Source organism: Leptonotus elevatus, chromosome 1 (genome assembly GCF_054856555.1).
Source record: "Leptonotus elevatus isolate MCC_2025b chromosome 1, RoL_Lele_1.0, whole genome shotgun sequence".
Taxonomy (NCBI): Eukaryota; Metazoa; Chordata; class Actinopteri; order Syngnathiformes; family Syngnathidae; genus Leptonotus; species Leptonotus elevatus.
The window spans coordinates 51,199,916-51,267,442 of NC_141239.1; the positions used below are offsets into that span (position 1 = coordinate 51,199,916).

The window sequence follows — 67,527 nt, forward strand, 5'->3', positions numbered from 1 at the left end:
CAGAACTCCCCGCATTCAGCTCACAATTTTTATGCAATTTTTTACACAAAGGATCCAGTTTATTAAAATGAGATTAGATAGCTCACAATTGGTGGCGACCCCAAATAACGAGACATTTACTGGATGTGAAATGATAATGATGATTAACATGATCATTACTCAAAGCCTAACAAAACAAATACAGTGTGACCCCCAAATTAGAGCGCTCCAAAAATACAGCTTTAAATTGCAGTAAAATTTAGAGCTTGGCCACATTTTTCAGGAATCGAACACCTCTAACCAAAAGTCGGAGATTTCAAAATCAGTGCAGCTTGCAAGTCGAAAAAGTATCAATGGAAAAATAACATTTGACCTTTTAGGTTCCACGCTACAAAGCGTGAGTTATGAACTCTAAACTACATTGTGACAGTAAGTCACCACTAGCTTTGTTGCAACCTAGGAATGGATTAGAGAAGAGACTAAACAATAATGATGACGCTGACTTTTGAACAATACTATACTTATCTACTTTAAAAAAAACAAGATCATAAAACAATAACCGATAACCAACAATAACCCGTGCATTTACTTTGACCTGGACAGGTAAATAAGTAAGTGCATCATATCAACACTGTTTAGAGAAAGAGTATTCGATGGCTGCAATTGGCTGGCGACTGGCGTAGGGTTTACTTCGCCTCTCGCCGAAAAGTCAGTTGGATTGGATCCCGATCACCCGTGATCCTAAAGAGGGCAAGCACCATAGAAAATGGATGGATGGATGGTGGTTAATGGCTCCCAATAAGCTTTACTTTACATTCATGGCGTATGCTTTTATGGTGCAATGTAAAGGTGAGCGTCATATGCATAATAAATATTTTATCATGTGCAAGCTACTGTCGCAGTGTCGTGACATAAACTGTAAATGGTTGGCTCAAATTACGTTTTTAATTTGGGGACAAAGGGTTCATTCAGATTAGCACATAACCATCCGCAGTTATGTAAAGCATCTTTTGCAGTTGCATAATCTGTTCCTAATCAGCTGGGCTAGTGCAGATATAAGTGGCACCGTTTCCTTTTGGGTTCATTCCGACATACCAGTGGCAGAGTCTTCTGAGGACTCGGGTTCACACAAGGTGGATTTTACATCATGTCACATTGCAATAGAAAAAGTTGTGTTCATCATTAACCATTGACTCTCACAAAATGTTGGTTTCCATTTGATGCATGAAACAGCTATGATTTGATCAGTTAATGTAATTTCGAAACACCCAAATTAATGCCACACAGTATTGTACTGCTATCAAAACAAAATGAAAATTTCATTCAACCATAGATTGTAGCATGAGAATTATCATCCAGTGAAATATTTCCTGCTTAGCAAACTAAATGATGACGTGAATATTAAACCGGGCATAAAGGCAAGGTGACCTTGAGGTTAGCGCGTCTGCCTCACAATTCTGAGGTTTTGGGTTTGAATCTCAGCTCTGGCCTTCCTTTGTGGAGTTGCTTGCGTACATTCTTTCTTGCTACTTCAGCTTCCCACATTCCGACAAACACGCATGTTAGATTACCTGAAGACTAAACTGTCCATAGCTGTGACTATCTATGGTTGTTTGTCTACATGTACCATGATTGGCTGGCGACCAGTCCAATGCGTAAAAAGCACCCCTTTGCCCAAAGTCAGCTGGAATAGACTCCAAATGGATCCATGTGCCTAATGAGGACAATTTGTATGAAAAATGGAGATGGATTTTAAATATATGGTTCTACTCTCTTTTGAGAGTTTTTATGTGGAACCCATTTATGTGCAATATCAATACTGTGTGTGTGGAACAAGGAGAGACAGAGTCCTGGACAAATGCTTTGGGAACGTGAAGAACGCATATGTGAGTAGAGCCCCCCCCCCCCCCCCCCTCCAACTCAGACCACAACACAATTCACCTCATCCCAACCTACAAAACAGCTCTCAAACGCAGCAAACCACAGAGGAAGACTGTTAAAATCTGGTCTCAAGACAGCATTGAGACCCTTAAAGGATGTTTCCTATGCACGGAGTGGAATATCTTTCATGGGCTGGATGTGGATAATGCTGCTGTGACTGTAACTGACTATATTCAATTCTGTGTGGACAATATCATACCAACAAAGGAAATAACTGTTTACCCCAACAACAAACCGTACATTACTAAGGAGGTTAAAGACTGTATTAACCGCAAAAACAGGGCATTTAAGAACCAGGACAGAGCCCAGCTCAAACTGGTTCAAAAATAACTTAATCACATGCTCAAAGAAGCAAAAATGAAGCACAAAGAGACTATAGAACAACACATTGCTGCTAACAACTCCAAGGAAACGTGGGACACCATGAGGAGGACCACCAACTTGACTCCTGCTCAAAAAGGTCTCAGCACCTTAAATGACCTCCAGAAGGCAAGGGAGCTGAATGACTTTTATTTAAGATTCGAAACTCAGGACTTCTCCTCTGAGTGTGGGGAGGTCCTGAGGTCCATTTTAGTGAATGAGCAGGACTCAAGGCTGGTGATTCATCCCCATGATGTCCAATCTGCTATTAGGTCTGTCTGCACAAAAAAGGCCTCAGGACCGGATGGGATATCTGCCTTTCTGCTAAAATCCTGTGCAGAGGAGCTCACAGCGGCATGGCAGCCCATCTTCCAGAGATCTGTGGACTCACACTCCATTCCCAGTCTCTGGAAAAAATCAGTAATCACCCCGGTTCCTAAAAAACAATGTCCTGTGGTCAATAATGACTTCAGGCCTGTGGCTCTAACTTCTATTGTCATGAAGTGTTTTGAGAGGCTGATGGTGACTCTGCTTAGGGGGGAGGTGGATGCACACTTACACTCCCTTCAGTTTGCCTACAAGCAGGGTCGCGGCACTGACGATGCTATCAACAGCATCACACATCTGGTCAGCAAACACCTAGACGGCCCTAAAGCTTATGCACGTGTGTTGTTCGTTGACTTTAGCTCAGCGTTCAACACAATGCAGCCGCACCTGCTTTTGGGTAAACTGAAGGAGATGAATGTGAACCCGTACATCTCGAGGTGGTATCACTCCTTCCTGACACAGCGCACACAGCAAGTCAGGGTCAACAGCTCCCTCTCGGAACCCAGATTGATAAGCACAGGCGCCCCACAGGGCTGCGTCAGCTCCCCGGTCCTCTTCACGTTGTACACAAATGATTGTGTGACATCACACCCAGAGAACTTTATCATTAAGTTCTCTGATGACACAGCTATCGTCAGCTTGCTGCAGGCCGGCGGTAGCCCACTGGACTATTTCTCAGAAATAGAGAAATTTGTCCAGTGGTGTGACCAGAATCATCTTGTGCTCAATGTGGGGAAGACAGAGGAGGTGATATTTGATCCAAAAACTGTTGGTGACCACGGGCCAGTCGTCATTAAAAGCAATCACATCAGCCAGGTGGGTTCATACAGGTATCTGGGGGTCCACATTGACAACACACTCAGCTGGAGGGTACATGTTGGAAGTCTCTGCTCCAAACTCCAACAGCGTCTCTATTTCCTACGCAGACTTAGGGTCAATGGAGTGGAGCAGAGGATCATGCTGTTGTTCTACCGGGCTGCATTGGAAAGTATCATCAGATACGGCATTGCGACCTGGTACGGCAACCTGACTGTGCAGTCAAGGTCACAGATTGCCGGTCTGGTGCGGACTGCCATGAAGATCATGGGGGTCAGGAATCATCCTTCCCTACAGATGCTTTATGAGCGGTCCGTCACCGGACTGGCACAGAAAATTGTTACTGACCCGACTCACATTCTGCATCATGAGTTCCAGCTACTGCCTTCCGGCAGGAGATTCAGGGCCCCCAGAACCAGGCTGAACCGCTACAAGAACTCATTCCTGCCGACATCCATCAAACTGCTTAACAACCGACATTAACTCAGTACAATAGATATATGGTGCAATGTTGTATGTGTGGAATATATGCAGCCGTGCTGTACATACTCATGTATGTATATATATATATATATATATATATATATATATATATATATATATATATATATATATATTTAGGAGTGTGTGTGTGTGTATATGGGTGTGTGCAGTCCTCATGTATGTACTTCTCTACACATGTATACTTCTGTGAAGATTTCTTATCGCTGCACTTCTTATTTAACTTTAATTTTATCTCTTTCTATTCTGTTGTTTCTTCCTTACTGTAACTGCAGCTGGACGGAGTCCAGGAAAAAGTTCCCCACGGGGAAAATAAAAGTATATCGTATCGTATCGTATCGTAATAATAATAATCTAATGTGGGGAAAAAATACCCCTGTGGATATATTTTACTTATTGTTGTCCAAAGATGGACTTTATGGAAGCCTCTTGTACTGTTGTTCCTGGAATGCAGTGCAATGTAGACCTGCCTCCTCGTTAGTGTGCAATGCATTGTGAAGCATTGAATTAACTCGCTTGCATGAAAGTACACAGAAACAAACGCATTGTGCTGCACAAACAGAACATATAGCGCAAAGTTTCTCATTAGTTTTCAAATGTAAATTGGTAAAAAAAGAAAAAGAAAAAAAGTCTTCTCCATTGCAGTTCTCTTACATTGACAAATAAACATAGGAAAAAACAATGTCTTTGAGCAAAACATTTTTTTTTTTTTTAGAAAGACACTGTTTCTATGTGAGTGCTAAAAATAGTTGCTTCATGATAAAGTGTCCACTTGTGATGAGCCCGAATCGCTTGAACATTTAATCTCCCTAGTGATTCAGATAGACAATCGCAAGTGACGATTGTTCTAAGACTGCAAGGGAAGCCCAACTTCCCCTTAATGCCCCTCGCACTGAAAAAAGAAAGTGATGAAATATGCACTGCTGTGTGTACAATTCATTATGCGCTAGAATACCTTCACCTTTTATTCAGAATCAGTTACTTATTAAATGATACGACTTCCTTCTTATTCATCCACAGCACTTTTATTTATTTATTTACATAGTCGGACGCTGCTTCGTAGAGTGGGTTGTTTCACTGCGTGAAATGCGGACGGCCATTGGATAAATACTGGGCTTTTTCCCGCCCATCGAACGTACAGCATCACTGGGGGTTCATGGAACAGTGAGCCGGCCCAGACATTCTGCGTGATGATTACACATAACGAGACAACGGGAGAGACACATAACAAAACACTGATCGCGTAGACAAAAGACAAAACCAAATAAAAATCCAACCCCACAGAACCAAAACATGACACGAGCTCTATGTTGAATACAGTCTTAGTCATCTTACCGTCATTCCACAGATCATTGCTTCCTTGAACCCTCATTGCCTTCCTGCCTGCTGCCCACCGAAGCCCCGACCATGTAGACTGCTTGCCACCTTGCCTGGATTCCACTCCATCCCCAGTATACTGGCCATTCAATAAAAAACCTAGCAACCACCCTGTCCTTTCCTATTTCTGCACTTGGTTCCCCTTCCCCCATCCGCGAACCCTGATTCACCAAAAGACAACTGTGAGTGTTTAATGAAGCTTACATGTGTGTATTTAGAAAGCGTGAGGTTTGTCCATTAGTGTTTATTTATAATATTTGTTTCACGTTGCCTCTTTTGTAATTAAGGCATTTTATATATATATTTAGACATTACTATTATAAATCAATTAAATATTTAATATTATTCATTCGGAATGATTTAAAGGTCCCATAGTATGAAAATGCACTTTAGTGGGGGTTTCTATCAATAATATGCATCCCCGGCCTGTCTACAATCCAACCAGGTATGAAAAAAGTCCATCCCCGACTTCTTTAGCTTTCTCCTCCTTTCTAAAATGTGTGCTTCAAACGGGCAGATTAAACTTCCGTGACTTAGTGACGTCAAAAAGACACGGAAGTGCACTCGCCCCCGCCCCCGCCCCCTTGGGTTAGTGGCACCACCTCTGGTAAAGATTTGTCACGCCCACTGAAATTCGAGAAGCTGGCTGCACCTTTCTTTTTCTCCCCAATGGAAACATTGATCAAGAAAAAGTGGTTGCTTCTTTCGTCCCAAGTCTTTGAGAAGACAGTGGATTAATTTTATTTTTGAAGGACGTGTACCGACATTATTTCCCAAAGGACTGTTTTGTTAGTGAAAGCCTGTTCGGAGCTGGATTTGCAACACGTTGAAACATAATGAATCGGTGCCAACAGTGTGACACGACTGTAAACGGAAAATATGTAAGTTTAACCTTGTTGATTTAGACTTTCTTCTTATCCTTTCTAATAAGAGATGTGCACCTTCTACCATATAACTGGTGTATTTTTAGTGCCTAAAGCGGGAGCTACATTTGTCGTGTGGAGGTTGTTTGGTTACAAGAGGTCAAATATGAAAAAGCAGACGGTTGTTGGATAATATGAAGCGGTTGCATAATGTTTTGTCAAGATACAATAAGTGGTGGTTAATTTGCCGTGACTGGCAACTCGCCACCTAGTTGCCATGACTTTGTGATGTTAACCGGCAAGACGGATTGCACGTTGCGACTGCGTAGTGGCCTAAATGTCCACTTTTGTGTTATTCATAACCGCTTGTAAATGTCTTCAAGCATTCACGGCAAATCGGAGACATTCACGGCAAAATAACGTTGGCGGGAGATTTGCCGGTTATGGCAAATTAAACATGCCTAAACAATCACAAACAAACGCTACAACATAGTCTCTGTAGTAACGTTATGCTACATTTTCTTATGGTAAAACGTTATGCCACTTTTCCGCATATTAAAATAGTTCTCAAATGTGTAAAAGACATGTCTGTATTTTTCTTTTCTTCTGCTCCCATAACCAGTCGTTTCCATTCACAACATTAGCACATGGCTACCATGACCGAAATTACTGCCCCTTCGACGAGAGAAGGGTATGGCCTAGGCGTGGCCTGGTGCAGCTATTTACATAAAAGTGACACACCCTAAAACAGGCTGTTTTGAACAGAGCGTCTTTTGGCTGATTTAGGGACAGCAAAAATATTAGATCCAAAGTAAATTTTGACGAATGCATGTCACAGACATGTCTTTTACACATTTGAGAACTATTTTAGTATGTTGAAAAGTTGAATAATATGAGACCTTTAAGACAGGTCACCAACCTTTTATAACCAATTTGATATCATTTATGTGAAGACACTCATGTTAATCATTTCACATTATAACTATGAAATAAATCAATATTCACCACTTTTTTCCCTATAAATTTCTGCAACTGCCATTTTCATGATCCCATCTACAACATTCCTAGAAAATCACAATGTCCCAACGTTCCTTTTTTTTTTTTTTTAGAACATACTGGTGGACTACTCATGTGGTCCTTTGGAGCTACCTGCTGCCTGTCGGCACCTTGTTGGTGACCCCTGATGTAATACAATTTATTTTTCAGCCTGGTGCTTTATTAGGGGAGACCGGGCCTACTTGTATAATGGGTAACTCCGGGATTAGACCGCATGCGTGTGCGTTGCGTCTCTGCTCTGCTCCGGCAGCGCAGCCGATTCCTTTCCATTCTATCATCTTGTTCAAATTACACCGGCTGCGTATGCGCTGCGTATCGACTGCGGACCAGCTGGGTCGTGCCGGAGGCCGGCGCACGGATAGACCTAGTTTCTATTTTTGCTGGACGACGCATCCGTAGGCATCCGTCAAATGGCAGACTAGCACAGAACGCATAGAGCGGAACAGGAAGACCAACGCAGTTTCAAAATGAAAAATTCCGGTTATTTTTCAGAATAAAATACTCGCCAGATCCTATGTCGTAATCATGTCAGCAAAACGTCATAATGCTTAATGCTTAATTCACTGCAGCCAACATGGACGAGGAGATATTTATAAGGGAGGTGGATTATATAGTACACGGCACATCCTTTTTATTTGGACAACCTAAAAATTTATGCTGCAAGGAACGTCATAGTAGAAGCTGTGGGAGTGGATGGCGAGTTAAATCAAAGGAAGTCCACCTCTTTCTGCTTCTCCGTTGAGCACAGACTTTGTGTGTTTGTCGTTGTTTTTAATGCCACATTATCGCGCGCGATCACACGAAACATGGCGAGAAGTTGTCGGCGACGGAGCTGCCGGACCGCAGCTGTGTGCAGCCCATGAGTTTTGTCCATCAAATTGACGTGTCCGGAGCACGCAGTCAAGACGGATGCACACGCATGCAGTGTAATATGGGGTAAGTTAGTCACATTGCAATTTTCTTCTCCACCAGAGGGCGCAGCAAAATAGTGGAATACTAGTTTTCTTCGTCTAAATGGTCAGGGGTTGTGTACTGTCTGAGAAAAGAATTGCACATTGTGAGCTGAGATGAGTGCCAGTTATCGATTTTGTACAACCAAAAGTAAAAATGTTCCACTTCATATATTTTAAAACAGGCGTCGTACATAGACAAATTCTTGCGGCAAATCATGTGGACTCGTTAGAGGAGATATTCAGGCATCTTGTCATGCCTCAGGCACTGCTCTGTTTTAAGCTAACTTTAAACTAGAGCAAGTATTAGCCAACATGGTAGTTTGGGGCAATTTGTCTGTCATTTTGGGATTTGTTGTCACATATGCAAAGAATGGGCTAATGAAAATTGCACCTCTGGCAACTCTGTTTCCGTATGCCAGAATTGTTCTTCAGATGAAAAGAGTCTGAAAAGTGAGCAAATTAGTTTGCTAGGTTTTGTTTCATTGTTTAAAAATTGATTTTCCAGTTGTTGGAAGTACAAGATGCCCACATGTCAGGACTGGTTTAGGTTTCATCCATCCATTAACCAAAATGTTTTTTTGTTTTTAATTAAATTTCATCTCAAATTTTCAGTTTAAGGGAAGTAAAACAGACATTTGAGGCTGAGAGCTATGACCTACATGCCAGCAGTTCCTAAGGATTTTAATCTATTTAATATTATTTTATATGAAAGTTTGCTCAATGACTATATGGTAAATTTTCAAGATCAAAGATAAGCAATTTTTCTGGCTGTAAAAACAAAACAAAACAAAAACAAACCCAAACAAACAGGAAAACAAGGGTAATTTTTTCCTTGTTTTATTAGTTGCAAAATCCAGTGTGACATCCAACCCCATATAGTGTGACAACTTACCCATTTGTGGGGCAACATGTCACATGTTCACTCCCTCTATTTGATGGCTTATAACTCTGCACTGACCCAAAGTATGGAAATGACATGAATACAAAAAATACACCTAAGACGTTACTCTTTCATCTGGGGTCCATTTCACAAAGCATGTTCAACAAATACCGAGACTAACCCTCAACAGTGAGTTGACATGCCCTGAGATTTTCGGTTCCAGGAGAGCTGATTCAAGGTAGTTATATCAACGCAGAGTAGTTTCACCTGGCGTTGCCACTACACTAAAAAGTCCACATCAATGGAGCCCCGATTCGTAGTGACCATGGCAACGGAGAAACGCAGTGCGCGGCGCCGCCCTCTGCTTCCGCGTTTTGTTAGTTTTTTTTACACCTCTCAACTGAAAATCTTAATGTGACCATATGGCGAATTTAAACATGTCTTTAGAAAAAAAGTGCAACATCACAGGGGCTCCCCATAAAGTAAGGCGGCGTACGTGGAAGAACGTTGCTGCTCGGGTGTCGGGTCAATGCATACATTTAAATGTAGTCATTTGCAATCACAATAATATTACACCTTCATCAATAGGGCCATTGTCAAAAGGACTTTACGTTATAGATTATAGGCGTATTTATGCAAACACTCGCCGCAGCGGACTCTATGAACGAGGAAATGAAATGTCAGAATGCGGCTGAAAGGAGGCGGGGTCAGAGAAAACCTTAAGGTTCATTGTGAAAAACCTGCAACCGACCAGGTTTGGTTAATGGAACATGTTACTACGGTAACTGACCGAGAGCTTAAATAACCCCTTTTTATGAAAGAGTTACCTTTTTTTCTCTGGTTTTAGTTACCTCCCTTTCTGAAACGGAAAACGCAGTTTCCCACATTTCAGGGTTTCTTGACCCAGAGTTCTCACTAAACCTACTTTGTGAAATAGACCCCTAGTATACATTTTGTTTATATATGATGTATGGATTCCAAGAAATATATAAAAGTATAATAAGTGATACAACTAGCCCCGGTCTCCCCTAACTCTTGTATATTGACAGTATGATACAAAAGTAGTGTGAATGCAACAACCATAATAACAATGACATGTACTCTGCAATGTTGTCATTATCATGCATCATGTAAACTTGCCTGCGATTGGCTGGCAACCAGTTCAGGGTGTACCCCGCCTACTGCCCGAAGCCAGCTGGGATAGGCTCCAGCAACCCCGCGACCCTTGTGAGGACAAGCGGTTAAGAAAATAGATGGATGGATGTAAACTTGATGTAAACAAGGAAAACAGTGAAAAAGTGGAGCACAAGAGCACATTATTGTTTTATAATTCAGACCGCTTCTTACCCATCTGACACTCCAGCATTGTACTTTTATGCCGACTGAATTCAAACTGCACCATATATTTGGCAGAATGTTTGTCATATTAGCGGTCACATTTTTTTGGTGAAGCTGTTGTTGCCATAATGAATTACATGTCCAGAATAACAAAAGCCATCAATGCCGCTGTGTCTTTGGAAGATCCCTTAAATGACAGTCACATGAATTTGCTAGAATGAAAATGAGCATTATGGACTGCAACCAGTGGCTTGTAAAAAGTAGACAAACCTCATGACTTTGTAGAGAACAGCGTTTTATAACTTAAAATCCCCCCCAAAAAGTATATTAATTCCTTAATGCAGTGATAGTACTGTAATTCCTTGAGGCTGTAGCCTTACAGTAGAATCTTTGTTAAAAAGTTGTTAAAATTCCACGAATAATTGTTAGAGGCTCAAATCCCACAAGTTTGATGGCTCATAATGTGCTTATCATTTGGGAGATCTTCAAATTTGTGTAATGCTGCAGGCATTCCTCAATGAACTTTATGAGGACATATTTCTCATTAGTTGGAAAATTGTTACATATTTCTTGATAAGGAGGCTTTGTGATTTTAATCTTTTTTCAATTTATCATTCCTTTTTGATTTGTAGGTGGCGACAAACAAAAATTGCAACATACAGCAACAAATTACTTCCAGTAGTGTACCCATACATTTCATTCCCTCATTTTCTATACCATTTGAACTAGGGGTGTGAATTGCCTAGTACCTGGCGATTCGATTCGTATCACGATTCATAGGTTACGATTCAATTCGATGCTGATAAATCCCGATGCGAATCTATAAATTGATTATTGCAATTTTTTTTAAACTCAAATTTAGAAAATACTAATCAGTAAACTTGTACATGTACACTGTACGATTTGTATGAAAATGTATTTATTTATCTGAAAATTCAGGCTTATAACTGATCCACTGCATTTAACAAACAGGTTGCAGTTCGTTTGAACAGCACTGAAATAATATATTATGGCTTAATGTTCCATTAATATAACATTCTTCAATGCTTAATGTGTAAATCCTAACCCTAAGTAAGAGGTTTTGTTGAATATTCCCATAAAAAATTTATGTTTAAAAATCGATTCGGCCGCATATCGAATCGATTTGAGAATTGCGCGCTGTAATGTCGCGATATATTGCAGATTTTTTCTAACACCCCTAATTTGAATTTTTTTTTTTTTAATCAGTTGTTTTGTTCATTTTTACTTCTCAAAACGGAGTTGTACACGTTTTAGGTCAATACTAATGGTGGAAAGAGTTTTAATTCACCTACTGTATCTTGGCACATTTTTACAACACAAAAACCTTTGTTATATCCACTATAGTTTCCTGGAACATTGAAATATTTATTGAGTAAATTTCAAGGAAATGGACAATGTACAAACCACAAGTCAGTGAGTATCACCCATTCCTCTATGTTATCATGCTTGCTATCTTAACATCATTGTTGGACTCTTGCAATCTGATCTCACAGAATGAGACAACCACAGGAACAAGCCAGCGGGAAAATAAAATACAATAGGAGGGTTTGTTGAGGACAATGAACAAACGGCTGGGCCTTTTAAAGTTTGTTGACTCTGTCTTGTGTTCCAACTGTCCAGATATTCATTACTTTTCTGTGACTTATGTTAGCTGGCATTTAGAATTATGTCCTTCAGTGGAGTAAGGACATATTACATTCCTCACAAGGATGTTCATTGTTTTCAGTAGTGTAATGAACACTTACCCTGCCTTCATTTGAACCTGCAATTTACAATATTTTGGCCATTCCCCTGTTTCTATGTGATACATGCTGACTATAGGAGGAAGCATGGGTGGCACAGATGAGTCATCCCTCATCTGCTGCTGCTGGTTCTAGCACAGAGAGATGAGTCAGGCTCCATATCTTACAGTGATGTCAGAGCTGTCGCTGCTCTGCTCTCTCACTCGCACACAACGCCTTTTGGTATTGTGGTATGGTTTAGTTACAACACTGTGGAGCACCTTATCTAAACTTTTCCAAAACAATAACAACGGGCATTATTTTACTTTTGAGAGTACAGTGGTTTGGCACTGGAGTGGGAATTGTGGCAATGGGTTGGATTGGCAACTCCTACCATCATATTATTGGGATATTTTGCCAATGATACCAATGAAGATAAAAATCACACTATACCGTTTGATGATATATAACTGGAGTACATGAAGTATATGATTCACTCCTCATCAAAAGGATACAAGTGTGACTATGTATACTTGGTCATTAGACAATATAATATCCACATCTGAATTATGTGTATTGATACTGTTCCATGAGAGAAAACTATACAATACACAGCAATATTTTATTCCACGCTATTGTGGTCCATTATGAGTACATACCTTGAGGGACAAAAACAGATTCATATTTGACTCTTTGCCCTGGCACGGGAGCGATTGCCTGGACGCAATGTGGTTATCAACAGGACCCCCCCCCTTCCCGGTTTATTATTTAAGACATTTTGCAGGAAATCTATAGACCATTTGTCTGACAATTAAGCTTAAAGCAACACATGATTCAAACATCACTGTTCTTCACTCTTTTAGGCAGTGTCTATGAAGATTAAAAATGCAAATATCAATGGCATCTGATTCCCTGACAAAAGGTTTAAGCCGATTAAGTATCAGAATAATGACATATGCTCTACGTGTGAGTACTATAAGCCTGCTGCCAGCAGTCCAGACCTGTTTCCCATTGAAAAAGTGTGGCAAATTGCGAAATATAAAATACAACAACGGAGACCCCCGGATTGTTGAGCAACGTTGTACATAAAGTAAGAATGGGGAAAAATTCCACCCCCAAAGCTTAAGCAATTCGTGTCCTCAGTTCCTAAAGAAAGATGATGAGACAGAGAGGCCACTTTCCCAACTTTTTTTGGAACGCGTTGGAAGCATCAAATTCAAAATGAGTGAATATTTGCAAACTGTTTAAGAGTTTCAACATCTTGTCTTTGTACTGTATTCGGTTGAATATAAGTTGAAAAGGATGCAAATCCCTTCACTCACTTTTTATTCATGTTTTACATTATTTTGTAAATTATTATTATGAGGATGGCGGCACGGTGGCTGACTGGTTAGCACGTCCGCCTCCCAGTGCAAAGGTTGTGAGATCAAGTCCGGGCTTCGACCTTCCTGGGTGGAGTTTGCATGTTCTCCCCGTGCTTGCGTGGGTTTTCTCCGGGTACTCCGGTTTCCTCCCACATTCCAAAAACATGCATGGCAGGTGAATTGGACACTCCAAATTGTCTATAGGTGTGATTGTGAGTATGGTTGTTCGTCTCTGTGTGCCCTGCGATTGGCTGGCAACCAGTTCAGGGTGTACCCCGCCTACTGCCCGAAGCCAGCTGGGATAGGCTCCAGCAACCCCGCGACCCTTGTGAGGACAAGCGGTACAGAAAATGGATGGATGGATTATGATGATGATAATGATATGTCTCTACTTGAACGGAATTGAGGTTTAGACATATTTCCCCCCCAAAATTATTTCCTTTCAGGACATTAAGTATTTTTTTCTTTCTTTTCTTTCCTTCCTCATCAAGTGTGTTTTCCAATTTCTGCATGAAATGACAGTTCCAGCTCAAATCTACTAAGCAGTGGTACACACAGGGGAGCTCAAAAAGATGATTTACAACAACGACAAAAAAATAAATAAAAATAAAATAAAAAATAAAATAAAATAAAAAAAATTAAATACATTTTTTTGTCACGCCACATTGACACAGAGGGCCAAGGACACATAAGTCCATCACAGTCCACAAACCAAAACTCTAATCAAAATAAAAATATTCATGTTGATGTTGTCATGTTCTTGTTTGTTCTCGTTTTCTTAAGGCACACTTGATTTGTCATGTCATGTTGACTCAGTGTGGCAAACTTTTGAGGAAGGTACCACCCACACTCTTGCACAAAATGGTACAGATGTTCTTTCGAGCTGCGTACATGACAACCTGTTCTTATTTTATGAAGTGACTCATCATTAGATAATTTACAAAGGTTACATAACTGCACTGTACGATCCCAGAGCTGCTTCCGGTGTGTGACAGCGTATTGCATAAGTTATCTTCATCATCACTATGCACTAACATTAAAATATTTGGATGTTTGGTTTTGCCAGTAGCAATTAGTGTGTCCCCGCCCCCACGCCCCACCTTTAATATTTAATTAACATTCACTAACAAACACACACGTTTTACCAATTTGCAGTTGTGTTTTGGGTTTACTAATATAGTTCAGTACTGTACCGCAGTCTTCATCATCATGTCCAATACCTTTCTGCTTGCAGTCAAGGGAATGCTGCCTCCTTTTGGTGAGTAATTGTAATGTCACAAATCCATATAGCTTGTTGAACGTGAATACAGTACAATACCTGCATTTACAGTACAGTAAACACCACTGTTAATTTAACAAAGACAACATAAATAAATATCACTAGTAACTTTAAGACCTAATCCCTGCAACCAGCTGATATGCATTGATTTTAATCACACAAGCAAATATTTAGAAGAATGTCTACATATTTATACAAAGCAGCTTTTATACAGTATATATTATTCATCTGTTTTATGACTACATATCTATTAAAGTGTATACAAGAGTATCCACTAAAAATGTATCCAGTAGTCAGCTTTTATTTTTGGTATTTCTTATTGTTGTTTTTACTCAAAACTAACTAACAAAAAAACAAAAAAAAACACGTATCAAATAATGAGTTTAAATAACACAATAGAATATTGACAAATAAAGTCAATAGCAAACAGATGGGCAGTTATTATTATTGTTATTATTATTATTATTATTAATAATAATTCCCACCTCTCAGTTATTTTCTATTTAAAAAAAAATTACATTTAAAATTAAAAGTTATCTCTGTTACTTTGAATACACAACACAAAATTTTAATATTTGGCATCATTTAAAGAGGAATAATCCTTAGTGAAAAACTCTCCCCTTTGTGGACCAGTTTTGCGAATCAATGACTTCATTTGAGGAGCAGCTTTCTAATTTTGTGGAGCGATTCTTTTGCAGGTTAATCCAAGGGGCCTGGAAGCGGAAGCAAGGGTTTTATTAAGCAATGCAATGACAATATAACATATAAACAATTGTTTTACACATACAATTAACAGTTTGTATTTCTTAAATTCACATTGTGTATGCAAATTGTATTTTTTTTTTTAATCTAGAAGTAAGGCTAAATTAATCAAAGAGAAGTGAGAGAGATAAAATCTAACTGTAATGTAATTTAGAAAACTTTTATTGTGCAAACCTTAAAATACAAAATCCAATCTCATGACTCTATTGTGAAAAGTAAACAAATAATATATTATAAATATTTTCCTCTATATTAACATACTTTTCACCGTATGGACCAGTCCTACTGGCTGATGTGCATCTTAAAAGAGACTTATTTAATTTCAAATTCTGTTTAGCAAGTACGATTTTCCAGTCCTTAATTTGTCTGCTCTTTTGCTGTTCAAAGTTGGATGCTCTCCACTTTAGTGCGGTTCCAGCCAGATGTCTGTGAAAAGTGTATACTTGAATAGGACTACAGTTAAATAAAGCCAAATAGATTGTTTTGGAACAGCAATATTTGAATACAAACTAACTACTGAATAATGATTATTTCATGATTACTTCCTCTGATATTTACTAATGCCGGTAATTGAGTAGTTGCGTTGAGTAGGTAGTTGTCAGTTCTTTTGTGTTGAGGGCTGCCCATTGATCTGACCAAACTCCCAGCGTTGCCACAGATGAGACCTCTGACTTCCTGCTCTGTGCACACTCGGCCCCTGTGGGGATGATGATGCAAGTAGGAGAGATTAATTTCCTGTGGGGTTTTTTTTTTCAACCCAAAACTAAAGAACAATATCAGAGTTACTTGAATTTCAGGCAGCATTGGGAAAACAAATACTGTGGTATTAGCTAATCCTTAAAGTCTGCTGTGAGTGCTGACCTTGGAGGACAACAAACTAATCCAACGAGTCACAGGGTGTAACTATTACTGTCCTTCTTATCAGCTTAGCATAAACAAAAAACAACAATGATGACAATGATTTTGCATTCGTTCTATTCTGTCAACTATAAAATGATAATATATAGTCAGTGATTTATTATTATTATTATTCTCACTACATTCTTAAAAATAAATCAATAAATCTTAATGTACCCCAAAATATGGAACACATGAACTCATTTGCTCCCAAAAACGTATATAAAAAGGTTCTATTTTAAATAGTGGCATGGTCCCAAAAATGTATTTATACACTTTTTATGTTATTTTTTTATTTTAGGGTTTTGATGCAGCCTCTGAACTGATGAGAATAGTTGAACCAAAGGTAGCCATTACAAAAACGGCAAGCAGGTGGCAGCAGAGTATAAGCGATCAACCAGGGCCATGTTGCAAAAAGCTCTTTCCCCCACTGTTTTAAACAGATTTGTGAATATTAATGAAACTTTATTCTAGCTATATTCTAATGCTAATTGCTGCAAAACGAAAACATACATAAATACTTACATTTTTCCTGATGAAAGAAGAGACTCTAATCTTTTTCTTTAGGTAGGTTCTATGTTTTTATAGCAATAGAACACAATATTCTGTGGGCCTTGCAAAATCAGTCAAAATCCAGTAAAACAGCTGGGAGCAAAGGGGTTTGCTTCAGTGAAAATGGCTGCGAGTGAATGAGTTAATGTCATTTTTATTACCTGTGTAAGTTCAGCTTTAAGCTGCTCTTTCTTGCAGGGTGGTGGCCAGACTCGTTCCAGTTTACCTCTGGACTGTGGCTTTACACCTAAAGATGGAAAGAAAATGGTGCAATTGTATTTCAGGTGTTGCTATTTCTTTTAATTAACATCTTATCATTCACAAAATGTTTAAAATATTTTTTTAATGGAATAAGGTAAATGCTAGGACATTTTCAGAGGCCTTGCAAATTTGGTAAACTTGCCACGGCACCATTCCCCCCCATAAAACTGGACATTTGTTACTTTAATGAGAGCAAATATTGACATTGATTTTTCTTGTATCCCACCATAACAAATTCATCAGCGAATACTCTTGAAATACTTGGAAATTCTGATGTTCACACCAAGACATTATTTTATTGTATGACTTGTTTTTAATTATTATTATATATATAATTTCAGCGGCATGGTGAATGACTGGTTAGCACATCAACCTCCCAGTGCAGAGGACGTGAGATCGAGTTCGGGCTTCGGCCTTCCTGGGTGGAGTTTGCATGTTCTCCCCTTGCCTATGTGGGTTTTCTCTGGGTACTCCGGTTTCCTCCCACATTCCAAATAAATGCATTTCAGGTTAATTGAGCACTCTAAATTGTCTCTAGGTGTGATTGTGAGTCTGGATGGTTGTTTGTCTCTGTGTGCTAGTTCAGGGTGTACCCCGCCTACTGCCCGAAGCCAGCTGGGATAGGCTCCAGATCCCCCGCGACCCTTTTGAGGAATAAGCGGTTAAGAAAATGGATAGGTGGATGTATTATTTCAATATTGTTTCATTTAGATGTTGATATAGTATGGTTGAATTTAAATGTGCTGCATGGTGAGATTTGCTCGGTTGTTTTCAAACCAATTTTTGTGTTTTTCCCTAAAAAGTGAAAATCTTGTTTTCATCTACTCTTTATATAGAGGCGCTCCAAGTCGTATAGTAGGAATTTGTTGAGTTTAGTATAGTAATTGTGAAGGCCAGAGCTTGTCAAAATCCAAAACACACAAATATAACTTTAATGAGGAATTAAAGCAAGCTTGACATTTGGTGTTTGTTTATGACACCAAATCATTACCAGTTATGGTTTAATTTAATCCCAAGAAGTCCCACACACATGGCATTACTGTCACATGTAACTTATTTGGCCATTTTAACCTTGATTCAACCCACATCTTGTTAGCTGCCACAAAAGCTAAACATACGAACAAGACACTCCCAGACTGGCTGTTGTGTTTTTAAGCTCTCCTCCTGGGCACTCTTGTCTTCTTGCTTTTAGGCCTCCTGTGAATGTGGCAGAAGCACCTAAGAGTTCCGTTGTCTAACTGCTTGTGACAGGGTCAGCACTAGTGGCTGATCCTGTTCCCTGAATAACACACTGTGATGGTAAAAGAGAAGGTCATTCTACCAAGTGCCAGACAGGGTAAGAAGGTCAAGATGTGTTGAGAAATAAAGATCAAAGTGACACTTTGAGGAATATGATGCACCTTTGTGCAATCACAGATAATCTGCCTCAATATAAACAATACACCAATCCAACAATAACACTGCAATCAAAAGACTTTTGTGCACAGAAAAAGAGAAGATCATAGATTTTGTTGAAGATCAAGATCATATCAGATTATAACTTTGGGAATTTGGGACCGGTAGATTTACAAGATAAATCCACCGGTCCTGTACTAACCTAGAATACTAATGTTGGATAGGTGTTCGTGTGATTTTTAATGTGTGGCAGCTAACTGAGCTGTGTGTGTTCAGTCCACTCAGTGATGTCATTTTTTGTCATTTGTATAGTTAAAACTTTTATAGAAGGCTGGGTTCCCTCTCAAAAAAGTGTTCCCCACTAACACGATTTAGATCTTAAAATCAGTTACGATTTACAGTAACATGAAAGTGATCATGCTGAAAACAATCAATTTATCAATCGGTAAAAAGATTTACAAGTCATATTCAAGAGTAACAACATTAGACAAATATACATTATATGTATCTGCGTAAAAAACAACCTCGTTGAGGGAAAACCATAACTCCAATGTGGCTTACTATGAAAATTTGTTCGACATCCCTGCTCTCCAAACTCACCTGGCGTGACAGTCGATGCGCATGGCGGCGTGTCACCTTCCTCTGTCACCGGTCGCCTCTCTCCATACAAAGTGCGTCTTTGATTGCGAAGCTCATCTTCTCTTGCTTCAGCTTCCTGGATGTCTTCCTCAACCTCTGGCTTCAGAGCGAGCGCTGGACGCAACTTGAAGAAAGGATTTTGTTTGGGCACGGGAGCTTCCTGACTAACCTTGTCCTTGCTTACCGAGCTGTTTTCTACCACTTGTTTGGAGACATCCGGTCTTATGGAGTCTGAACTTCTGCAAAGACGTACATTTTTATCCTGCTTTGGGTATGGAGATAATCGTGTCCTGTCTCGAGATCCCCCATTTGGAATCTTTGAGTGTAGGTTTTCGGAAGTTGTCTTCCTCTCGGAGGTTGAAAACATATCCAGGCTGCGTGTATGTTCGAGCACTGTGGGATGAACTTGGTCTGTCATCGATGAAGAAAGGGGTGCCCTTAATCTGGTTGGACCTTGTGTGTTATCCTGCTGGAAAGTTTCCAACAGCAATTTTGTCTTCTTTAATTGATGGGCCTCCTTTCTACCGTACTCTTTTGAGATATCCCCTTGTCTTCTCTGACTCTCCTGACTTACCTCCTCTTGCAGCACCTTCTGCGGTTCACTGTCCTGGCCTGGACATCTTTTTGTGGGAATTATGTCGAACACGATCTTGGTTTTAAAGGGGATTTCCAGTACATCTGGATCATCAGCTAGGTTTAGAATCCCCCCAGCCCTCTGCAAGTTCTGTTTCTCTTGGGCAATCTCATGGATTCGCCTTTCCTTGGAGGTCTCTGTGACTGAGAAACGGTGATAAGAGGATCGGAGAGAAGTTGAACTGGAAATGGTTTCATTGGAATTGGTTGGAATCCAATCTGGACACATACAACTGACACCCGGCGTGTCATCAGAACAATCTGCTTCTTTTGTGGCACTGTCTTTAATCATCTTTTCTTGGGCTTCTCCACTCCCATTCCCTTCCGTCTTTTCTCTTTCCAACAGGCTTGCCTTTGTCCTGTCAGTATTGATGGTGTGAATACTGACCTCTTCTTCTCCTTCGCCCGACGGGTCCCCTCCACTTGCTGCCAAATGTTCAGTCAGAACTGTCTCCTCATGTTCCCGCTCATGACTTGCTTCTTGGCAGGTGCGCATATCTGCCTCCTGTCGTTGTTGCACCAGTTGCAGACGCCGAAGTAGTCGCTCGCCTTGAAGAATATCTGAAGCTATTCTCCAAAATTCATCTCTGTGCTTTGCCTTTCCCACCTTAGTCTGTTTCTCATCGGAGGTCCTCTTGAGAATTTGTACATCACAAGTGCCTTTGTCGCTCACTAGCAAGGAATCTTTTGAATCGGTGTCAACGTACTCTACAGTATTTTGGGTTTCTGTTGATCTCTCTGCCTTGGGATCACTGTGTGCGCTAGTCGTCATGATTTCTTTGTTTTTGAAGAATTCTCTTATATTACACTGTTGCATGAGTGTCATTCCATTTTCTTTTGAGGCTTTCAAAGGCTTAGCTAAATCTCCTTGTTGTATTTCGTCTCCTACCTTGTCCAAATGTGCCTCATTTTGCAACTTGTCCACAGCTTCTGAAGAGGCTTGTTTTGGAAAAGTGTCATCATCAGCTTCGCCCCAGGTCTCCACTTTTGTTCCTCTTAATGGAGTTGTGGGTATTTGGTCTTCAGCATTTGGAGTAAGGTCTTTAAACACTCTGGAAATCTGTGCCGCACCTGCTGACACTTCCCTACTCTCCCTCTGTGCTTCCATTGACTGCCTTTCACTATGATGCCAGTGTAAGCTGATGGGATTAGCTTTAGCCTCTATGTCGTCACCTGACCCACACACAAGGGTCACACTGGAATTACATGTTGCTGTGTCTCTGTTGCTCCCTCCCGGCAATAAGAGACGCATGTTTGAAAGAGAAGGTCGTAGTGGGGTAAACTTATGATTTGCACCTTCATTGTTGATTGCATCATTCTGCATCACAGTAGGGTGAGGGGTGTTGCGTTCACTTTTGTGCCCCTCACCAAGAATACTCAAAAAGATGCTGTTTGCTATTTCTGTATTTTCCGCCACTAGCTTGGAATCCATATTCCACAGGTCATCATCATCCTGAGAGGCCAGTGACGGACGCTTCCGCATTGATGTATTTGTTTCCATGGTGACAAGCTCTTGAAATAATCAAGGATCTTCTTGATTTTACAGATGAGACGTGAAAAACATTTATTAGTACAATTTAGCAACTATAGCTCCTTAATAACCATTTGTATTGCTGTTTCAACTTTTGGATATATATTTAACCAATTTTAATAATTGTGCACTTATAATAATCATTTACACTTGAGGATGCCACTTTGCGTGTTCACTGCAAAAATTGCAGCATGTGCAATACAGTCAGATTTTTTTTTCCATTTCTTTTTTGTTAACTTTCTCACATAGACAATACATACCACACATACCCTACGCCTCTTGTCAGGCAATTCATTTGGATTGGTCAAATATTAATGTAATCATAGTTAACCATAAAACAAAATTCATTTCTCAGTCACATATTGTGACAAGTCACATGTTTATCTTGTTTTGAGACGTTTTGGGCGTGGCCCTCCTCTCTTCTAGCATGACTGTGAAGAAGGTCTATGAAGACATGGTTGGACGAGCATGTTGTGGAAGAACTTACCCTGACCTCCAACATCAGAATCAGAAAGCTATGGAACGAACCATAATGGCGATTATGAGCCAGATCCTCCAGTTCAAAATGACATTATAAATTTTGTGCAGTATTTATTAATTTTTTTACATTTCAGCTTTCTGTGTGTGTAATGGCTATGTGTAGAATAATAAAATCACAAAGTACTGTAGTTTATTTTACTTGAGTGCAGCTAGGTTTTAATCTATGAGTTACACCTACATCGAGGAGCTTTATGCCTACGCTGTAGGATTATCAACACAAGCAGCAACAACTCCAGCAACAGGACATGAAATGAGCTTAACTTGCTTATTCCATTTTGTAAGGTGGATATTATTTTATTAAATTGTAGATCTTCCCCAAGACTATCTAAAATCTGTCGCATTAGTACCCTGTGATACAACCACTGAGCAGATAGTCTGAAACAATATACTGTACATGTTTTGGTAAATTTTGATAAAAACTAAAACCAAAAAAAGGTCCAGTTTGTTGCATTCTAAATTTATACAAAGTTATTGCGTATTTAAGGAAACTCACCTGATTGTAGCACTGCAGTCATCTCGCACCAACGTAGGGAAATGTGAATGATCCAAATTATAATGCAGGAGATCTTCTTAGCATGTTCTAGTCATGTGAGTCATGTGAGATGGGCATAAATAAAATCTCTTAAGAGGCAGCACATATTTATTGAGGAACTGGAGTCACGCTGTAGAAATCCAAGTTCAAAGGTACTGTACATAGTAGATAAGTGCACTCATTTTATTATTTTAGCATATTTAGTTTTTAGAATGCAAATGGTAATAGACCCCTGATCCGTAATGTTGACTGTGATGATTACACCATTTATTACGCTATATTTTAGTACTACATTTTAAACAGGTAAAACATGATGTTTACAATGCCAAAACTTTAAAATGGTTATGCACTGTAAATAATAATAATTATAATAATATATATATTTTAAATTATTATTATTATTATTAATGTCATATTACACAAAATAAAAATGAAATATTTTGAAAATGAATTAACCCTGAAATACAATATTACATTCTCAGCAGAAATCATTGGAATTGTGATTTTATTTTTGGCAACATTTGTGTTTATCTATCATAGGTAATACCTTTGTTAAGGTAACAAGTGAGTACAATCAAGGAACCTGAATAAAATACAGATAGCATTACTAATATATTTGCCATCCACACTACTTTCAGATGATTTCCTTTTTTTCCTTTCATCACAATGGAAGGCATTTCTTTTGTTACAGAGCTGACTTTGCACATGTGTGGAGCATGTTGCCTTTGTCCTCTAGGGGGAGAAAGTGCTTTTTCAAAGGGAGCTTGGCCAAGCTGGTGAGTACACATTCACTGTAGTCTTACAACATTATAACGCCCAGAGTCAAATGGAGGTAACAGATGGGCAGAAAACCATCAATTGAGTTAAACGGGGCCTCAATGATACATACGGTTTCATAGGTAAGAAAATATGTATACGATCAAAGCAGATCACGTCTTACATGACAGAGCAACACTGACAGGTCTTGCGCTTCAAAGGGCCTTTTCGCTCTTCAACAGTGGGTGAGGATGATTCCTGATTAGCATTATCTTCCTGGACTTGAGGCCTTTGATCATTTCCCTTCAGGGGAATGTCCGGATACGTTTCACTTTCACTCTCTTTTCCCGCCTCTTTATATGCAATACTGCATTCTTCTCCGTCCTCTATGATAATCACTCTCTCTGCAACAAGCATGTCCGGCTCTTCTTGGGCAGTCGTCGAATCAGTGTAGCCCAGGAACACAAGGGTGACTGGGCTTTCCTCCAAATCGCAATCCTCCATAGTCACCTCTTTTCCTGCTGTGTCTCGAACCACCATCACGTTTGAATCCTCCTCAAATCTCACACTTGCACCACTGACCTCTGTTGTCATTTTTTCTTCAAAGTTAGGCCTTCTAGGGCTGTCTAACTGCATACAGTTCTCTCCAGACACAGACTGATTGACAAGCACCTGGATTTTTTTGACTGGAACTCCGTTGGCTTCTGCGTTAACCAACTCAGGCTCTGCTTCATTTGAGGTGATTGTGACCTCATCTAGCATCACTTGCATGCCAACGCCATCGACAACACTCAAAATCTGCTCAAGCTCTTCAGTTGAGGGATGACAATCTGACCCGCCCACTGCATGGATGCTTTTCCTGCCATCATCAAAGACAGTGGTGGCCGGGGGACCACTGGCTGGTGTGGGCTTGGGGGCCACAGACTTAACAACTGTGGCTCCTGTCTTGGGGTCCCTTTCCACTTGCACTGTTAGCATTCCCAAAACTGCAATAGATAAGGACAATTGTATTTATAATCAAAAGTGGCGGAATATGTGAAAAGAAAACATGGCTAAAAAAGTAGTAATTTTCATGCTTCTTTAGGCTCAGTGTAATTTAAAAGTAAAGGTGTCCAAGTTCTCAGGCATAGATTTTGTACACTCTAAGAAGTGCATTGTTGAACCAATTTAAGATTACAAATTCAATTGTTGATCAACTTTTGAAAAAATCACTTCAATTGGTTACCACATGATTGAATTAGGTTAATCCAAAGTAAATATATTAAGTTAAATTCATTATTAGTTTATTAAACTAATATATACTAATTAATATACAAATTATATATTAGTTCATTAAACTTAATATATTCACTTGAATTAAGTTCATCCAAAATTAACCTTAAGTGTAGGTATTAATATTAATGAACTCATAATTAATTAAATTTAATATATTCACTTTAGATTAACTTAATTAAATCGTGTGTTACCAATTGAAGCTTTTTTTTTTTTTAAAATTGGTCAACAATTCAATTTGTAATCTTAAATTGGTTCAACAATTTCCTTTTTAGAGTGTAACTAACATAAGGTTTGCTGTCACAATATTCAATACAGCCTGCAAGACTTAAAAAAAAAGAAGTAGTTGTTTACTCTGTTAAGCCCCCACAAGAGGGGAAAACAATGAATAGATTGGCTAAAAAGTGGGTCAAATACATCATTGGCGTTGGTCTGTTCATTTACCTCAGTCTTATTAGGTCATACCCTGCAGGCTCCTCTTAAAACAAATTAAAAAATAGGGAACATGCTTTGCAGGCGAACAAAAGTAGGCCTATACATAAATGTCTCTCTTTCTATTTTTGCTATAATGGAGGATACATCATAAAGTCATATTCATCTCCAGCAGTTTGCCCTTTTGCCATGGCTGGACTCACATATTGTCAGGATTGTTCGGTTAAAAAAATAAAATAAAAATAATCAGATGGTAAAGGATGGATGTTCAGGATTTGTATATGTTTTACATGTTTATGTTATCCTATCACCTAGTTTGATATGGTGTCAACAAGATCTCCTTTTGCAAATGTATTTACATTCTTCTTTAAAGTTTTTTTTTTTCATCGAGGAAAGACAAATAATGTCAATGTTGCACACATGGGAAAAAATGACATTAACTATAGAGAAGAGAGTAGCCTGCCTCAAGCCTTACCTGAGCGGCCATCCTTCCCACATTCTTGAAATGTTCTTTGTGCCATGTGGAGGTATGATTGTCAGCCTCTTTGATCACTGAAAACAAAAATATGCTTTTATTAAAAGTGAATAAAACACAAATAGCGATTACAGTGTTTACCTCACTTTATTGCAAGTCTGAATCAAGACTCAAGATACTCCTTCAGTGTAGTACCATCTAATGCCACTAATAGTCATTTTTGCCACACTTGTAATACAGGCTTGTGAGTATTGCTGTATGTAATTGTATGTGATGCTGCTCTGTGTGTGTTAAAAACATATCTGCTTATTTCTGGTAGACCGTCAACGGACTTTTATATTATGTTAGCGTTAAGATAATGTTAGTTTGAAGAAATTGATTGCTGGTTTTGTTCAACATCCTGGTATCTAAATATTCTGGCTTCAATTTTCACAACTGACGTATCTCTCTACGCAGAGGTGATTTAGATCCAGTGACAAGTTCAGCTCAGGCCAGCGGCTCTGTAAGCAGGAGGGATGCGTCACCATGGGAGAGGTCACCAACTTCAATCGATCAAAGCGGCTCCTTTCATTTCTTTTAAACGTGGTGCGCTAGTTGTGCATTAAAGTTAAAGCGGACGCACATTTGAGCCATGAAGTGGAGACTTTGAGACCGCTTCCTACCTTTGATCGTTTGTATGAGCCTCACCTGCTATTTTTTAATTCTGATTTATTTCATGTCATTTTTACTGTGAGAGACAAACAGCTTGAAATGGGCAGGCTTTGCGTCTTTGGAGAACTGTGTAAACGAACGGAATACAGTACTTTAAAATGTGTCTTAATCATTTTAAGTGTGTCGAAATTATTTTATGATCATTTGTTGGAAGTATTTAACAGTTTTCCTCAGTTGTGGTGGGGCATCTGCAAAGAAGCCTAGACTTTTCATCCTGACCTGCATTTCTGTCCTTGTTTTCAGCCTGACATCCTGCCCGCGCTCCTCGAACGCTGCACGCGCCTCGCCACCCAAAACCAGCTCTCAGCACGCAACGGACCACGGCCCCCCCTCCAGGCCATCCACCCCTGCTCTAATAAAAACCTTTAGCAACTCATTCATCCTCGTTTCTGCATTTGGGTCCCCCCAGAACCGTGACAGAGCAGATGACTTATCCATCCTGAGTCATCCTTAAATGGCAATGAATTTTGTTGTTTTGAAGTTTGCAGTGGTGAATATCAGCATGGACGTGTGAGAATCCTTATAGTATCACATTATCGTAATTCATATGTAGTTGAATTGATTTCTTTCTTGGTTTTGGGGCTCTTAAGCTAATTCACTAATAGTATGCTTAAAAGGCCTACTGCCACGCAGAGGGAGAATATCAAAGTGATACCACCCCAATTAAAGGCGAACTGCTTCTTAGCTGTGACTCCATTCTGTCACCTTGATTTAAATTTCCATTCTTCAAGGGGAAGACTTAGTTATGGTAAATTATTATCAGCCAAGAAATAATAGTAGCAGGGCTATTTAGGAAGAGACAGAGGGGGGATAGATTTAGATTGGATTAGAGATAACACTCTTGTTTTTGTTTTTTTGGAGACTTTAAACACCAAGTGCAAAAAAATACGTTTTTAATAATACATTATTCTTTATTTATTATTATTATTTTTTCAATATTAAAAATCATTCATTATATTGCTGGATACAACCTGTGTGTGTGTGAACATGTCCAAATTTGTCATTATCTTGGCCCAGTCAGGAATTTGTTTTTATAATCGTCTGATGAAAATAATGTCATCTCACTCACACAGCTCTGAGCTCTGCAGCCTGAGCCTGAAGCTGACAAGTAAAGGAAGAACAAGAGACAAATATGTTCCACTGAGCCCATCGTACCCCAAGGGATGCTCAAGATATATACAACTCTAGTTGGTTCAGACAAGAGGCAGAGTGTCAAGAAAATCTGAGGTCAAAATTACTCATACGTGGCCATTTGAGTACTCGGTCTGAAGTTGTACTGTCTGTTCAAATTGTTCATATCAATGAGGGAAAAGATGATTTCAAAAATAACCAAGACAACAGATGATGTACATTTTCACAGATTAGAATTGTAGCAAGATGTTGGTCTATAGCAGGGGTACTCCAACACAAAACATAGAGGCCTGCAATTATATTTTTAAATGAGTTAAAGACCAGGAAATTCCTATAACCGGTTAATCGACCTATAAATTTAATTTATAATGAATACAGTTACTTCTTCTTTGGTACCTTAACACTTAAAAAAATACAAATGTGAAACTGGAAATATGACTTGCCAGTTTACCGCCGTATAATAATATGAACTTAGGTCTATAAAGTTTTACAAGGGGGTCATTGAACTCTTTAGTGTAAGTTCCTTTGTAAAGCAGGAGACACTTCATAAATTAGACACTTTTTTTTCTGCCTCCCAGACTCTTCTTACACTATTAATGCCTTATGTTATAATGCTATGCTTTAAAATAAAAATTATGCGATTGTTTTAGTGTGCAGAAAGGTTGTGCAAAAAACATGAGTACAACCAGTACGGCTAGCAAAATCTATAAAGTGCCCAGGGATTGATTATGTCTTTTGTATTATGTTTGTGTGATTCATTTATAAGAATATGATTTATATAATATGTTCATGTTTTTTTTCCCCACGTAAACTTGTAACAGTTAGACTTGTAAACTTGTAACAGATACTTGGATAAGCTATTAGGTATAAAAGGGTAGGAGTTTAAAAAGTTTATACTTCTTCCTACTCTTTTTCCAAGCATGTTTAAATGCTTTGTGTTGATGTTTTTATTTTATTTAACTTTATTATTTATTTATTTATTTTTATACATGTTCGAAATAAATTCATTTATTCAGGGTGGTCAAAGGACATACATATAAATACGTTTGATGATCTCATGGAATTGTGCATTCTGAGTTACACTTTTGCTTGTTGCAGTCCAGTATACCTTACGATTCAAAATAAATGATTGTTCTTCATTCACTCACCCTCGACAACATTCCAACAAAAAAAACAAAAGCATACCAGCCACAGAACACATTGTAAAAAAAGGGCTTAGTCGGAAATTGAACCTGACCTAATGCCTGCAGTCACAACAAATCTTCTCTTATGGCTTTTGGGACAACGGCCATAAAGTCCGTTTGGATTTAGAGCTGAGCACATTGCCAGAAGGAGTGCGAAGGAATATCTTAAACGCCAATAACTTGACTGTCAGTTGTAGTCATTAAACTTGTGCTCGTGCAATGTGATATTAAAACTAACAGCCTTTTGACAACAATGTAAAGGTGTTGGCAACATTAGTCAGTCTCTCGTAGAAACCAAGTTTAAAAATCAACATCAAATGCACAATGTGCACATCCAGTGTATTAGTGCAACATTCCATGATGAGCTAAATATAACTTGCCAAGGGGACCGACCAGGGGTCTTCATGGACTTTCAAAAGCTCCACCCAGGACACTTGAGTAAGGTGTTGACTAACAGGCGGGCGGGCGGGCTTGGTGAGAGTCTTCAGATAGGCCATGGCATGTGGTGGGTGGGTGGGTTTTGCACCACTGGTGGAGTAAAACTTTTTCTATACTGCTGCTTATCCTGTTCTGGGTGTGGTGGAAGATGGAGTCACTCATTCGTACTAACTTCAAAACAGGCGACCTTGTCGACTATTGGTCACTCAATACCAGGGAAAATGTGGAGTGCTGATGATTAAGTGAGAAATGAGCATACAATGGCTGTATCGAAGTCAGCTATGTGAACCATATACTATACTGTAAATGTATTTTATTATAGCGCAATATCAGTCATTGCCGTTCATTTTGATCTGCTACTATATCATGGTTCATCTTTCGCATCCTCAATATATCAATATATCACAGATTTTTAAGTGATGGATTGTATATATATTTTTTTTTATGTAGTGCAAAACCACATCATATTGTAAACGGTCGAGCACGTCTGGAATAATCCTCCCCACACATTAAGAGACCACCCATAGTTAGAATTGAATGACTTCAGTGTAGTAGTAATCAGTGCCAAAATACCATGCAGGACTGATGCATGTAATGTCGTTTAGTGCAAGGAGAAGAGGCAGAGAAGGTCCTCTCTAAGCCTTAGTAATAGTCGTTACCACAGAGCCGAGTGTATATATATATAGCATGTGGATAGAGTAGCCAAAAATTGTACTCGAGTAGCGTTACTTCAAAAATAATTTTACTCAAGTAAAAGTAAAAAAAGTAGCGTTCCTTCTTCACACATCTACTCAAGTAAAAGTAAAAAGTATTGTGTGGTAAAACTATTCTTAGAAGTAAATGTTTTCAAAAGTTACTAAAAGTAAATGTAACAGAGTAAATGTAACTCGTTACTACCCACCTCTGTATGTAGGTAATGTTTTATGCTGTTTGTATGTGTTGCTGCTCCATTTGTGTGAATTTCCATTATCCTGTCTATGGCATTTCACATGTATGGATGTACATATATTAGTATACTTCAATCTTTTTTTATTGTGTGTATTGACAGTACATTTGAAATGCAAACACAATTTTTACCCAAATCTTGTTAATTTACAGTTTGAAAATTGTATAATCATATTATTATCAATTAAAATAAAATGACTTTAGTGGCCATGTTACATATCTGATATCCTTAAATGTGTCACCCAGAGTATATCTGATTGTAACTTAGTCGTTCGAGTTCTAACTGTCACATGTTAGTTTTAACATAAGCAGTACATCTCAAACAAGAAGCAAAAAATGAAATCCTTTAGTGTTCACTTTATGTAGTAGCAATAAAAAAAACAGCAGCATGCAATTATTTGATGAGCTTTCTTCAATACATTATATGCACTAAGAACTACTCGATTGGAACAAATGATTTCAAGCTACTATATGCAAAACCATAATTGCTTACCCTTCAGCATACAAATCCTGCAAGTGGCTGCTCAAAGGAAAACTGCATTAAAAAAAAGAAAGAAAGAACACTCATCTTGAATGAATCTTTATCTATGTGACTGTTGTAGTCAGGATGGTAGGTTACACCCACTGCTTAGTCTTACTACAGGAACACCCCTTTACGCTTCTTTTGCATGGGGGACCAAGTCAGGCAGAAGGGGGTTGGGGGGGATATTTTTACAAGACACAAAGTGACGGATTAAAGTGGGCAAATATAGCTGGCAGAGTGCGGAGATGCCGATGGAAATAGTTGAATGACACAGCACATAGTATGCATGCTGACACTGTATCTGCACTGATCATGTGAGCTGTAAACATGCTGTGGCCTTCGCCTTTTTTTGTCCAAAGTGAGTCACTGGTGTTTGGACTTTTATCATGGCTAGTTTTACATAAAGAAGTCAAGCAGGGTCCAAGCACGCCCTCAAAACCTTTCACAGAGCACTGATTATTAAGCAGAATATTAACTTCATCTTGGCATATTCACTTCAGGCAGCACAGATCAAATGAGTCCAGTCTATTGAAGTGACATCCGAAAATGCTTGTGCGCTCCACTTATTTTGACATGAGGTGAAATTTGACATTGGTTAAGGCACACTCAAGTTGACTGTCAAAGGGCTGAAAAGAAGGAAAGAGAGCTGGAAATGAAACCATGGATTCCTAAGCACTGGTGCTCTTGAGACAATACATTGAACCCCCACAAACGTACATTTGTAACTGGCGTAGTTTTGTGAGGATGTAGCTTTTGATCATGCTAACGACAAATAACATACCTGTACATTATGTGACTTGGCTTTGTCCTTGTGCAAGATTTTCAAATTTCATCAAGGGAGAGTGAATAAATTAGTTTCAAACTACAATTCACTTAAAACCCTTAAAAAATAGATATATTATTTTTTAAATTAGCATTCTCAAGTGTTGGAGAAGTTCAGTGCTGTATGATGAAGTTATTGCTATCATAATAACTACATGTAATGTAGACTGTTTAGTAATGTGTTTGCAGAGTAATACTGTAGCGGCATACTATTGTTAGAGCATGTCTGTTGGCAGGCAGCAGAAGAACACATCTTGTAACTTGTGGTTGCTTTGCTGGTATGAACTGATTTCAGAAACTTGGAGCATGTGAATAAAAAAAAACAACAACTTTTTTCGGCAAAAAAAGATGCTGATTATTGTTCAAGTAGGAAGTCAAAGGGGGAAAGTATTTGTACTAATGTGTTTTATGTGCCCCTACTAGTGTAAATATGGTATTCTGACTGATACTTAATTTGTGGAATATTGCTGGCGCAGGGCCAAAACCTTGCACCTCCAAAATCATCACTTCTCAGGAGACCCCCAAAACGGCATGTTTAATACCATTGCATCATCAAAGAGAGCAAGCCATTTTCAATGGAAATAGACATAGCACATAGTACTGGCCAATATTTCGTAAGAATGACACCACACATGTGGACTGACCCAAAAATTTATTTTTGACAAATATGAAATTTACCAAATTGTGACTTATGAGGTTTCGGCCCTACACCCGCGATATGAAGCCCCCTGAGATAAATTTTGCTGCTTAATTCACATTCCCAAAACACAATAAGAATCAGAATACCTTGTTTAGACTTGGTTGCACATAAGACAATTTTTTACTTGATATCCGCTTTAAGTGTTTGTTACTGTCATGTTAGTACTATTTAGTGCTTACTGCTAATTTAATATTATTCTTCACAGTAATTCTTTACATGTTTAGTGAGCTGACAACATTTTGTTTTTTAAACTGTTTGACTGTTGAAGTGTTCGACTTAAAAGTTATCCTTTAAAATAATTCTGCTACAGAATATAAAACATAGATAATAATAGTCATCTGCCAAGTTTACTGTGTTTAATAGTAGTATTTTGTGTATGTATAATTATAATACAAATTAATATGTCTCCAAAGATCTGAAAGTATTTCATGTCTTTTTTGTTGTTGTTTGAAATTCTACCAACAGCAATAAATAACACAGACAGTGCAACCACTATTCATTTTGAAAACTTTCGGAACATTACAATTTCAACTATACCGTGAACTGTCAAAGCTGTCTACTGATTCAGACCAATTTTTGTGGATTAAATTTGTAAATGTGTTTGCTACGGAAAGAAGAGGAAATATTCTTCTTTAAAATATAAATTGAAAAGATCATTCTCTGGGTCACAGATCAGGGATTTAGGCTAAACACCACGCGCTATCTCTAGGAAAGTGTGCAGGAGTAGGCTTGTGGTGTGAAGCTGTAGATAGATACACAGCGCATTCCTTACATGTATAACTTGCACCCTGAACCTTCTTCATGCCGTCCAGGCAATAAAATGTCAGCCCACTTTAGAAGCACCTGTTTTCACAGTAGTGGCCCAGACTTTGTTAGATGTTTTTAAATTATAGATTGTCTAAAGGCCTAGATACACCAATCCGACATCGGCCAAATGTGACCAACGCGTGTCCCCTGTGGCGTCGGCACGTCGCGTAGAAAAATGACGTAAATACCCACCGCACCGATCTCGAATATTACGTACCTTCAGCGCATGCACGAGAAGTAATTCCCCTCCATATCATTGGCGGCCTGTTTTACATGTTTCTCTCCCCGTCATATATAATTTAGAAAACTCAGGATCATCTGGGTCAAGTTAATGCAGCTTTTATTGTCTCTGTGAATCATCAGACTTCGCGGCACCGTAACGACCACGCCCTTCGGCGAAAAGTTACAATATTTGGTGATGGGCATAACCAACATCTTGAGGCTTTTCTGACAAAATTTCAACTGAATCCCCTAAACGCGCTCGGCACAATAGATACAAATGTATAGTATGACATTTCTTGTCAATACTAGGTGGCGCTACATGTATTACCAAATATTATCATATAGATATTTTCAGGCCGTAGCTCTTAAGATGCATGAGAAGTTTGGGATTTTTTGGAGCTTGTACAGTGGAGTTATTCAGCATTTCCTCTTTTTTGATGAAGGAAATATTGAGGCCCCGACCCCGTCATATAGTATTTCAAAAAGTCAAGATTTTCCCCCCCCAGTTGTTGTCCCAGGTCTTGAGATGATACATGCCAAGTTAGAAGTAAATCGGATGAAAACTGTTGGCAAATGGGCAAAAAGAATGAACACAGTGAATGTGCAAAAATGGGCCAAAATTGGACATTCAAAAATTCATAGTTCACTTCCTGTACATTTTAGGATATGGCTTCCACTGACTTTTTTGTGTGTCTCGGGCGCTTCACGTGCCTGCCAATTTTTGTAGCCCTCGGGATTGGTGCATATTTTTCCACGCTAGGGGTCGCTGTATGTTGTTATGTTCTTATTACAACTTCATAATATCGAATTTTTCGCCGAGCCCGAGGAGTGCGCAAAATTTGGTGAGTTTTTGTTTACAAAGAATAATAATAATAATAATAATAATAAGAAGAAGAACGAAAAACAATAGGGACCTTGCAGCGGTAGCTGCTCGGGCCCTAATAAATGACAAATTATATATAACTAGAGCTGCGGGCAGCTATAAAGGGCCCTCGCAGCCCAGGCCACTTTGGGGTACTTGCAGGTTGGGGTAATGGCACGTTGGGGTAGTGGCACTGGAAACAGAATTTTGTCGAAAACGGCATAATAAACCTTTACATATGGACATTTTTTTGCCAGGTGTGATGAGTATGTAAAGCTTTTAGGTCAATGATAAGACCCTCAAAAACCAGTGTCCTATTTTATTTTTTGGCTTTATAATATCACATTTTTCACAGAGCCCGAGGAGTGTGCAAAGTTTGGTGAGTTTTCGTAAATGTTTAAGTCCCCAAAAATTAGATCATTTACAAAGAAGAAGAAGAAGAATACGAACGGAAAACAATAGCGGCAGCTACTCGGGCCCTAATTAATGGAAAATAAAAAATAATAAAATTAACGCAGATTTTCATCATTGCGGGTAATTTTTGGAACGTAACACCAGCAAGGAAGACTGTATTCAGATGAATTGGAGACAATTATTTTTATTTCCTATTGGTGAATAAGTTTGGGAATTCTCCAAAATCTCCTTTGAGCCAGCCACTTAAGAATTTCAGCTGAGACCCTCTACAGTCATTAGGGATCAGCCGGATATCCATACAACACGAGTATCCAGTATGGGTAATTCATTTTTTCCGGACACAAACATAACCCGGATATAATTCCTTATTACCTGTATCCAACGCTCCAGCGCTCCTCTCTAGCTCACTGCTGCAGACTGCTTCTCTCTCTCTCTCTTCTCCGTGACGTGCCTGGCCAGTTACGCCCAATTCACACCATGTGCGTTGTGTGAGCGGTCCGTGTCCAGAAATCTGCACCCGCCAGACCACAAGATCATGGGACTTCAAGCTGGAGTGTTGAGTTCACGCAATAACAACAGTAAATATAGAGTCCTGTTTGTAAACAATAGCCACACTTGCCTGTTGTCACATCGATATGCTCTTTGGACATTATTTCTGTGACTTTTTCATTGTTGGTGGTAGTGTTTTACAGAAGTAAAGCACTGTTTAGATGTTTGTGGCATCATTCATGAAAAAAAAAAGGTGTCAAATTCACTAGAGTGCATGAAATAATTTAGTTTCACAAAAAGCTTGATTTCTCCGTATTTTGGTCCAAAACAGAGCATTTGGGTGAAACTAACGATGAAAGATGAGAGTTCAATCTTTCATTTGGTAGTATCTGTGTTTCCATAGTCCAAACACAACATTTTCTGTGGACCTTGAAAGATCAGTCAAAATGCTTAAATCAGCTGGCACCCACATATCCTCTTTTCTGAAAATGTTGGCAGTCAAAGAGTTAAGAACGTTTGGTCATAAAAAATAAATAAAAATAATAATAATAAAACAATAAAAAAAAAGCTATGTTGCGTATGACAACTCTTGTTCATGCATACTTTCTACAAAAGCATCAAAGTTTGGGTCCTTGTGAGTCTAGCGTCGCGGTCGAGCGAGAGGGAGAGAAAGAGTGGCCAGCGTGACGAGCACTCTGTTTGAGCAGTTGAAGCCTGCCACAGTTAAGATTTACGACCTGTCAAGTGTTAAGACTTTCCACTTCTTCCTTACCGAGTGAGTGTCCATTTGAGGTGAGTGGCAATCACCATTTAATGTGTAGTAAGTTTGTGTCCTTCTGCTACCTATGAGTATGCGCTAGCATTAGCATTAACTGCCGTTGTGTAACCTTAACGTGTGTAGCGATTATTTGGGTTGCCGTAATGGCTTATGAGAAATTTAGACGGTACTGAGGGGAATTGTAATTTCCTCAGCAGCCTCTGGGGCACCACGTTGACTTTGCTTTTGTAGGAGCAAAATAAACGATAAAAATCCTATTATCAAGTATTCATAATCTAAAGTTGCTACTTTAGTTAATCATGGATTTCTTTGCTTTCATAAGATAATTACTAATCCACTCAGTAAACACAAATGATTCGGCAGAAATGGAATTTCTAGACAACAAATTTATTTAGTAAACACACATATATCAGTCACAGCCTAACCTATTAATGAAACAGAATAAAAATGTGAATCAAAGATAAAAAGATGGAGGCATTTGACCTGTCAATTATTTTATGTTTGAATAAAAACGTTGCACCAGTAGTATATGGTCAGATTGCAATGCAGGCGCAACTTACGGACTGGTTCAGTCGCACGGGAGATTTTCAGTCGCACGGGAGAGAGAGAGAGACTCGAGCGTCGATTCTCGGTTGAATACTGGAATGCTGCAAAGTCTCCGGTTGGTGGCAAGGTGCACGCACGGCGTGGAGGCCACGGCAGGTCCTTGGCTGGCGCACGTCCAGCTGGAATGCTGCCCGGGAGTCTCTGGCTGCTGGTCGGTGATGCACGTGCGGCGTGGAGGTCGCGGCAGGTACTTGTGTGAGCACTGCGGGGACCGTAGTCCCGCCCCTTCCGTGCGCATGAAGCAGACTTGGTCGACTGAGATCAAGCTGGGATAGTATTTGATAATTTTTGGATCAGAATTGACAAGCCAGATGCTTCATTTATCATTCTGAACACATTTCAAACATTACAGCGATCATAAAGTTATTGAATCCGCTAGGCTTACTAATTAGCTAAACTTAGGTGGCTACAGAAATTACACACATCATTCATTAGAGATAGACATACAGGTTGTGTACGAAGATAAACAACAGGAGTTACTTGATGTCAGTCCAGTACATAGAGACCGTGTACGTCCCGAATTATGTAGACTTCAGATGAATTAGGAGCGGGTAGGATTCTTGAGAATAACCAATAGTGACCGCTGGAGGGCAATGTTGTAACATATAACTTACCAGGGGCATTGTTTAAAAAAAAAACACATGGCAAATTCCTGTGGATAGACCAGACCATAAAAGATAGTCTGGGGACTGATAAGCAGTGTTATCTCTAATTTGCTTGCTTCAGGTTTTCACGGTCTGTAGGAGTTGTGGTATGCGTTTCCTGGGGGTTGTAAAACGAAATCCAGTCCCTGCTGGAGGGAAACTCAAAGAGTCCTTTTGAACTGAAAACACAGAGTTAAGACACGCACACACATTCCCCAGGGGGAAATGTTTAACTCTTTGACTGCCAGACGTTTTCAGAAAAGGGATGCCGTCAGTGCCAGCCGATTTAAGCATTTTGACTGATCTTTCAAGGTCCACAGAAAATGTTCTGTTTGGACTATGGAAACACACGTACTACCAAATGAAAGACTGGACTTTCATCTTTCATCAGAAAAAAAAGTTTGTTTCTACCTTATTCCCTTCTTTAGTAATCAACAATAGAAAATGGTTAGTTTCATCCGATTTCGCTTGTTTTGGACTCAAATTCGGAGAAATCAAGCTTTTAGTGAAATGATATTATTTCATGCATTCTAGTGAATTTTACACTTCTTTTTGTCCATGAATGATGCCACAAACACCTAAATAGTGCTTTACTTCTATAAAACACTACCACCAAGAATGAAAAAGTGTTTTTTGATAGCAAAATACGTTTATTTACATTCAACAGTGTAACAATTTGGCAAACTATTTACAAATGTGTGCAACTGTGGTGCTATTTACAAATATGTGGATGTTTCAATGACAGTTTTTCTTTTTGTTTTTTCTCCCCCGGGTGGTAAAAGGTGTTCTGATCCATTTTATCCACTCCATTCATGGTGGCATCGTAGTCCAGAAACAGTGTCTTCTCCGTGATCAGACTGTACCTGCTCCTCCGATGAATATGCATTGGACTCGGGGTACTCTTCATTGTCCGACAAAATGTCCGCATGTGGAGCTCCGGCGTTAGCAGAGCTAGCCGGTGATGCTTTATGACGTGAGAATAAAGGCCGCGTCCAACTGTGGCGTCCAACTGTGGCGTCAACCTCGGGATTCACCATCATCATCATCATCAATCTGCATTGGTCGATGCCAACTCTCCATCGCCCGATCGAATGTCCGATTGTGTAGAAGTACCCGGTCGGTTATTGTGCGCGTTTTCCGGCCTAAGCAGCGCTAGCCGCGCTTAGCCGGTGAGGCTTACTACGTGATCATAACGGTCGCGTCAAGGCTTCCAACTTTGGCGTCAAGCTCGGAGTCATCATCATCGTCGACATCAATGCGCTTTTTAGTATTGATCGATGCTTTCCGTCTTTGAAAAAAATGCTCAAGCGTGAGCTGCTTGCAACCGGTTGCCATTGTGGCTTCATCAGCCATTGTCCCCTCAACACTCTAGCTCCGCCTCACGTCTTCTACTGACGCCCACGGTGGGCGGCCCATCCAACCTTGTGCAAAGAGAGTCATCGCTGCCATCTAGGGGCCAAAACGAGTCCTTATCCTAACCAGATCTGCCTGATACTTTCAGCACAGCTGCCCAAGGCTTTCCTACACCCGTTTCCAAAAAAAACCCAAAAAAAACATAGTGGACGTCTTTTAACGTCCTCTGCGCCCTTCCCTAGGTTTATGCTAAACGTCTTATAACGTTTATGGCGGTCAAAGAGTTAAAAAGGCACATCAAATGGAAACATTTAGGGTGACGGGCAATATTCGTTACATGTGTGATGTTATATCTGCCTGCTCGCCTGATTTAATGTGCCTTATAGTTCCATCCATCCATCCATCCATTTTCTTAACCGCTTAGTCCTCACAAGGGTCGCGGGGGGCGCTGGAGCCTATCCCAGCTGGTTTCAGGCAGTAGGCGGGGTACACCCTGAACTAGTTGCCAGCCAATCGCAGGTGCCTTATAGTTGTTTAGTATATTTAATAAGCACATTAATACCCTCAGCATAGTTGGTAATTGGCTTTATTTATTTCTCATTTGTAGAAACCACACACATCCACACACAGTAAACGCCCACAACCACGCAGAAACATCTCCCAAGATAAATACACCCATAAATCCATACACAGTAGCTGCTTTCTCCCCCCATACAATAATTATTGGCATGCTCCCTCAAGATAAATAAACACAAGTGGAGAAATGAATATATTGGACTTTATTGGGGGTGGCACGTGGCTGACTGGTTAGCAAATCTGCCTCCCAGTGCAGAGGACGTGAGACCGAGTCCGGGCTTCGGCCTTGCTGGGTGGAGTTTGCATGTTTTCCCCGTGCTTGCGTGGGTTTTCTCCAGGTACTCCGGTTTCCTCCCACATTCCAAAGACATGCGTGGCAAGTTAATTGAACACTCAAAATTGTCCCTAAATGTGATTGTGAGTATGGATGGATGTTCATCTGTGTGCCCTGCGATGGGCAGGTCAGTCAAAGAGTTAAGTGCTGAGAGATGCAATTATAATAAGCTATATTGTATTTGAAATGTGCAACTTTTAAAATTGCCTCCAAACATGCATACCTTTTAAAACGTGTGGACAACGCCACCTTGTGGTGTAACCTGTTTGTATTCCCTTATTCAGATTCGCACAGTAACAATTGTATTTGTGAACGTCTTTTACAGATGCAGATGAAACTGTAATTCTAATTTTGAGGAAACTTTGATGTAAGAAGACAATTATTTTTTTTATGTTTGAATTTAAGTTTGGTCCACAAATAACAAAAACAATACTGTAATTAAGTATGGTACTGTCGAACATTTATTACCACAGTATCAAACCACAGCTTGTACTTTAAACTCTATAATGGATTGATGTAGGTTGTTTGTTGAATTTAAAAAATAAAACTAAAAAAATAAAAAACTATTTCATGGAAATGTAATTAAAATATATATATATATGCATATTTGGTCTTGCAAAACTTACTAAAAGTAGAACATTTTAAATATACTGTATTTAATTAGCTTTACCTTTACGTTTGCACAGAAAGTCATTTCGCTTTGATGTCGCGAGGCCGCCATAATACCACTCCCAAGAAACGCTTCTCGGCATATGATCATATACATTTACAGTATCAAAAATGGAAAACCTTTGAGACGGTACTTTGTAGAAACAGCATTATTTATATACTAAGAGTTTACGAGCTGAATATGACTAATCTGTACTTATACGTATAGTTTATACAGTAGTCTGCTCGCGAGATGGGAATAATAAGATGGCCGCCGTCCAGCTTTCGCTGGCGAACGACAATGAAAAGAAAGCATTTTGGTTGGCCAATGATAATGGACGAGGAGACAGTGTGATTGGCTAATGACAATGGAACGAAATGGAAAGAAGGCCGTTTGGCTAATGACAATGGCACAAAATATATCTAATTGGCTGTCTTGCGGCTGCCAGCTGCCGCTATCGAAGGATGCCGCGTCTTCTCAAGAACATGAACAAGAATGAGGATAAGACAAAGTATATGGAAAAGGTTTGTGGAACGAGCTATTGTGACATTTTCAAATTGGTATATTCAGATGAATTGGAGAAAATTATTTTCATTTCAAATTTGTGAATAAGTTTGGGAATTCTCCAAAATCTTCTTCGAACCAGCAACCTAAGGATTTCAGCTGAGGTGTATTCAGATGAATTAGCCACAATTACTTTTATTTCCTATCATTGATTAAGCTTGGGAATTCTCCAAATAGTCCTTCAAGTACAATTTGAATTAGCAACCGAAGTGTGTCTTGTCAGAAGTGGGATTTGTGCCTAAGCGTCCAATTGGAGACCAGAAAGTCCAAATCACTCAGGACAGATGCATATCTTAAGTGTGGCGCCTTAGACCACTCGGCCATCCTGACATGCAAGAAGATTTAAATCATGGAAACATGGCACAGATTTATAGATATTTGCACAAGGAAATCTAAATACAATAAATAAATACAATAGGCCTAACTTAGAAAGACTTAGAAGAGAATATTTATCAATAATAATAATAATAATAATAATAATACCTCAACAATGTTTATATGATTTATTGATGCTTCTAAAACATTTTGATCGTGTAAACCATAACACAAGACAGAGAGCTAAATTACAGAAAACACACTCTTTGTCAGCAGGATTCGAACCTACGAGGGGAGACCCCAATGGATTTCTAGTCCATCGCCTTAACCACTCGGCCACAACAACCTTACGCAGGTGGTGTTAATATTAACGACAGTGCTTGCTAAATAGACCAGTTATAGGTCAGAGTTTAGAAAGAAACAGCACCTCTTGCAGCCCACAGATGGTCTCACAACTTTAAGTCTCTTAGTAAGTTCTGAGAAATCAAGTCAATAGACACACCTTTAACAGTACTTGTCAAGAGTGGGCTTGAACACAGACTTTAATTTGATCAGAATTCCCAATTTGCTGAGGAACCAGTCACACCTTGACATCACCATTCATGTTGACATAAGTTACGCCAAGAGAATGTAGAAAGCTAAACTCCACAACGTAATTGCGTTGTCGGCAGGATTTGAACCTACGAGGGGAGACCCCAATGGATTTCAAGTCCATCACCTTAACCACTCGGCCACGACAACTTGAAACTTTAGCTTTTGATGCTAACATTAGCTTTAACACCAGGGGTTGCCCCGCCATTTCTGATTTTCGGCAACAGTATGAGCTTCAGTTGCCTTCTTGATTTGCTGTCATTCTGTTCCATGCATGTCACAATCACCATCTACTTACAAAGACATTCGATGGTCGGGCTCGTGCTGACTTTGGTCAGAAGGGATTTGTCAGAGTCACAATAAATCCACTTATTGCATCTACGAGTCCTTACAATATCAGATTTGAATAAAGGCAGCTAATTTCAATGGTTTCAACAAGATGACCATACAATCCAATGATTACTGTAAGACATGCAGTCTCCTTTGTAGGACAAGTGTCCAGAGTCGAATAAAAAATCACATGTTGAAAACATCTTATCAGGAGTGGGATATGAACCCACGTCTCCATTTGGAGACAAGAAAGCCCAAACCACTGAGGAAAAAAACAAACATTGAGTCTCGCGCCTTAGACCACTCTGCCATTCTGACATGTAAAAGTGCTTAAATAATGGGAAATAAAACCTGCAACAGTCTGGTCCCAGCCAAAATGCGTCGTAAAGTACTTTTCAGCTGTGCGTTTTGAATCCATGCCTTCATTTGGAGGCAGAAATCCCAAATTGCTGTGGAAGGAGTCATCTTTTGTCAGGTGCCCAAGAGTACTCGTCTATGCTGAATTGAAAAAAATCTGTATTTCTTATGAAACTAAAATGCAAAAATCTGGTCACTTAAATATCTACTTCTGAGTCCATACTTATGTTCAAAAGGAATTGACAAGACTTTTACTCGAACCTATACCTTTCTTGGGAGACCAAAAATCTCAATATACATTAGACGGAAGTGCACCTTAGAACACTTGACCAGGCTGACACTTGAAAACGCGTGTTCTTTTGTAAACCGTTATCTCCCAAGAGCCAACAGCTGGTCAAAATTTCAACAAACTGATCCCTGATAAAAATATCACAGAAGCCAAGTCAACCCTGATGCCTTCAACAGTAGTTGTCAAGAGTGTGCCTTGCACCCATGGCTGCACTTGGTCCAAATTCGCTGAAGTACAGTATCAGTCAAACCTTAACTATGGGGCAGATACCACGGACTTCCGACATCTGTAAGTTACACACGTCCCAACACTTACACCACCACCGATGGGCGAGAGCGCGCAGCTCTCTGAAATGTTTCGGAGGACTGAGACAGACACACGACACACTCGCACCCATTGACGGGAAGCTCAACCCAGGGGAATAAGGGCATAAGCACAAGCACCGGTACGCGGCCCACATGTCGCAAACAGCAACTGGAAACAATGCGTCTAAAACTCACGGAATTCCCACCTCCTCCATGGCGTATACCCCATAGCAATGCTCACATATTTAAACGAAATACACGAGACAGAGAGCTAAATTACAGAAAACACACTCGTTGTCAGCAGGATTCGAAGCTACGAGGGGAGACCCCAATGGAGTTCTAGCCCATCGCCTTAACCACTCGGCCACAACAACCTTACGCAGGTGATGTTAATATTAACGACAGTGCTTGCTAAATAGACCAGTTATAGGTCAGAGCTCAGAAGGAAACAGCACCTCTTGCAGCCCACAGATGGTCTCACAACTTTAAGTCTAGTCTCTTAGTAAGTTCTGAGAAATCAAGTCAATAGACACACCTTTAACAGTACTTGTCAAGAGTGGGGTTTAACACACACTTTAATTTGATCAGAAGTCCCAATTTGCTGAGGAACCAGTCACACCTTGACATCACCATTCATATTGACATAAGTTACGCCAAGAGAATGTAGAAAGCTAAATTCCACAACATAATTGCGTTGTCGGCAGGATTTGAACCTACGAGGGGAGACCCCAATGGATTTCAAGTCGATCGCCTTAACCACTCGGCCACGACAACTTGGAACTTTAGCTTTTGATGCTAACATTAGCTTTAACACCAGAGGTTGCCCCGCCATTTCTGATTTTCGGCAACAGTATGAGCTTCAGTTGCCTTCTTGATTTGCTGTCATTCTGTTCCATGCATGTCACAATCACCATCTACTTACAAAGACATTCGATGGTAAGGCTCGTGCTGACTTTGGTCAGAAGGGATTTGTCAGAGTCACAATAAATCCACATATTGCATCTACTAGTCCTTACAATATCAGATTTGAATAAAGGCAGCTAATTTCAATGGTTTCAACAAGATGACCATACAATCCAATGATTACTGTAAGACATGCAGTCTCCTCTGTAGGACAAGTGTCCAGAGTCGAATAAAAAATCACATGTTGAAAACATCTTGTCAGGAGTGGGATTTGAACCCACGTCTCCATTTGGAGACCAGAAAGCCCTAATCACTGAGGAAAGAAACAAATTTTGAGTCTGGCGCTTTAGACCACTCTGCCATCCTGACATGTTAAGTCTATAAAGATTGTATTTTCACAACCAGCCTACTTACTTTTACTTATTTAATATTCTTTAAAAAAAAAAATGTTTTACCTAAAAAGTAGGACGTCAAGAAAGACTGTCTATTTAATTTTTCATAAAAACATTTTCAAGTTAAAAATGCACTTCCAATAAAGTATTTGCTATGTATGTGCCGTTCCTACTATTTTATTTTTGTGTTTAGGTGGTGTTATCGGCAGCTGCTGAATGTTACTAAAAAGTAACTTGTAATTTAACTTAGTTACTTTTAAAAGCAAGTAATCCAGTAACATAATTGAGTTACTTTTAAAAGCAAGTAATCATTAAAGTAACTATGTTACTTTTTCAAGGTAACTGTGGCAACACTGCACCCTACACACTCGCAACCATCAATGGGAATGTGCAATTGAGGAGCACAGGGGTGGAAGTGCGAGTATTGGGACATGGCCTATATGTCGCAACAGTAACCGGAAACAGCGTAGGTGTGTGACTTGTGTGTCCGTGGCATCTACCCCATAGACAAGGCAAAGTTCAGAACGAAACAGCATCTAATACAGCCCACAGCTTTATTGTCTAGTATCTTAGTAAGTGCTGAGAAATCAAATCAACAGACACACCTTCAAGAATGGGCTTCGAACCCTGACTTGTGTACCTATTCAATGGCATGACAGTGGGGGGGGGGGGGGGGGGCTTGTGCTGAGGTACTCATACAAAAACTTTTCTTTTGAATTTTGTTACAAAAGACCAGCATTAATTGCAAAAAAATGCACATGAAGGATTACAGCGGTGCTTATGATCAAGATACAAAACTGGGATTCATTGCTGTTTGAATATGATGAATACACTTACATTAAGAAGGTCATGACAACCCAGGAGGGAACTACTATCGTCTCATGGCTTCGAACCCTGACTTGTGTACCCATTCAATGGCATGACAGCCGAGGGTGGGCTTGTGCTGGGGTACTCATACATCATCAAACAAAAACTTTTCTTTTGAATTTTGTTACAAAAGACCAGCATTAATTGCAATAAAATGCGCATGAAGGATGACAGCGGTGCTTATGATCAAGATACACCACTGGGATTCATCGCTGTTTGAATATGATGAATACACTTACATTAAGAAGGTCATGACAACCCAGGAGGGAACTACTAACACACACACACACAGATACACACACACACACAGGTTTGTTTTACTATCTTTGTGGGGCCATCTCATTGACATAATGCAATTCCTAGCAATTCAAAAACGATTGCCTATCTCTATTCCTTACCCTAACCTCAACCATAACCCAATTTAAACCTAAACTCTAAAACCAAGTCTTGACCCTCAAAGACGTCTAAACTTGTGGGGCGCAGCAAAATGGCCCCACATGGACGGGTGGGGCCCACAACTCTGTGAATCCCAGAATGTTGGCCCCACTATGTAACAAAAACAAGACCATAAACACGCCCCCCCCCCCCCCCCCCCCCACACACACACACAAGCAAACTTAAATACTACCCCAGAGTGAATACAATTATGATACTGCATGCCGCCTGGAGCTTGTCAATGCTTGATGTTTGGTTGACGCTGCTGTTGAAATTTCACAAATGCACATCCCTATTCCCATGTGGAAGTCCTGTAGAAGCAAGTTTAAATGAAGGATGTTAGAAAGACAATCATCAACATGTGACTCAGAAACAAGTTTCCAGCTCAATGGTCTGATGTCCGAAAGAGCACTACATTACAATATAGGGATGAGAAGGGCAAAGTATGAATGAAGTAATCAGAATAAGTTCTATAATTAGATTTATTCCTAGGGAGCAGTCCCCATGAGGCAGTGCAGGTGACCCATTAGTGATTGACTTTCGAACAATCTACTAGTATATGTGTCATACCACTTTTACTCAAGTACTACTAGTATTTTTTTTGGTGAATACTATATTTATTTTTCATTTCAGGCCTCTTCTACATGTCAATCTGTTTTATTGCACTGTAGTCATCATGCAGCACACAGATTGTGAGGCAAAGCGTGCGTGTGTGTTTGTGTGTCAAGGCCTGAATGTAGCCTGATGTCGGTAACTTCATCATTGAGTCAAATCAGCATCAAATCTTCAGCACACGAGGCTGCTGCAGATGGCTGCTCTACGCTTCCTCGCCTTGTTTGTCACAGCAGCTCTGTCAAATACTTGTTAATTAGAAGGAAGCGACGACTCGCTAACAGTCTTTAACTCTTTCCTTCTCCTCTTAACCATCTCCTCAAAGGACAAATCAGTGTGGCATGAGGTTGAGCACTGTTACATGTAATATATAGATTGCACTGTCTTCTCTCCTGGGATTTGAAAACAAAATTATATATATATATATATATATATATATATATATATATATATATATACATAAAGTAGAGCTGCCTGGCCACTTTGTGGTACTTGCACATTGGAATTAAAAATTTTTTTGACAAAGGCACAATAAACTTTTACATATGAATTTTTTGTTATGTGCCAGTCCTGATGTGTATTCAAAATTACATGAGTTTTCACGCATCTTTAGACCACCCATATCAGCGTACTTTTTCTTGGTAAACAGTGCGTAGCCGCAGCAACAGCAACACATTTTTTGATTTTACTTTTCATTGGGAACATCTTTTGATGAAACACCCACAGATACAAGTCAATCGTATAAAAGCTGTGAGAGGAGTTCTTTAAAATGGGGCAAGATTTCAAAAATAAATCCAAAATGGGGGACTTCCTATTGGGTTTAACATATAGCTCCAAGAGACTTTTTTGTCGGGTCTTGGGCTGTCTCATATTGCTTCAACTTTTCGTAGATCTAAGTGAAATGTACAACTGGAGCTGCTTTGTTAAAAATTTGTGGTGGGCATTACTGAGCTGATTTTGGAAGGAGAAAACAATCTCACAATAAACTATTAAAATATTATTTTTGCCTGATGTGTGTGCAACGTTGCATGAGACTTCATCCATGTTAAGACCCTCAGAAATCAGTTTTTTTTGTTTGTTTTGGGAAGGGGGGGAGGGGATGCATTGCCATTGCAGCAGAATTACACAGCACCACCACTATGGTGAAATATAAGTTTGTAGATGTCTTCAGGCATGGATTGTCATCAAATATGTGAATTTTAGAGAAGATAGGATAATCTGTTTCAAGCTACATGTCATATTTGTGCTCTCAGACTCTGTCCTTTGTGTTGCAACTGCCTGATTAATAAGCAGCCTATGAAAGTCATCCGCAACCTATAAAGACAACAGCGGAAGACACATTTTGTTTGTCGAACGATTCATCTGCTTGCCTCCACATCCCAATGAATGATAGTTACCTAGCTCCACGTCTCTTTATCCACAATCTCTTCTCGTTGTTTCTGGTGTAGTTTTCGCTGCCTCGTCTAGTTGTGAGTACGTTTCGCGCAAACCGCTTAGTTATTGACTTACTGGACATACTATTTTTTAGTGTTTGGCCCTGGCTGATGCAAGAGCCTTTGTTCTCTTTGTTCGCATTACCTTCAGTTGAAACTTCGTTTTACAAAATGTCAAAACTATTGTTTCTGCGTTTTTGGGATCCAACTCTTGAACATAACAATCGTCCGACCATACGGATCCCGCAGACTCAAATAAGCTGTGCCATGCCCTGGCCTCCCAGGGACTGAGCTGAGGGAGGCGCTAAATTCATTAGTGACCCAGTTTGATGATTTATCCGCGCATGTTTCGTCCAGGGACACATCGGGGGGTTCACCTTGCGAACGGAGTCGTCCACATCCGTTTCGCGATGGGGGTGAGCTCGGGTTGTGAGGTGAATTCATTCAACACTGCTCTTTAATTTTTGACCAACAACCCTATACCTTTTCTCAAGATAATACCAAAGTCGCGTTCATGATGAGTTTACTTACGGGTAAAGCAGCAACTTGAGATATGGCGGTAAGCAATGCCAAACCAGTATTGCGCACTTCGCTTCAGGCTTTCCTTCAGAATTCAAGCGAGTCTTTGATCATCCTGCCAAGGGCAAGAAGGCTGGAAGGAGACTGATGGATTATGACCAAGGAGACCATTCTGTTGCGGACTACTCCATTGAATTCCGCATACTGGCAGCCGAAAGCGGTTTTGATGACACTGCTTTGTGTAGTATTTTCCGCCGGGGCCTGGACTTGCGAGTAAAGGATGAGCTAGCTGTCAGGGATGAAACAACTGATTTAGAAGGACTCATCGCTCTCGCCATACGACTGGATAACCGCTTGAGGGAGCGGTGGAGAGAACGTCTCATGGAGTGTCCCAGGTACCCCTCGCGTACCACCAGGATGGTCCCAACGGATCCTGGAGGCTTGTGACATTTGTCATAGAGATGGTGAGGAGAGACCAAGTTTCCGGAGAGGAGCCCATGCAGATTGGCGGAGGATGTCTCAGCCAGGCCGAGCAACTGCGACACATCCAGACTGGGGCCTGCTTCTACTGTGGTCAACAAGGTCACCAAGTATCTTCATGCTAATCAGACCTCTGCGTTGAGCTGGTCCTGCTTCGGTTCTGAGAGGGCAACGACCGGTGGAGAACCAGTCAACCAGGCATCGACAGGTGTAGAACCAGTCAGCCAGTTCCAGCACTGACCACCAGTGTTGACGCATCGGACTCCGGAGTGGAAGCAGTCCTCTCGCAGCGCTCCCCAGTTGACCAGAGGCTCCACCCCTGTGCCTTCTTTTCCCGACGCCTGAGTTTGGCTGAGGCTAATTATGACGTGGGTAACCGCGAGTTGCTGGCCATCGTTCTGGCTCTGCAGGAGTGGAGGCACTGCCTGGAGGGGGCCAAGGAACAATTTACAGTCTTCACAGATCACAAAAACCTGGCCTACATCCGCACCGCCAAACGACTCAACTGCAAACAAGCTCGTTGGGCGCTGATCCTCGCCCGGTTCAACTTTACCGTGACTTACAGAAATTGCTCCTCCAACACCAAACCCGATGCGTTGTCTAGGATCCATGATCCTGCTGTGGAGGACACCAGCAATGAGACTATTGTTCCAAGTAACCGGGTGGTGGGAGCGTTATGGTGGGTGATAGAAAGAAAAGTCCAAGAAGCCCTCCACCATACTCAAGTTCCAGACGGAGGTCCAGAAGGGAGATTGTTCATCCCCGACCATCTGCGTAGAGAGGTGCTTCAATGGGGACATGCTTCGCAGGTCGCTTGCCACCCAGGAATGAGACACACTCATTTCATAATCACTCAGAAAGTTTTGGTGGATTAGAATGCGGAGGGACATCGTGGAGTTCATCAGTGCCTGCTCAGTTTTTGCCTGCGGTAAGGCTTCCCATCGACCTCCAGCAGGATTGCTACGAACTTTACCCATTCCGTCACGTTACCCATTACTGGCCTCCCTGCTTCCCGAGGCAACACAGTAATACTGACTGTAGTGGATCGTTTCTCTAAAATGGCTCATTTCTTATTTTTTTTCTGTGAGCGCTCAGTATTGTTCATTTGGTGATCTTACCGATTCTACATCATTGCTCTCTCTCTCTTTTCCCCCCTTTTTCTTTTTTTGTATGTGCGTGAGTATGTGCGGGTGTGTGTGTGCATATGTGCGTGCGTGTGAGTGTGTGCTCAATTCACCTAAAACCTATTAAAAATCCCATACCGTTCACCTAAGCCGAATAATTCAGAATCCAGCTAGAGTCGTGAAGTTGTCAGAAGACCCGAGAAAGGATCAAAGAAAAGAAAGAAAAGTGTAATCCAGCACCGACCAGACATCACCTACTACCCTCCGGGTTACCAACCAAAATCTTTCACCAACCCCAGAAACATCTAAATTCCAACAAATTAGGGAGACCTCAACAGACCAAAGGAAAGACTGAGGAAAGGTAGGAAGGATAGATGAAGCAAAGTGAGATCTACAGACATCAGCCTCCACTGATTCAACGACCAGAGGAAGAAGCAGATTGTGTTTGAATTTCGGTAGATGCTGGTGTGGTGGATCTGGCATACATGAAAACCTCCACCAAAGAAGGGAGCCGGTTGACCCCGGCTTGGACAGAGCAAGCACAAATCCCCAGTGCCTTGCAGGGGCCACCGGCCGGAGAGCAAACCCAGGAACCAGGAGCGCCCCCCACCCCAACACGGCCCGCGCCCCAAGTCCAACGCAGCAGACCAGGGCACAGCTCCCCCCACGACCCCACCACCGCCCCCCACTCACACCCGCCACCCACCACAACCCAGCCCCCCCCCCCCCCCCCAACAGGACCCCGGCAGGCATATGTAGACAGCATGGCGGGGCGATAAGGCTCGCCCCCCAAATACTGGGGCCCGCCCCAGGTGCCAGGAGGCTTACTGGAGCGGGGCAGGCACAACACCCCCACCCAGCCCCCGAGGCCCTGAGACCCAGGCCAGGGATGGAGCCCCCGGCCCAGGGAAGGGGGACAAAGGAAGACAGGGGAGGGGGACGGGACGGGGGGAGGAGATGACAAGAAGGGCAAGGGGCGGTGGCAGGGCAGCAGAGAGAGGGGGGAGGAGAAGGAAAGGTGACGAGGGAGAAGGAACCGGGAGGCGGAGGACGGGCGGGGAGAGGTGAGGAGGGAGAGGCGGCAAGGGGGAGGACGGGGGAGGGGAGAGGGAACCACGGGGCACCCCGGAGGCCCACCCGCGCTGGGGCAGCGCCGCCCCGGACACCAGGGAGAGCACCGCAACGCAGCACCCCCCAAGAGACCCAGGGAACGGCCAAGACGCAGCCGCCATCCAGCAGCCAATAGAGGGGCAGAGCCACGCTCAGCCAGGGAAGACAGCACCTATAAAGTTAACCCACTGGCATGCAGTGATTCCGAATATTAACCTTTAGTGCCCATTGGAAGTGAATCTTGAGGAGTTGGTGACTGTAAGGTGTCATTTGATGTAGTCTGCTCGATCCTGCTGGCAGCAACTGGGTTCCTGACTATAAAAAAAACCCATTAGTTACAAATTGCCAAATACAGAAACAGCAATATAAGTTATCGCGATGTGGTGGCTCTCGCTAACAGGCAGAATTAAGTAACCAGATTTAGATTAAAAGATTCTATATACAAAGACCATGTTTGTATAATTTTTTATATTTGTTTTTTATTCGAGGCAGATATTTTTTCCATTAAAATTAGATTTATGAGGGGGTTAGACCATTGGTCGATATTCAGAGTTTGTTTATTTTTCCAGTTAACAAGAATTGTTTTTTTAGCGATAGTAAGGGCTACAAGTGTAGATTGAAATTGTTTATGTGGTAAATCAGTTGTTTTTAGGTCACCAACAAACACAAATTTGGAGATAAAGGTATCCTACAGTCCACTTAAGTCCAGAAATACATAACCGGAGTGCATAACCATAACCATTAGTATCTCCGTTGGGTTGTGCCCATAGAATGATATATTGTAGCTGGTTAGCTATATAGACCTCCTTAAGATTTACTTTTCTGAAGAGTAGATTTTTTTTATTCCAGTTAAATTTTGTAACGGCCGAGTCCAACGACTGGAACCAGTTAGACGTAGATTTGAATGGAATCATTGAGAACAAATAATTTATTTTGGGTAGTCACCAATGTTCCCTCTAATTTTTCATGTATCTGGGCATACACACAAGCTCCCTGAGCAAACTGAGGACTACTGTGAGCAACATCAGATATGCACGCTTTATTTTTAAATAAGTAATTTGGTCCACTTAAAAAAAAGACAAAAATCAGAAAAATGGGATGTGTAAATGTTATACAATATGTGAGAGTCCTGCTTTGGCCATGGGAAGAGTCCTGCTTTGGCCTGGCTGAGGGTCCTGTTCTGGAAGATATGAGACATATACACCTTTCAGACATAACATTTTGCTCACATTAAAACATTCACATTTTTGCACAATGACTTGTGATGCAGTGCAAATTCCTGTAACACTTTGTCTGTAAAATATCTAATTACACAGTTTTTCTTGGCATTTCTACTACCCATAAATGATCTAATAGTAACAACATTTAATGATTAATATCCATAAAGACAAAATCTTAATAACCGTCACTAGAATATGCACAAATCTGACTTAAATTTTACCTTATTTTTCACGTCTGTCCTTCTCACTTCTCCAATGGTTGTACACTTTGTCCAGGTTGATGGCTTCGTCTGCTTCTTGCTTTGACTTTATGCGCAGCAGCTGGTCCAAATGTGTCATTTCAAGACAAGTCCAGCTTCCATTCAATCCACATTTTTCCCTCTGAAAACTCACTTGCTACTTTGGCATCGCTGCATGTTTTGCAGAGTAGACCTTTCTCACTTGAAAAATAAAAAATCTCACCCAATTTCACCTCTTTTTCTTCAATTTGCACATACTCCGACAACCATTCCATCTTAAAAGAACTGCATTTCTTTTTTACTGTGGCTTGGTGAGTGGATGTGTCGCTGCCTGTTCGTTTCGCCATGATGCGGGGTTTGTATTAGCATCTATTAACCTGCTAGCTAACCTGCACGGCGCATATAGGCAGGGCCCAGACGCAAGCACCGTCAATGCCATGATTGGCTTCGTACCGTAAGTGAACCGTATCGTATCATTGGCTGGACACCTGTCACTCACTGAGTGAGAAACAAAAAAACAATATTATTGGGCGAATTAATTAGATTAGATTAAGTCTAATATTAGATATTAATTAATACGTTATGTTGATGTTGTTTATGCGCTGGATAGATTTTCTTGTGCGCTGAGAATGTGCGGGCATTGCGCGATTGCGCACGCGCGCAGTTTAGAGGGAACATTGGTAGTCACTGTAAATGCTATCCAGAAGTGGAGTAAAGTTTAAATGAATTAAATCAGTTAATTTCGGTGAGATTTTTATGTCTAAGTATTTTAAATTACCTATAGGAAATGAGTAGTGTGGGTCCTGGCTTGCAGGGTTCCATTCATTTTCTGTAATAGGTAGTAGTGTTGATTTTGTCCAGTTAATAGAATAATCTGATAAATGTGAGAATTTAGTTATTAAGTTAAATACTTCCCCTAATGAGATAAATAAATAAAAGTAAAATATCATCAGCATATAGATTAATTTTGTGTTCTGTTACCCCGGAGTGAATTCCTCTAATCCTTCTTTCCTGGTGTATAGCTAATGCAAGCGGCTCAATAAATATTGCAAATAATAAAGGGGACAGTGGGCATCCCTGTCTTGTGCCTCTCTGTAGAGTAAAACTCAGAGATTTTATTTCATTAGTAGTAACTGTAGCTTTAGGAGAATCATATAATACTGACACCCAGTGAATAAATGACTTCCCAAAACCAAATTTATTTAAAACAGCAAAAAGGAAGGATCAGTTAACTTTGTCGAAGGCTTTTTCTGCATCCAACGATATAATAACTGCCTTTTTATCATGCCGCGGTGGCATGCTAATACGGTTAAAGAACCTCCTAATATTATTAGTAGAGTGACGACCTTTAATAAAGCCTGTTTGGTCGCTATGAATGATTGTTGAGATTACTGTTTCTAGTTTAGATGTGAAGGCCTTAGCGATAATTTTAATATCAGTGTTAGTTAGTGAAATCGGACGGTAACTTGATGGAAGAGTGGGGTCTTTTTCTGGCTTTAATAAAAGTTTAATTGATGCTGTGTTCATGTGCGGACGTATGTTACCATTAGTTTTCATTTCTGTTACTACTCTTAAGAATAATGGAGTAAGCATTAACCAAAAGTGCTTAAAATATATAGTTATGATAACCATCCGGACCAGGTGCTCTGCTATTAGGCATACTATCTAGAACACTGTACAGCTCGTTTATAGTGAGTGGCGCATCTAACATATCTTTATATTCAGTAGATAACTGAGGTATATTTAAGCTACTGAGGAATGCCTCAATATCCTCAGGGTTAGGCTTGCTAGTTTCTGAGTATAGGTTGCGATAATAGTTATAAAAAATGTGATTCATTTCTTCTGGTGATTGTATGCATTCACCAGTTGTCCTTTTAATAGCTGTTATAAGAGATTTTTCCCGATTGCGTTGAAGTTGGTTTGCAAGAAATTTACCTGATTTGTTATTATATTCAAAGTTGTTGTATCTCATTTGTTGTATCATAAACTCTGTCTTTATAGATAACATATCGTCTAACTGTATTTTTGTATTTTGTAAGTCAGTCCATATTTGGTTATTTGGGTTTATTGCGTATTCATCCGTCAGTTGTTTAATTTTATCTTCCAAGTCTTTTTCAAAGTTTTTATCCTGTTTCTTTTTATAAGATGAATATGATATAATTTTACCTCTAATTACCACTTTCCGAGCTTCCCAGAGAAGAGATGGAGATAAGTCTGGAGAGTCATTTATTTCCAAAAAGTCTGCCCACTCTCTTATAATTTTGTCAAACTCTGCGTCGTTTAGCAGGGAGATGTTAAAACGCCATGCTGGGGGTGGTTTAAAGGTATAATCAACTTGTAGGGTAAGGGAGACTGGTGCATGGTTGCTAATAATAATAGGATGTATTTTTCTACCAATTTTATCAGCAATAGAATTATTTGTAAGAAAAAAATTAATTCTTAAAAAAGACCGGTCCACCGCAGAAAAAAAGGTAATTTCCTTTTTAGTTGGGTTTTTAAATCTCCAGCTGTTGACGAGGCCAAAATCATCCATATATTCCCCTATTACTTTAGTAGATTGTAATCGCCTTATACATGTTGTATTATTAGAACGATCTATTAGTGGATTTAAGTCTCCTCCAAAAATAATAGTATAGAGTTCGCTGCTAAATCAAACAGCTGAGAGAAAAATTCATGAAAAAAGGCTGGATCATCATTATTAGGGATATGTATAGATATCTGTATAGGCTACTTGTTAATATTGGCATGTTATAGGCTGGAATCAAAGTGATTAAGAGGTTTATGTGATTTGTGTGAAATGAGAGGTCACGTGTAAGTGAATATAACAGTGAAAAAACGGGGAGGGAGGTGGATGTGAAGGAAATTGGTGGGGGATTAAACATGTAATACACTAGTAAATGGTAACCTAAGCGAGATTTTTTGTTTAAATATATTTTAGATATAGTTATGTATTAATATTATATTTGTAATATAGCCTATACATAATACGTATTTATATTTTAGGTTTTATAACCACATATATATGTATACATCTAATAATCAAACAAAGTTCAGTTTCACCAATGCCAATTAGAACAGCCAGGGAGTGGAATTGGGGTTCCGGAATAGTTGGCCATCGATGTATATCTTATCAACGACCATCGTAGTCTGTTTACTCTCCTGCCTATTTTGTCTCATTATGGGAAACAGTACCTTTCGCCGCTCATTAATCTCTCTCTCGAGGTCCCTTTAAGCTCCCGTCCTTTACTTTTAACAATTTATTTCTGTTTAAAATGCTCAAACTTAGTGATAATAGGACAGGGTTTGTTGCCCCTACGGGCTCCAAGACGAAGTGCACGGTGAAAAGAGATATTATTTACAGCCTCCTGAGGAATTTTTAAGGATGTTGTCATACATTTTTTTATCTCGGCCTATCTAATCCAGAGGTGTTCTCGGATATGCCTGAGAATATTAAATTCTCCCGCATGCTACAGGATTGGACATCCAGAACCTCTTTTAGCGTTTTATTTTCCTTTTTAATTATCTCCAACTCGGCTGAAACAGCCGCGAGTGAAGAGCGTAACTTGGCATTATCTCGTTGGAGGTCACTTACCTGTTGGGCGACGAATTCCAAACTCACCTTTAATTCTTTGACTACCACCTGGGTCAGGAAGTGTGGCTCTCCACAAGGAATATGTATCTGGCTGGGGGGTCCAGGAAGATGTATCCCCGTTTCATCCGGTATTCACGTTTTCCTGATCAAGCCAGTTGTCTCCAGTCCACTGAGCCCGCCGACTTTGCCCCCTCTTCCTCCTCGGCTGATCGATGGTGAGCCAGTTTATACAGTGAGGGAAATTCTTGATTCTAGGCGGAGAGGACGGGGTGTACAGTATTTGGTTGACTGGGAAGGCTATGGGCCTGGGGAACGCCAATGGGTCCCCCGCTCCTGGATTCTCGATCCATTGTTACTGCGTGACTTTTACTCCCTCCACCCGTCTAAGTCAGGTGGTCCAACAAGGGGCGTCCTTTGGGGGAGGGGGGGGTACAGTCTTATTTCTCTCAGACTGTGTTGCAACTGCCTGATGTAATCAGCAGCCTATGAGAGTCATCTGCAACCTATAAAAGCAACAGCGGAAGACACATTCTATTTGTCGGACGATTCATTTGCTTACCTCCACAGCCCAATCAATGATAGTTAGCTACCTAGCTCCACATCTCTTGATCCACAATATCTTCCCGTTGTTTCTGGTCAAGTTTTCACTGCCTCGTCTAGTCGTGAGTATATTTCGCGCCAACCGCTTAGTTATTGACTTACTGGGCATACTATGTTTAGCGTTTGACCCTGGCTGATGCAAGAGCCTTTGTTGATGTCCCAGGTCTTGACATGGTACAGGCCAAGTTTGAAGTCAATCGAATGAAACGTCTGCGAGAAGTGGGCAAAAATGAAAATGATCATAATCAAATCATTTCCAGCTACTAGAATCAATACATTAATGTGGGCAGTTATGACAACAATGACAACAACAATTTTAAAAGTTCAGAGAACTGCAACTTACTTTGGACCTTCCCTGCAAAGTGATGTGCTTCATGAATTCAGTTAAATTTTTTCCTCATGAGTGTCAAAACTGATTGCATTCTCATATTGATTGCTTTCAACTTTTAATCATCTAAATATTGATAACAGATAGTAACACTCTTACACTCATATGGCTAACGTGTATTGCTGCTATATCACAGTGGGCACTGAGTGCACATTTAACATTTGAACGAGTGGACAATGTATCCATAAAAGAGGATTTATGTGCCCCCCCCCCCCCCTACTGGCCATATTGTTGCAGGACTCACTCTCATAAACGGTCTCCTTATGATGGAGTAATGAACCTGTAGTCGATAGCCGGATACATTGCAGAGGACCGCTGGCTCCAGTCATCGACAAAGATGAAAACAGTATATACAATAAACACGATAGTGTTTTACAACAACGCTGTACTATATTTACAATTTAATATGTACTAGTGGATTAATTTTTAATGATTTTAGTAAAAAAATTAATTGTTTTTAATCACGGGTTGCGGCCTTCGGCACAACACCAAGCCATCCACTTAAATAAGCCGCAGCACGGAGACCTGCCTAGGCGCTTGCCCGGCCTATGGTCATGGCTCCAGCTTCGGGTATGGCGGCTTTAGAGACCGCAGGAAGTAGGGTGACCAACGTTTGAAGCTCAATTCATTCAAATTGGAGTTATGTCCCGCAAAATCAGTGCTTGCCCTAATAATAATAATGCTAATAATATTTGTTTTTAAAAACTTTGAGAGTTTGGCGTGATACTGTCAGCCATAACCACGACAAGGCATAGCCACGGACTTTCATATGTACAGTCCGTCTGACTTGCTCACAAAAAGTCCGCCGTTGCCTTTGTGGCTGCCGGACTGTTGTAAACCACAGATTGATTGCTTCTAATTAATTTCTGGATTAGAACGCATATGAGATTGGCACGGTGGCTGACTAGTGCAGAGGACGTGAGATCGAGTCCAGGCTTCGGCCTTCCTGGGTGGAGTTTGCATGTTCTCCCCGTGCTTGCGTGGGTTTTCTCCGGGTACTCCGGTTTCCTCCCACATTCCAAAGACATGCATGGCAGGTTAATTGAACACTCCAAGTTGTCCATAGGCGTGATTGTGAGTGTGGATTGTTGTTCGTCTCTGTGTGCCCTGTGATTGGCTGGCAACCAGTTCAGGGTGTACCCCGCCTACTGCCCGAAGCCAGCTGGGATAGGCTCCAGCGACCCCCGCGACCCTGGTGAGGACAAGCTGTTAAGAAAATGGATGGATGGAGAACGCATATGAAAGATTCAATATCAATCCCTTCCTCCTTCCCCTTTTCATCATCCAACCCCACTTCAGGATGTCCCACCTAATGAATCGCCCCCGCTTCAGCATGTGGTTGCATTACAGACTACAGTAAATCTCAGGCCAGGAGTTCAACAAGATTGATTCGTCACAGGCATACCTTCAAATGCATGTGGAACGTGAGTCACAAGAAATGTTGACTAATGTGACTCACAAAGGACTTTACCAGTACCAGAGGCTTCCGTTTGGAATTACTTCTGCGCCAACCATGTTCCAAAGAGCAATAGACCAGATCCTGAGTGGCCTCTCAGGTGTTCAGTGCTACCTGGATGATCTGCTTATCACAGGGCCAGATGAACAGTCCCACTTAGAAAATCTTGAGGCGATGCTACAAACCCAATTCCCCAAAAGTTGGGACACTATACAAATTGTGAATAAAAACGGAATGCAATTATGTGTAAGTGCCAAATTTCAATATTTTGTTCAGAATAGAACATAGGTGACAGGTCAAAAATTTTAACTGAGAAAATGTATCACTTTAAAGGAAAAATATGATGATTATAAATTTCATGGTGCCAACAAATCTCTAAAAAAGTTGGGACAGGTAGCAATAAGAGGCTAAGTCAATTTAAAAAGAAAACAGCTGGAAGACCAGTTAGCACTAATGAGGTCCATTGGCAACTTGATTGGAGTATAAAAAGAGCTTCTCGGAGTGGCAGTGTCTCTCAGAAGCGATGATGGGTAGAGAATCACCAATTCCTCCAATGTTGCGCATTAAGATAGTGGAGAAATATCAGAAAGGTGTTTACCAGCTAAAAATTGCAAAAAGGTTGAAGTAATCATCATCTACAGTGCATAACATCATCCAAAGATTCAGAGAATTTGGAACAATCTCCGTGTGCAAGGGTCAAAGCCGAAAAATCATACTAGATGCCCATGATCTTCGGGCCCTTAAACGGCACTGCACCGCAAACAGGAATACTTACTGTAAGGGAAATCACAGAAAGGGCTCAGCAATACTTCCAGAAAACATTGTGGGTGAACACAATCCAACTTGCCAGCCGCCGTTGCCAGATGAAACTGTACAGTTGTTGGAGAGGCTAGGTTTGGACTATATCGGTTTGATTGGAGTATTTCTCTTTTTGACCTCGGGGTGTCGGTCAGAACACAAAGGAACAGTGGAGCAAAGATGTGGATTGGCAGCTTTAATCCAGGAACATCAGCAAGAGGCGGTTACAGTAGGTGCACTTTAGTATACAGGCATACAGGCATGGGCTGCTATGATGCAGGCATTGTGGCTAACCATGGATGCTTGTCATCCTGAAGTCCTGTGTATGCATGGTCTGATCATCTATGTGTGTGTGAAAGCATGTGGGAGCGTGAATGGGGAATGTGTGTATGTGGTTGAATGTATGTGTGGTTCTGCAATAAACAGAAAAACAATACAGCGTATGAGTGGGAATACTTGACTCCTAATAAACACAAATACAGTATTGCATTACTTAACTCTTTGACCGCCAAAACCGTTTAATAACGTTTAGTAAAATCCAAATGAGTGCCGCCAAAAAAGTTAAAAGACGTTAACTATGTTTTTTAATGGAAACAGGTGGAGGAAAGCCTTGGCCAGCTGTGCTCAAAGTATCAAGCAGATCGAGTTAGTATAATGACTATTTATGGCAGCGATGACTCTTTTTGGACAAGATCGGGGTGGAGTCAGTAGTAGAAGAAGTGAGGTGGAGCTAGAGCGCAAATGGCGACCGGTTGCAAGCAGCTCACGCTTGAGCATTATTTTCAAAGAGGAAAAGCATCGACCAGTGCTAAAGAGCACATTGATGATGATGGTGGTGACTCCAGAGTGCCTTTCCAGAAACCAGTGTGTGTTCTGGACTACAATGCCACCATGAATGGAGTGGATAAGATGGATCAGAACATCTCTTACCACCCATTTACGCAGCAAACTTTTAAATGGCACAAAACAAAATTGTTGCTTATCTATTTCAAATATGCATGTTCAATGCATATATCCTGTACAAAACAAAAAATCCTGGGAAGTGCCAACATTTTTTGGACTTTATCCGGCAGGTGATGAGAGGGTGGCTGTTACCACAAGACAAGGAGGAGGAGGAAGAGGAGGAGGAAGTTGGTGCAGGTATGGGAACCGAAGGGCATTAGGAAGCCAGACGTAACACCAGGTCACCGTATAATGATCCTGAGAGTAGACTTGATGGCAACATGGCCAAACACACACTGCAGTACATACCTGCTACTCCCCGGAAAAAAAGTCTGGCAAGAAAGTGTAGGGTCTGCATGCGAAGGGGCAATCGCAGTGAAACTAATCTGTGGTGCAAATCTTGCTGCGTCCCCTTGCACGCAGGGGAGTGTTACACAATATACCACAAAAAAAGAAAAATTGTGTAGTTGAAACATCCACACAATTGTAAATAGTAACACATACACACACCACACATGCACAGTTGCACACATTTGTAAATAGTTTGCCAAATTGTTTTGTCAAATTGTTACACTGTTGAATGTAAATAAACTGTTATTTTGCTATCAAAAAACACTTTTTCATTGTTGGTGGTAGTGTTTTATAGAAGGCACACAAGACACACAGTAGTGCGACAAATAAACAGATATAAAGTAAACTAAAACACTACTTAGTGTACTCACTTTTGGTCAAAGACGCACACGATCACCACAGCTCGCAACACATTGTCATGGTGGCGTCCAACTGCACAATAACCGCTGCGCAACAAGTAATGGACCCAGAATGCAATGTGCGCATCACAGAGGTAAATATAATGACGTCACTCTATTCTTAACATGGAATATGGAAAATAGACAAATATAATAATGATGACTATTAATATCTGGAACCTTTCTAACAACAGTACAAAGAAGAAGCCATTTCTAAAGCAGACCAAGAAGCGCAGGCATTTCTCTGGGCCAGGGGTTATTTAAAATGGGGTGTGGCAAAGTGGAAACCTGTTTTGTGGTCAGACAAATCACGATTCGAAGTTCTTTGTGGAAAACTGGGGCGCTATATCATATGGACTAAAGAGGACAAGGACAACCCAAGTAGTTATCAGCACTCAGTTTATAAACCTGCATCTGTGATGGTATAGGGTTGCATGAGTGCGTGTGGCATGGGCAGCTTCCACATCTGGAAAGGCATCGTCAATGCAGAAAGGTATATCAGATTCGAGAACAACATATGCTCCCATCCAGGCGTCATCACTTTCAGAGAAGATCTTGCATTTCTCAACACAATAATGTCAGACCACATGCAACACCAATTACAACATCATGGCTGCGTAGGAAAGGATCCGGATATTGAAATGGCCAGCCTGCAGTCCACTTCTTTCACTTCTAGAACACATTTGGCGGGCGCATCATAAAGGGGAAGGTGCAACAAAGAAAGCCCAAGACAGTTGAACAGTTCGAGAGACGCGTGTTAGACAAGAATGAGACAGCATTCCTATTTCGAAACTTGTCTCCTCAATCCCCAGAAGTTTGCAGACTGTTGTAAGAAGAAAAGGGGATGCCTCAGTGGTGAAAATGGCCTTGTCCCAAATTTTTGGAGATTTGTTGACACTATGGAATTTAAAATCAACATAGTTTTCCCTAAAAATTATTTAAAAAAAATTCAGTTTAAACTTTTGACCTGTTCTCTATGTTCCAATCTGAATATACAAATATTAAAATTGGGCACTTCCACATAATTGCATTCAATTTTTATTCACAATTTGTATAGTGTCCCAACTTTTGGGGAATTGGGTTTGTACAACGACTGGACGAATACGGATTGAAGGTTAGACAAGACAAATGTGAGTTCTTCCAACCCTCTGTTGAATAATTGGGACATGTGATTGACAGCAGTGGTCTCCACAAGGCACCACTAAAGGTTATTGTAGAGGCTCCGTCTCCCAAAAATGTGACTCAGTTGAGATCTTTCCTGGCATTGTTGACGTACTATGCTAGGTTTGTGCCCAACTTTGCTAACATGTTAAAGCCATTGCATGTACAGCTTAACTAAGCAACACAATGGAAGTGGGCTGCTGAATGTGAATAGGCATTTAAAGATGCAGACAGCCCTTGTAAATTCTGAAGCACTTGCCCACTTTGACCCTAAACTACCAATTCAGCTCGCTTGTGATGCTTCGCCTTATGGGGTAGGTGCTGTTGTTTCACATGTCATGCCGTCTGGAGAACAGAGACCAAACGCCTTTGCATCAAGGACGCTTAAAAAAAAAAAAAAAAAGGACGCTGAGCAAGGCTGAAAGCAATTATGCTCAGATTCAGCGTGAATCACTTTCTATAGTGTTTGGAGTCAAGATATTTCATCAGTATCTATTCGGCAGGAAATTTACACTAATGACAGACCATCGACCCTTGACCTCTATCTTTGGGTTTCTTAAGGGCATTCCCTCGCTGGCGGCTAGCTGTATGCAGCAATGGGCCCTGCTGCTGTCTGCTCACCAGTATGTAATCAAGTATAGAAAGTCAGCCCAGCTTCAGAATGCTGATGGACTCTCAAGGCTACCCCTGCCTGTCACACACTCTGAGCCTGCGGAAGCTGTACTATTTTTATTTGAGTCTACTGGCCCAATCACCTCAGCTCACGTGAAGAAACTCACTTGCATGGATCTTGTGTTGTCAGAGATTATGGATATAATTTCTTGGGGTAGGAGGGGTGAGATGACAGCCACCTTCAAGCCTTACCTGGAGGAGCTTTCAGTACAGAATGGATGCTTATTGTGGGGCTATCACGTCATCATTCCACCACCCCTTAGACAAAAATTGCTTGCTGAGCTACATATTGGACATTGTAATGTGGTTAGTATAAATGAGATTGCATGCAACTTTAGAATGTGATTATCTGATAATGCAGCATAATCATTCCCACCTGTAAGCCCTGCTCATACTATTTTCATATAGGTATGTGGACAGGAGTCTGTTACGCCAATTTTTCCGCATTGATTGAGATGTATATGAAAGGAATGTGCTTGGATTCATCTGTGCGCACAGATTGGTGTGTATCCTTTTGGAGAAGATGTAGTTGTAGTAGCTGTGTCTCAGAACTGTGGTTGGGACTCTAGTGCAGATTCTACTGTAGATACAGTAGGTGACATCCTGGGCTGTGGTAAAGTATCCAGTGTATGTGCTGATGCAGAAGAAGCTGCTGGAACTAAGGCCTCAGCTGGGTCATCAAATGGCAAAGCAGAAGTATCTTTCTCATTGGTCTTTTCTTCATTTTGATGCCTCAAAGAGTGGAGGAAGTTATCCGATAACATCCTCAATCCTCCTCTGGCTAGGTGTAGGGCTTTTCCCTGAGACAAATCATCCACTTGCCAAAGCAGATTAAATGTATCATTGAAAAGTATTTCTCTGGATTCACAGACCTTGGAGAACCAAGCGGCCAGCTGCAGCAGAATTTGTTGATCCGCCTATCATCGTTGGGTAATGGTGGGCTGATGAAATACAGGATCAAAACTTTATCAAGTGTCTCAACCAAATACATTTTTTTAGAACTTCAGATTCTCTTTTTTTCAGATTTCCACTACATCCATGCAAAATAAGCTGTTAGACTCCATAATGATTTGATAAAGCCTGGGGGGAAATAGTTGTCTTTCGCAGTGGCACTAGGGTAGCTTTGTGGTAGTATTTTGCTGGTGTCTCCCAGTAGCAAAATCTCTCTTGTCCTTGTGTCCTTGACTCTCCTTGCAAGGATTCATCTCTTTGTGCCTTTTTTTCAACTTCAAGATAAATTATGTAACTATTCATACAGTTCTCTGTTACTATTACGAGGTAATGCTTGAAATCTGTGTTTATACTGTAAATGTGTTTATAAGTGTTATTTCGGTTAATGGCATAGATGCTGCAATGAAATCCTGATTTATTATTCTGCTTTGACATAGCACCAAATATATGCCACTTGACACTTTGCACTTTGGTCTTTAGATGTGAACATTTTCTGGTGAGTTGAGGTGGGAGATGCGAGTCGTATGACTTGGACTTGAGTCACTGATTTTATGACTTGTGATTTGCTCGGCTAAAACTCAAAGTGACTTTGACTAATACTCCATGACTTGACAAATCATTCTGTTTGATATCTATTTTAAAATAATAATGTACCTTTAGTTTTTGAAGGAAAGGTTAATATTCTTTGTGTTACGCCCTAAACCTGGTAACCAGGCACACAGTAGGCTATGCTATGCGATGAGGACTGAAACTGCCTCGTTGAGCAAATGTCATGGAAGAAACTTCGAAGATTAATACATTTCAATTCAAGTCGGCCTTGGACGTGTTTCGGGTCCTCTCCGCAGATCCAACTGAGGCGCCCGCCGGGACTCTGCAGTAGCGTTGGAAGGACCCCGGCGCTTAGCCTAGCCTAGCGCAAATCCAGAGGGTCCGATGTACTTCGCAGGGTCGCTAAATTCTGCCTGGGCCTACAGTCTAGCCTGGTGCAAGTCAAGACCAGTCAGGATATGGTATGATTAAATACATATTGCTTGCTTGCCCTTCAAATGCAGCCTTTTGTTTGTTGTGAAGTTGGCTTTGTTTCACGCTTTAAAACGGCTACAGTAGGTTCTCAAAAATAAAGCTCTTGTGAAAAATTTATATACTGGTTAATAATAGCCTTTTGAGTAATTCATAGATGTGCCAAAAAAGTAATAGATATAGATATAATATAAGCGTAAAACATGAAAAACATGAAAAACTATAGCCATTTTAGTTTAGGGTTGTTTCTTTTCCTATGGTTGGTGTGCCTTGAGATTTTGTCAATAAAAAAAGTGTGGCCAAGTGTGGCTCGAAAAAGGTTGAGAAACACTGATTTAGCTGACCAATAGCTTATCAAATATTAATTGAACTTCATGTCAGTTATGCATTTAAGAACACAGTAAAGTGACCCATTAGACACTGAGATTGTAATCTTGAAACAATACCATTAAAAGAGTGGAGAAAAGTATCACTCCAATATATGTTGAACCAAGTAATAGCTTTACCTGACTTGAACTTAGGTGGCGACTCAACTTGCTTGAAACTTGACTTGGGACTTCCACGTGTGACTTAGGAAAGTCTGCTAAAGTGCAATTTTTAGCTTGTCACACATGGATTTATGGAGTTAATATTTGCAGCATTTTTTCCAGGGAGAGAATGTTCTTATAAATGCCAGAATAGCCAGGCTTGTTCCTGTCTAATGTGACAAATCGAACTTTTATTTTCATGCATGTTTGTTACCTTTCACTGTCATCTGTCAAAATGAGCCTCCCTGTCCCAATCCCAAGCCTTCCTATAAAGTTGAATCTATTAACATCTCATTATGAAGAGATTTCTGCTCTGCACTCATGTTCCCTGCTTCAGGACCCCATCTGGTGTGTTCACAATAACATGCATCATTTCCCCTCTGCCTGAAGGCTTTATTGCAGGCCGACACGAGCGAGCAGCAACTTCACTGGATCCCGTGTAAATGGGGAGGTGATATTAGCAAATTGCGGCTCAGAAAAAGAAATCACATGAGATGGAATTCATTTTCCAATCACTGTAAAAGAGAGGTGCACCTGCTATCTTTCTCATTTTGACATTTGGACTATCTTGCCCACATCTGTCTAGGGGACATTTCCTCATTCCATGCACACATAAAAACTGTGCATAGAACATACCGGTATGTAGTGGGAGTGTCCTAAAAGCAGATTGGAGAAGCATCTAGCTAGCTTTTTTTCTTCTTCTTTTTGAGGTCCAACCTCAAAAAAGTCATAATGGCTTCAGTCCTTTTAAATATTTAGACACCAACAAAATGTATGTCTGGCTTTTATATACAGTTCCAAAATAGTATTGCTATGTATGTAGGGTGCTGACTTCTTTCAAGGAAAATCAATGACAAAAATGAGAAAGTTAACCCCTCTACAATATGTCATTAAGTCGGAAGCATTATTTAAAAATAAATTAAGCAACATGCTGTGCTGGCCTTGAACTCAATTGAGTACATTGTATATAAGTTGTTTAGGAACAAAATAGATGTACAGTAGAGAATCTGTCACATTTAATAAGGTTTAGCATTACTATGTCAGATTTAAATTACACTAGTTTACATATACAAACAATACAATATGAATTAAAATATAAATAAACACCACTAGAATAGTTGTGGAAGTCAACCTTAAACATTTATTGATAATAATATGTTATATGTGACCTCACTAGTCACATGACATTCTGATTAATATTCAATTTTTAGAATATGAGTTATGAAGCAAAATCCAGCCATTTTTTTCCATCTCGGGGACGGCCATTTTGCCACTTGCTGTCGACTGAAGATGACATCAGTGTTTCTCAGGCAACGACCAATCATAGCTCACCTGTTTTCTGAAGCTGCGCTGTGATTGTTTATTACCTGAGATCTGAGCAACAATGATGTAATCTTGAGTTGAGAGCAAGTGGCAAAATGGCCGCCCCCTGAGATGGATAAAATGGCTGGATTTGGCTTCATAACTCATATTCCACAAACACAATATTAAGCAGAATACCATATTTAGACTTGTAGGGCTGCAGTGCATAAAACATATTGTCAAAAAAGAAATTTTGGGTTGACTTCCCCTTTAAGTGATAAATAATAGTGATGGGAAAATGAAGCTTCATGAAGCACTTGTGATATTTTTTGACTCCCCAAGATGGTGCTCTTGGTTTAAATATAAAGGCTAGTGCAAAGGAAATTGATTACATTTCCACTGCATCTTTCAACCAAGAGTGGCATCTAGAGTCAAAAAATATCACAAGTGCTTCATGAAGCTTCATTTTCCCATCACTAATAAATAACAGTACAAATCTTCATTAGACACAGGTATAAAAAGTAGCTGATTGCTAACTAACAAACGAGAAAACTAGTGCTCGGTGTTCTGTCATCATTGACGTCAATGACGGATGCCCATTTTGTTGACGATCAGCGATTAACAGCAAATTTAAAAAAAAAATTGACCAGCTAAGCATTGACAGAACATTCATCAATATAATCGTCAATGATAGACACTCACTCAGTTGTATGTGTTGAACGTCTCTCAAGCAAGAGTTGGGAATAAACACTATGCAGTCAATAAGGTCATATAGGAAACATGAAGCTTTAGACCGACCGGCAAACTTTGCGACACACTCGTTCCAACCTTATCCTTACAAGCCTTGCTTTCTAACCATGACATAGCTGGGATGTCATTGTTTGTAGTGCGGTCCACAGTCACGGTTGTATTAAGTGAAATGCATTAAATTGACACAATCTTGCTGAAAGCATTCATGATGCATGCAGGAACAAACTTAAAGTAATAAAAAGCAGTGATATTGATTAAAATGGTTAAGTATCAAGACATTTTTGTTTGTCATTTTGCTTTTTATGAAAATTGATGATGGCGACCATCACTCTGATTGGCTGTGTTAGACATCAAATCAAAATCAGTTATTATGTTTTTTTTCCACTTCCAGTACATTTTTCCCTATTTCATTAAAATTTCAGTAAAGTTAATTGTCATGATCTTTACTATATGGAGACAAAGGTTCCACGTCAACATTAACAGTAGGCGGATGGCCTGTCGCTACCATGTGAAGTGACTGTGTCAAGCCAAGCCAATTTTTATTTTTATTTTTATTTTTTTTATTATGCTTTCTATTAACAGCAGCTGCAGTCTAGGTTGAGATTTTTGAGCAGGTAATTGTATTTATGTTTTTCAATAAATATTAATGTGCAGATTTTTTTGTTGAGTGCTCATATAAGGTAATCTTCCAAGAGAATACGACAAAGAAGAAAACGACAAGGAAGAAAAAGTGGCATTTGGTCATCACTATAGGCAATTTTTTTTTATATATATATATTTTTTATGGATAGGTTACCAGCAAGAGAGGCAGAAGTTTGTCACTGACAAAAGTGCCGACTCCCTTGTAATTGTAAATGTGAAACCATGCGCCTGGGTAGCGTCGCTGGGAGCTC

General features: G+C 40.3%; 2 protein-coding genes, 1 long non-coding RNA gene and 5 other non-coding genes across 11 annotated transcripts; 1 reads left to right on the forward strand and 7 right to left on the reverse strand.

Annotated features, from left to right (window-relative positions):
• Positions 1-15,495: 15,495 nt before the first annotated feature.
• On the reverse strand, positions 15,496-22,552 carry LOC147184333 (uncharacterized). Of its 4 annotated transcripts, none has more exons than XM_086068357.1 (5): positions 22,480-22,552; positions 21,934-21,961; positions 19,244-21,448; positions 17,149-17,234; positions 15,496-16,235 (listed from the first exon to the last, which is right to left on the reverse strand). In XM_086068357.1, the coding sequence occupies exons 3-5, from the start codon at positions 21,414-21,416 to the stop codon at positions 16,137-16,139; spliced, it is 2,358 nt and encodes a 785-aa protein (XP_085924483.1). In that variant the 5' UTR covers positions 21,417-21,448; positions 21,934-21,961; positions 22,480-22,552; the 3' UTR covers positions 15,496-16,136. The 4 variants fall into 4 exon arrangements, with proteins under 4 accessions (XP_085924483.1, XP_085924492.1, XP_085924502.1 ...); XM_086068366.1 differs by having other exon boundaries at positions 19,244-21,445; positions 22,480-22,506; XM_086068376.1 differs by lacking the exon at positions 21,934-21,961 and having other exon boundaries at positions 22,480-22,520.
• Positions 22,553-22,596: 44 nt separating this feature from the next.
• On the forward strand, positions 22,597-26,521 carry LOC147184334 (uncharacterized). Its single transcript, XR_015095806.1, has 3 exons — positions 22,597-22,670; positions 23,210-23,294; positions 26,408-26,521. It is a non-coding gene; the product is annotated as an uncharacterized LOC147184334 (long non-coding RNA).
• Positions 23,007-30,500, reverse strand: LOC147184335 (uncharacterized). The gene is made up of 3 exons (XM_086082854.1): positions 30,356-30,500; positions 25,454-25,530; positions 23,007-24,260 (listed from the first exon to the last, which is right to left on the reverse strand). Exons 2-3 carry the CDS (start codon positions 25,497-25,499, stop codon positions 23,455-23,457), a joined length of 852 nt encoding a protein of 283 aa, XP_085938980.1. The 5' UTR covers positions 25,500-25,530; positions 30,356-30,500; the 3' UTR covers positions 23,007-23,454.
• Positions 30,501-40,784: 10,284 nt separating this feature from the next.
• Positions 40,785-40,866, reverse strand: trnas-aga (transfer RNA serine (anticodon AGA)). Its single transcript has one exon. It is a non-coding gene; the product is annotated as a tRNA-Ser (tRNA).
• A 313-nt stretch (positions 40,867-41,179) lies between these two features.
• On the reverse strand, positions 41,180-41,261 carry trnas-uga (transfer RNA serine (anticodon UGA)). Its single transcript has one exon. It is a non-coding gene; the product is annotated as a tRNA-Ser (tRNA).
• A 1,423-nt stretch (positions 41,262-42,684) lies between these two features.
• trnas-aga (transfer RNA serine (anticodon AGA)) lies at positions 42,685-42,766 on the reverse strand. The gene has a single exon. It is a non-coding gene; the product is annotated as a tRNA-Ser (tRNA).
• Positions 42,767-43,084: 318 nt separating this feature from the next.
• On the reverse strand, positions 43,085-43,166 carry trnas-uga (transfer RNA serine (anticodon UGA)). Its single transcript has one exon. It is a non-coding gene; the product is annotated as a tRNA-Ser (tRNA).
• Positions 43,167-43,551: 385 nt separating this feature from the next.
• On the reverse strand, positions 43,552-43,664 carry trnal-caa (transfer RNA leucine (anticodon CAA)). The gene is made up of 2 exons: positions 43,627-43,664; positions 43,552-43,597 (listed from the first exon to the last, which is right to left on the reverse strand). It is a non-coding gene; the product is annotated as a tRNA-Leu (tRNA).
• Positions 43,665-67,527: the final 23,863 nt, after the last annotated feature.

What these genes read in the sequence shown, in the direction of transcription:
- LOC147184333 (XM_086068357.1), bottom strand. Translation starts at nt 21,416, where the DNA reads ATGGAAACAAATACATCAATGCGGAAGCGTCCGTCACTGGCCTCTCAG. An exon ending in CGCATCGACTGTCACGCCAG is followed by an intron (nt 17,235 to 19,243) that starts GTGAGTTTGGAG and finishes TTCCATCTTTAG; the next exon opens with GTGTAAAGCCACAGTCCAGA. An exon ending in TTAAAGCTGAACTTACACAG is followed by an intron (nt 16,236 to 17,148) that starts GTAATAAAAATG and finishes TCATCCCCACAG; the next exon opens with GGGCCGAGTGTGCACAGAGC.
- LOC147184335 (XM_086082854.1), bottom strand. Translation starts at nt 25,499, where the DNA reads ATGGCACAAAGAACATTTCAAGAATGTGGGAAGGATGGCCGCTCAG. An exon ending in TGGGAAGGATGGCCGCTCAG is followed by an intron (nt 24,261 to 25,453) that starts GTAAGGCTTGAG and finishes TATCTATTGCAG; the next exon opens with TTTTGGGAATGCTAACAGTG.